Below are 63,478 nucleotides of genomic sequence, written 5' to 3'. Positions count from 1 at the left end.
CCCTCATATTCTTCACCCCTTCCCACTATGCTCCATTCTATTTCAGGCTTCTCTTGCCCCAGGGCCTTTGCACAACCGCTTTCTCTCAGTTCTTTTTGGTCTCTATTTGTTTGTTCCCTCAGTGAGACCTGCTGGGACCAGACATCTAAGGTTTCCCCGCCCCCATCCTCTCCCCTCCTTTAATGTCTGTCCCTGCTTTGCAACAAAGACAAGGATAGACCTCTTTTTTCTTCTTTGTGTCTGTCTCCCTGGAATGATAGGACCTTGAAGAGAGAGTGTTTGCCCTGTGTTTTTGTTTCATGCAGAAGGTGCTCAATAACTGTATACAGAATAGGTGGTGCCTGGTGCCTAAGCTCTGTCAGAACAGTGTGTGCCCAGCATACAGTAGGTGAACACTCACGCATAGTAGGTGCACACACTCTCAAGTTAGCTGGGTAAGTAGGGTTTGTAGAGGAGTGGAGCTGGTTCAGGTGGGGCATGAAGCATGTGAGCCTGAGCTCAGAGCTGCAAGTGTCCCCAACACACACTGATGTCAGTGTGACCCATGGCCCATGGTGGCAGGTGCCACACAGTGAGGTCATTTGCACCTGAGTCCTCTTCTCACTAGCTCAGTCTCTCCACCTTTCTTTTTTAATTATGGGAATATGTCCATCACACGGAATTTACCCAGCTTGTCAGTGTAAAGCTCACTCACACACCTTTGCGCTGTCTCCATTGTCATCTCCAGAACTCTCCATCCCTCTACACCTTACCCTTCTCCAAGCTGCTGCCATCACCTTCCCACTTCCTGTCTCTAGCTGTGAGGACTCCAGGGACTATGCAGTGCATGTTCTTTTGCATGTGGCTATTTCCCTGAGTGTGGCGACCCAGCAGGACATCTGTGTCAGGACCAACATGGATTACATAACTGTGTAATAGTTCAGTGTTCAGCTGGGCCAATCTGTATGGCTCTTTCCAGGCTGCTGCCCTGAATGCTGTCCTACTATGGGACTGATTTTTGTGGACACTACCCTAGACACCTACGGGGACACTGGCTCCTCCCCCAGCTTCTAAGGAATATAGTGGTGGGAGGAAACTGAATATGAGATTGAGTGCCTACTATGTGCTGGACATCTTCAGCAATGACCTTTTGTAAATCAACCTGCTTCTGAAGTCAAAGACAAGGTTTGGATTGCAACCTCCATGAGCTGCAGTCTCCACTGTGCTTACCTCTAACCACTCCAGTGCTGCCCTGTGTGTGCAAAGGCCCTGAGGCTGAATTAGAGCCTTCCTTCTTCCTTCTCAGGGCCCAGGCAAGTGTGATGGTGGCTTTATCAGGATATCCCTCCTCCCTTCCAGCTCTGGGGACCAGTATGCAGTTGCCTTATTTGCATATGCAAATAATGGCTTGGAGGATGAAGATGACTGAGCTTTTTGGGGGATTTTGCTGGTTAGAGTGCAAATGTTGTAATTGCTCAGACCTCCGAGGAGATCTGCTGAGGCCAGTGGGAGAGGGGGTGTCTGGGGGTTTCAGCTGGGCAGCGCTCACTGGAAGGTGCAGGGCAGTCCCAGCCACCACACACAGCTCAGCCTCACAGGAATCCTCTTTCCACAGGGGAGGACTCAGACCAACCCCACAGCCCTCTGTCCTGGGTTTGAATTCTGCTTGGTCACAGAAGTGCAAAGTGCCCAGAGTCGATACAGCAAGTGCTCTCCTGAGGTTACCCATCCCAGTGTGCAGAATGCCCTAGCTGTGGTACCATAGTAGGTGTTCAGGAGGAACGCGCAAGGTTATCCAAACCTACAAAGTACCTTAGTCACAGTGCACACCACAGACAATAGTGCTTCTGTGGTTATCTGAATGAGCAAAGTACCTGGACTACGGTATACAGCACAGGTGCTCAATAAAGTTGTTTTCAGAGTTATTTAGATGTGCAAAGCACCTGTTGTTATGCACACAGTAGGTGTTCAATATGTGTTCCAGAAGTCATTGTCTCACTGGAATTCTCTCTTTTGGCAAGAAGGTCCCCATTGCTGCCTTGCCTTACTGGTGGGGAAAGTGAGTGGCATCGGGCTCACCCCACCTCCAGCTGAGCCTCAGTTTTCTCAATTCAAGGAAACAGGCCCTGACAGCATTCATCGCTCCACTGCTGTGCTGGCACAGTAGTGGGCAGGGCAGACCTGGGCCCTGTCCTTGGGTGGGAATAGACTCTTGAAAAAAACAAACAAACAAACAAACAAAACCAGCAGAGAGACAGAGAAGGGGAGGCAGGAGCTGGAGCCTCCGGGGATGAAGGGCCATCCCGCAAGTTCACTATGCTTTAAGGCTGAGGTTGACACTCCACTCCCTGGTGGACTCATCAGCTAATCTAGGTCCCCAGGGCCTAGATTTCCTCACTGAGAGGGTAGCAGTAGCTATGTTCAGGAATCCAGGAACTGCATACAGCAGGTGCCTATTATAGGCCCCTCGCATCCTTAGGAGTCTGCACCCCAGAGGGGATTGTTTCGTTAATGTTGGTTGCGTTTCCTACGTTTCCTGAAGGTTGCTCCTGGTCTTGAGTTGGGGACATGTGATCCTACAGCATCACACCCCGGCCACTCTCCCAACACTGAGAAAAGCCCCAGGAGGGGCCTGGGGTTTAAGGGAGGACTCCCCCGACCCAGGGGTCAAAGGACAGGGGCGAGAAAGGGTCGGAGCCCGCTGCATCCCTCCCCCATGTCAGGCAGCTCCGGAGACCAGCTGGGTGGACTGAGCAGCTGCAGCCCCCGGGGTGCTGGCGGTGAGGGACTGGGGGACGCGCAAATTCTGCGCTTCTCAGCTGCCACCTCGGGCTGGGAGAACATCCCAATTCACCGGACCCTGAGCACCTCTCCAGAGGCCGTCGTCCCCCCCCACCCCCGCCCCGAGCCTCTCTTGGGGAAGGGGCTTCAGGAGTGTCTGACGTCACAGGAGGCCTCAGCCAATCGCAGCTGCCCTTTGAGCAGCCCCTGGGGATTCCCTGGTCAGGTCCCGAACCGGAGTGATACTGAGTACAACCGCGGAGTAAAGATGACCCTCCCACCATCTCAAGCTTGGACCCCACGACTGCCTGTTATGGAGAAGGAAACAGAGGCAGGGGACTGCCCGGATAGGGACCCAGGTGGCCCATTGCGAGTTGGCCCGTTCCCTTGCTGGGCTCCAGGTGGGCCCAGAGAGCGTCAGGGAGCTGCCTGGCGTCACACAGCAAGCAGGGAAGAAGAGGGACGCGCGGGAGCGCGAGGTGGCCGGAGCGAATCTCCGCTGTGCCCGGGCCCAACCTCCCCGTCTGGGGTCTTTGAGGCCGACTATCCCTCCTGCGGTCTCCCTAGGCCCCCTTGCACCCCTGGGCCGCAACCCGACTGGGTAGAAGGTGTCTGTAGCCTCGGGCGTTCACAAAATCCGTACTGGAATCGCTGCCGCCTGGAGCAGGGCGGGAGAGTAACGCTGCGGAAGCTAGGGAAACTGAGGCCCAGGGGGCGGGGCCTTCCTGGAGCATCACAGCTTAGGGAAGGGGCCCTCAAGATAACTCTGGAGGCCTCAGGCAAGTTCCTTCCTCCTTGACTCTCCATGACGGAGACCCGCTGGAGCCTGCTGGGGGAGGGTGACTTGACCTCCCTGATGAAAGAGGCATCATTCATGACCATAACACCTTTGTTCAGACAGGTCTCCTGGGGACAGGCCACCCCTACACCCCTACTCTGCGTTCCCTGCCAAATCCACTCGTGATCCTTCAGGAGCCCGATGTCCCCTCTTCCCTATCTGTTGCCCCAGGAGACCCCTGAGCCCTCTGCACCTTGAATTCTGCAGCCACTGGTCGGTCATGTTGGCAGACCCCCGTGTCGAAAGACACTGTTGGTGCGCTCAATAAATGCTTGTCAGATAAACTCGATCCTGGGCCAAGTTGAGTAGGCTGAGAACTGGCTTCATCGCCTGCCTCAGTTTCTCCACAGAAGCGGTGTCTTGGCTGATATACAGGGGACAGAAAAGCTGATGGACTAAGTGAAGTCTCAGCCTGTCACCACAGTGGTGATACCAGGGAGTCTGCTCCAACCCCTCAGGGTGCCCACAAGCCAGAATTCAAATCCTGACACCCACAGACTTGGCTGTCCCAGGCAGCTCAGAGTCCCAACCTCTGGTTGAGAGTCCTCAGCTGGATGAGCTGCGGGACAGCTATGTGAGCAGGACTCAACTCCACAGACAATTACAAAAGCAGTTGTGGAGTGCTTGCTGTATCTGGGAGATGCCAGGAGGTGAGGCCAATCCGAGAGAGGTTTTCATTCAGCGTCATGACCGAGATGGGTTGGGGCTTTAGATAGTGGGAAACTGAGGCATGGAAAGAGATATCTTGCTGTCCCAATGTCCCTCAGAAAGTGAGTGTTGCCGGCGTGCTGGGGCAGGCCTTAGTCAATCATCATTATAAATTAATAAAGGAGACCTTGATGGTTTGACTCAATGATGTCATGAGCCACCAGGACCGTGGGACCTCTCTCCATATCCATGTGGTTCCTGTGTGTGGGTGACCGGTCAGATGAATTGGAAATTCACTGGAATATACAATAGCAAAACGTCTATGGAGTGCCTATGGTATACTGGAGATGTCCAGAGTCAGAACAGAGCGCAGCTCAGTGCGGGAGCGGGTGATCTTTAGAGCCACTCCCGAGGAGAGACAGAGAAAGGGAAACTGAGGCCGGAGATGGTGGAGGCGCCCTCTCCCGTCTGTGCTCCGCTCCTTGATGATCTGTGCCGGGTTTTGCGGAGCTCCGAGCTTGGGCGCGGGGGGGGGGCGGAGGTGGCGGAGCTGCGAGTCGCAGCGGCGGCGGCAGAGATGCGGCCGCGTCCGGGACACCGCGCTGCGCCCCCGCGGGAGCCGCCCGCGCGTGGGAGACTGGGCTGAGGCGCTGCGGGGCCGGGGCGGAGCCGGGCAGGTGCTCGGCCTGCGCTGGAGGTGAGTGCAGGGACGGACGCGGGGACGCACCTTGGACAGATGCACCGGGGACAGATGCGGTGACGGACGCAGGGACAGACGCAGGGACAGATGCAGGAACAGATTCAGGGACAGATGCAGTGGACATGCACGCACCAGGCGCGCGCAGGGCGCGGGCGCCTCGTGCAACGGCACTGGCCTGGGGGGCCCCCCGCGTGCGGTCGCAGCTCCAGCGCCTTGGGCGGGGCTAACGGGCTGCGCAGCGGGCGGGGATTGCAGCCAAAGCCGGGGCTCACCACGCCGTGGCATCGACAGTGGCTTATTGGGGTGACGGCCTACTGGTGGGAGCGGGGGAGGGGGCGGGACACATAGCGCGACCTCCTGTGGGTCCCCACGCGGCCCTGTGCACCAACTGCACCCCAGGCTCTCGGGTCCCCGCTGGTCTCTGCTGGCCCCGCAACTGGCATGAACACAGGGCCCCCAACACAGGCCGCGGCCAACGCCCCCGCTGCAGCACAGCCCGAAACTGGGCTGCCAAGCCCCCCCCCCCAAAGCCTGACAATGGGACAAAGGAGCGTCTCTGGCAGCGGCGCGGGGTGGGTGCCACCGTGGCCCCCAGGCCGACCGCGGCGCTGATTGGTCCCTGGGGCGGGGGTCACGTGCCCCATTCTGCTCTCCACTGCCGACTTTGGGGCGCCTCCCCAGGGCTGCTGCCAGGCCAAACCCCCCACCTCGGCCTCAGATGGAGAATTCTAGGCCTACGACAGCCCTGAGGTCGGGAGGGACTCTAGGATCCCAGGCCCTCTCTGCCCGTGGTCTGTCACCCCAGCCTAAGGTCTATGTCACTCCCATCTGGGATTCCCAGGTCTCTGTCACCTGCCTGAGGTCTGTGTTGCTCTCTAGATCTCCGGCACCCTTGCAGAGGTCTGTGTCACTCTACCTGACATCTGTGTCACCCCCGACTTCTTATTTTTTCTACCTGCCTGACACCCACCCCAAACCGCAATGGAGTTGGGAACCCCAATATTGCAGGCCAGTAAGCTCTGGGAGGAGGAGGATGGCCCTGGGGACAGAATGGCTGAAGGGACTGGCCAGAGCGCCTCTGCCTGGTTACAACACGTCTTTATACTCTGTGTGTCTTGGACTCGGATTTTCTAGCGGGTTTTCAGGGTTCACGATTGCCTTCAGGCTATTTAGAGAGGTTAGAAGTGGGGGAGATCTAAGGTTCAGGGCCTGGATCTGGACATAGCCTAATCCTGTCTGGCCCTCTGACTGGGTGGCCACTGCTCCCTGCTTGGTAGATGGCAGCCTGGGGGCATCTTGTATCTGTATCGTGTCTGTCAGCAATAGTAGGGTGGCCAAGAGGAGATGGGGAAACTGAGGCACTGAGCGGCAATTGAGGCTTCCCCATATTGTGAGGCCCTGAGTTCCACAGCAAGAGGGGGAACCCCGCTCTTTCCATTAACTGAAAACCTAGTGCTCGCGAGTCCCTGTCCCTTCCAAGGGTGGCCCTGATGTCTCAGTCACTGGCAGGAAGTGGATTGGAACTTTAGCTTCTCTGTGTGTTCTGGGGCAGGTAGTCAGTCTCTGTGCGGCCTCCTCAGGACAGGCTCTGCCGGCTCCTCACTCAGCTGCGTGTGTCCCGGTGCCTCCTGGTCCTCCATTCTCCGGGGCTTTCAGCCCTAGTCCTGTCCATCTGTCTGTCTATCCATTGGCAGAGGGCAGGCAGGCAGCTGCCCTTGGAGGAGGTGACGTCAGCCTGCGGACAGGTGAGCCGGACAGAAAAGGTGACTGGCTTCTCCTGGGAAGGCGGGTGTCCTGAGCTGACCCTGGGTGTGGCCCTGGAGGTGGCAGCTGGGAGGACAGACTCTGCCACTGAACTGGGGAATGGGAGGACTTTCCAGGGTGGCTGAACTTTCTGAAGTGGGGTGAGACGAGAAAGCTGGAGCAGGAGCTTCATCCCCAGGGGCACAAGGAGCCAGGGAGGGTGGTAGAGGAGAGAGGAGATGACGAGGCCTCCGGGCTTGCGGGCCTCAAGGAAGGGCTGCTGGGAGCCGGAGCACTGGCACGAGACTGCGACTTTCTGGAACCAGAGTGGGTAGGTGACTTTTAACTCAGTTGAGAGGCCAGACCGGCTGAAGACTACATTTCCCAGGATGCTCTTGGCTCAGCCCCAAGGAACTTCTTGAATGCTTCAAGAGCCCTAAGGGGGATTATAGGTTTCTAGGAGGGCCTTAGGTGATTAGGGAAGTCAGTCAGTCAGTCAGTCAGTCAGTCAGTCAGTCAGTCAGTCAGTCAGTAAACAAGCATTCCCAGTGGCTCCTGTGTGCCGTGGTCTGTGTCTGGCTCAGACAGTAAGCCTAACTTTTCTATTTGTTCCTCAAGACTCTTTCAGACCATGGAAGGGGAACAGAGGCAGATCCTAGTTTACTCTGCTGTTTATAGCTGGGACTGGAGTGGAGGAAGCAAACTGAAGCTAGGGAATGTTTGATTCTGCACTGCAACTCAGGAAAGGTGCACGGAGAAGGGGCACTACAGCTAGAGCTGTGAAGGCTGTGTTGGGTGGTCACGTATTCTCTGATACAAGAGGTAGCAGAGAGCCCTTGCCAGGATGTGGCTCTTCGCCTGGCAGCAGGAGCCACCCTTGGATCAAGCCTGCCCTTCTCTGAGCCTCAGTTTCTACATGTGTAAAACAAAGCCAATGGCCAGTGTTGATAGGGCCAGTCCCCTACCCACATGGCTGTTGAATTCACAACCGTGCAAACCAAGTATACCAGCGCTGAACACCTTAAAGACAGAACATGGGTGCTGCAGCTGAGGTTTTAGAGGTGGTTTTAGATCCAGGGGCTGGAAGAAGAGGTGGAACAGGGGTGGAATGGTTGAGAGGAATAACCCTGCAGCAGACATACAGCCATGCGAAGACCCCGGGGTAGGGGACACAGCTGTGCAAAGGCCCCAGTTGCAGGATGCAGCCTGGTACGGTGGAGGAGGCCCCTGTGGCTGGGAACAGGGAGCAGTGACCATGGCTCTGGGCTGGAGGGCTGTGGCTGCAGTGACTATGGGTACTGGTGCCTGCAGGAGTTGGGGGCCTCTTCATCTCTAGGTGGGTCCCTATGGGTGGCTTCAGTATTGCCACCTGTGAAAAGTCAGAGCAGTCACTATCCCTGGTACTGAGGTAGATGTCCTCTGACATGCTACCACAGAGTTCTGCACAGTGGACGCTCCAGATCTGAGCTGGGAACACAGGTGCTCCTAAGTGTGTGCTGGGGGTCATCTTAAAGGTTCTGAGAAGACACGTTCCCCTGAGGTCACCCTCTCCGTGACAGGGCTTGACTTTTACCAGTGTGTGGTTCTACATCCATTCTACCTGTGTGTCCGCCATTACTGAGTCCTGACTTAAATGGCACCCCTGGTCCACTCTGACACCATGATCTTTCCTCGGGGACCTATTTTCCACCTTTGTCTTCTTCAGGCTCTTTGCTGACACTTCTTGTTCCCAGCAGTCCTTAGTGAGGCCCCAGCTGCCTGTCATATCTTAGGTGTCCTCATGTCAGATGTAGGTAAACATTGAACAGTCACATGTTAGGTAGGTGTGGTTCAAAGTCACCTCACTCCTCTCCCCACCATCCACTGGGGTGTGCTGTGTGACTTCAGCCAAATAGTTCAACCTCTCTGAGCTCTGTACTTTCCATGGTCTCAAGACTGGTGTGGGCATAAAGTGGATTCACACCTATGGGGAGCTTTGTACATCATTTATTGACTACCTTCTGTATACCTGCTGTAGTTCCAAGGCCTGGGCATCTATGGCCATGTTGGCCTGCAGTTGGACTCAGGGAGTCTGGGTACGCATGCCTTTGCCAGGGTTCTTTTTTCACCTGATATTTATCAGTGACTACTCTATTCCGGCCCTATGTTAGGCTCAGGGACACAGCAGTGACCACCAGGGCACTGAAGGACTCAGCAAGCTCAGAGATATCCTTCTGCTAATCAACTACCGTGCACTGCTCATATACACTTTGATAACTTACTGAGGTGGGTGTGTGCTACGGGCTTGTCTTGTGGGTGAGGAAACTGAAGCAGCAGTAATGAGTCCGGAAGAGGTTTGTGCTGAGGGGGACATGAGGCTATGCTAAGTGGGGCCAGAGAGGCAGCTGGAGGGCAGCTGTAAGGAGAGCTGGTAACCAGACCAGGCCAGCACAGGGGCCCGGCTGCCCCACAGTCACTTGATTCCCCCTGGGGACACCAGCAGCACAGCCGGAACCCTGAGGCAGTGGCCTGCAGGGAGCACAACTACAGAGGAGGTGGTGGCAGGGGATTGCAATCGGCAGAGAGCCCTTGGTCTCTGTGTTCCCTGTGGAGTCCAGAGAAGTCCAGGAAAGTGGCATCAGGGCCTGGAGTCACAGGCCAGGTGAGGCAGGGCATGGAAGGTATGCTGTGATTTGCTTGGTGTCAGTGGAATGGTGTGGAAGAGCCCTTACACAACCCTCATGGAAGCAAGAAAGACCCACGTTAGATTCAAAATAGAACTTACTTAAAGAGGCCTGGTGATGGGGTGGAGGGTGCCCTGGCCCTTGGGGAATCTGAGTGGCTAAAGAAGATTGTAGAACAACTATCGACTAGGGGATGTTCTGCCCCTCAGGGGGTGCTTTTGATGCTTAGGACATTTACAGTTGTCACAGGAGCCTGGCACACAGAGAGGGGCAGTCAAAGTCCAGGAAGTGCCGGTTCAGTCACTGGTCGCAGAGCTTAGTTAGGGTTTGCATGAGAACCACAGGCACTGGCTATTCCATCCCACATCCTGGGCCTCAGTTTCCCCACACAGCCAATGAATTGGGCTGTCCCTGGAAGCCACTCGTGGGGGAGGTTCACAGGCAGGTTCTGGGTGTGCACCCTGAGACAGGTGTGAACACACGTGTGGGTGCCCCTCTCACAGCTGGGACATTTGCCTGGGGTGAAAGCACACTTGGGAATATGTAGGTGGTCTGACTTCCTGGGGACTCACAGGGAGGGACTGGTCTAAGCCAGACATTGGGTGTGTGCCAGAGGACTGAAGAACACTGAGGTGGGTGGGGGCGCAATACTAAGTGTTGATTATTTATTCATATACAACAAGTGATTACTGAGCACCAAAAGTCTACTTGGCCCTAGGAAAACCATGCGGGCCTGCCTGCTGTCCCCCAAGGTGTCAAGCTTGTGCAAAAGCCCTTGGGCGAGTCAGAGCGCCGTGAGAAGGTTGGGGAGGGGGAAAGCAAGGGTCGGAAAGAAAGGGAGGGAGGTTCGATGGGATGGCAGCGCGGAGGACTAACGGCGGGCCGGTTGCTCGCAGGCGCCCCCTCGTGTCCAGAGCGTGAGGGCAGAGAGGACGTGGTGGCGGAGACAGCCTGGGCGCTGATGGAGGAGAAAGGCCAATGGTTTCCTTCCATTTACTGTGTGCTAGAGAACTTTGTGGTGGAGTCGAAAATGAGTTACCACTATGGCATAAACCTGGGGCTGTGGGGTGGTGGGGCGAGGAAGTTAGGCTTCGTGACAGAGAGAGGGCGTGACGGAGACTTCTTGTGCGGTGCCATGGAGGGGCTTTGGCATGCAGGGATGCTGCAGCGTGTCTGAGACGGGTTAGAACCCCGAGTTCAGTGGTGACGCCCGAAGACTCAGCCCGCCATAGCCGGGGGGCACGGCCGAGGATCTGGAGATCATGTAGGATGATTCATGGCTCTGGGGTGGATCTCTGGAAAGTTGAGGTCAGCCTGGTCTACATAGTAAGATTCTGTCTCAAAACATTTTATATTTATTATTCTATCTTATTTGGGAGAAGCGGGTAGAGGTTCTCGTTGAACCCAGAGCTTCTCAAAGCAGCTCCTGTGGTTGCTGAGTCTGGAGCTACAGAATCAGACCTTGTCCCAGGAAGCAAAGTCAAAGAGCTGGGGGCGTGGCTTGTGAGTTAAGCTGTTCCTCCCCCTCAAATCCCCCAGGGCTCTAGGGAGCCTTGCCTAGAATCCCTACTGAGGGTCTGGGGCTGGTACCAGAGGGTTAGGATGGCCATAGAGCAGAGGTCAGTCTCCTGGAATTTGGGGTCATCGGACGGGTACAGAAGGACAGCACAGGCGAGGAGCCAGTTTAGGAAGCTCGTAAGGAAGTAGGCTCATGTCCTAGAACACGAGTACTCTGAGTCACAAATCCTGGAAGCCCGGGTCAGGCAGAGGAAGCTGTGCAAGGTCTTCCTGTTTTTTGGCCCTGACCGTTAGAATAGGCGCTGATGTTAACTTGGGGCTGATGTTCCCTCCATCACCCCACCCACTGTGGCTTAGGATCGCCAAGACACAAAGTCAGGGGATGGCTGGGGGACATCTCTGCTGCCTGGAAGGGGAAACTGAGGCCCAGAATTTGTTGGAGACTGACGAAGCTGCTGAGAATCCCATGTGGAGTGTTTCAAATTGGACTGTACTCCTTTCTGGTAGGGAGGTGCTGCCCTGCCCCGGGTCCCCAGGTTTGGAGGGCTGGGGTCCCACGTGTTTTCACACACTCGGGATTCCTCAGTTATGAATGAGAGCAGAAGGAAGCGGTCCAAGGGGACAGGAAGTCAAACCCACCAACGACACCAAGGCCTCTGTACACTGCAATGTTCTACGACTCCCATCGCTTATGTTGTGGTTTATAAAATACCAAGGACTTTTAATTCTGTTATGTTTTGTTCAGCCTTTGAATTGGAAATACGGTTTCTCTTTGTGTGTTTGTTCTAATTTTGTGGCCATTTGGTTTTATCGTGGGGGTCTTGCTATGTAGACCAGGCTGTCCTAGAACTAATGATGCTCCTGCCTCAGCCTGTCCATGGCTGAGATGACAGGCCTATGCCATGATGCCAAGCTCTAAAGTTTTTCCCGCTTTAATTTGAAGGATTTTTAAAAAAGACTTATTTATTTATATATAAGTACACTGTAGCTCTCTTCAGACACACCAGAAGAAGGCATCAGATCTCATTACAGATGGTTGTAAACCACCATGTGGTTGCTGGGATTTGAACTCAGGACCTCTGGAAGAACAGTCAGTGCTCTTAACCACTGAGCCATCTTTCCAGCTCCCAAAGGATTTTTTTAAAATGCTTTTTGAGATTGGATTTTTAAACACACGTTTTAAGATAATATCCATTATTGTAATTCTCGTGATTAATTTTTAATTACCTAATGCATTTTGGTTGCAGCTATTTCCTGAGAATTTTATGCACATGTGGTCTTAAAGTCGCTTGTTAATTAAACAACCTCTGAGCGTCATTATTATTATCAATGTTATTATTTTTATTCTGGAGGAAGAGAGGGACTCGCGCGCCCCCTAATGGCCTCTTATGGAACTGCAGGAAGCTCCACTCACTGGCCTTCTGGCTTGTAGGTGTTACCTGTGGTCACCTGGTCCTCACCATGTGGACCCCGCGAGCGCCCCCTCCACGCCCGGCCCTGCTGTTCCTCCTGCTGTTGCTTCTGAGGGTCACCCATGGCCTTTTCCCAGATGAACCACCTCCACTCAGTGTGGCTCCCAGGGACTGTGAGTCTGGGCGGGGGGCGGGGTGATGGGCAGGGGTGTGTCAGGGTCTCGGGTGGACAGGATCTTGTTCCCAAACGAATTCTCCCTCCACTCCCTCCCCTAGACCTGAGCCACTACCCCGTGTTCGTGGGCAGCGGGCCTGGTCGTCTGACCCCTGCAGAGGGTGCTGAGGACCTCAACATCCAGAGAGTGCTACGTGTTAACAGGACACTGTTCATCGGGGACAGGTATGCAAATGTTAAGGTGCCCAGAAGAGCGAATTTGAGGGGTCCATGATAGGCCTATTGCTTGGCTGGAAAGTGTAACCCCATGGGGCTGAATGCTGCGTTTCAAGGTATTCAGCACCTTTTTTAAGGCTATTGAGCACTCCGTTTAAAGGTGCTGTTGGGTGGTGTTTGTTTGTTTGAGGCAAAATTTCTCTGTGTAGTCCTGGCTGTCCTGGAATTCATTCTGTAGACCAGGCTGGCATCTCTAAGTCACAGAGATCCCCCTCCCTCTATTCCTGAGTGCTGGGATTAAAGGCATGCGCCCACCACCCAGCTTATGCCTGAGTCTTAAGGGCGTTGGACGCTGCGTGATGCATGTGTACTGTTAGGGGCAATGTCTAAGACATAATTTACTGAGTGCCTATACAGAGTAATGGAGGGGAATGCAAAAGAGAACTCGGGCTCTAGGCAAGTTTACTAGATGCTCACAGGCGCCTCCTGCTGGCAGTTTCCCAAGGCTGAGTCAGTGCCGAGGCCTGAATGTGTCCAAGCTGTGAGGTTTGAGGCTGGACATGGTGGCAGCATGCAGACTGAGAAAAGGGTGGGCATGGGATAGATTTCAAAGGCAGAAATCACAATACAGACCAGGAATGATGTGGATGGCAGATGGACATCATGTTTACTGTTATTGGACTGAAGTGATAGGGTCCTTCTCCCTCCATCTCTTGTACCATGCTCTCCTGCTCTCCTGCAGAGACAACCTGTACCAAGTAGAACTGGAGCCATCCACATCCACGGAGCTGCGGTATCAGCGGGTGAGGAAGAGGGACTGCTTGCAGTGGGGCAGAGCTCTTCAAGGGGAGCTGGAGTCCAAGATGGACTTGGCTGGGAGAAGGGATCTGCCGGATGCTGAGAGGCACACTCCCCTCACCACACTTTTTTTCTGACAGAAGCTTACCTGGCGCTCCAACCCCAGTGACATCGATGTGTGTCGGATGAAGGGCAAGCAAGAGGTAAGAGGAACCTGTCCTTGTCCAGGCTTATCCCCATCCTACCCTCCCTGGCCATGTTTCTAGTTGGGCCTCAAACTTCCCTGCAGCCTCGGAGTGATTCTTCCTCTCAGAGCTGTTACTGTTATGTTCAAGGACAGGTGCCTCGATTGCCACACCCAATCTACTCAGGTCACGCCCAATCTACTCAGGTCACGCCCAATCTCCTTCATCCCTTGGGAATAGCCCCGTCTCTTGGGTCAGCCTTGATTGAGCTCCCAGTCCGAGCCCTGTGCACAGGGACCAGGCAACACCCTCTGCAACTCCTTCCTTCTTCCCCACCCCAGGGTGAGTGTCGGAACTTTGTCAAGGTGCTCCTGCTTCGTGACGAATCCACGCTCTTCGTGTGCGGCTCCAATGCATTCAATCCCATCTGTGCCAATTACAGTGTGAGTCTCAGCTCTCAAGACCCCAAGAATCTTCTTCGCCCTCCATCTATCCTGTGCTTCCTCTCAGCCACACACACCCCTATACGAGGTTTTTCAGGCTTATCTCCCTTGTCTTCCAAGTCTGATTACAATAAACTCGGGCCCATTCACAGACCAGAAAACTGAGGCCCTGAGAGGTTAATTGCCTGGCCAGAATCACACAGCAATACAGTATGAAGCTAGGGTTCTGCTTGGAGTGGAGGACTGGGGAAGGCTGGAGCTACCAGGCAGAGTGAGACGTATTCTTAGATTCTGTCCTCCCTGCAGATGGACACACTGCAGCTTCTTGGAGACAACATCAGTGGTATGGCCCGCTGCCCCTACGACCCCAAGCATGCCAATGTCGCCCTCTTCTCAGGTGAGTGATTTCTGCTGTTGGCATGTCCAGTTCCAAGAAAGGCGTTTTTCATTCCTAAAATCCTGGTTGCTCAGAGGCAGCTGGGAAATGAGCAGAATCTAAGGGGACATAGTCAGGTCAGGGTCATGTTCAGGAAGACGTGAGGCTGAGCCAGAGGAAGAAATTTAGCCTGGGACCAAGGTTCAACTGGATTTAGTCTCATCCTGTGTGAGGACTCAGCCTGGGATTCAGGCTCATTCAGTAACAGGATCCTGATGGGAACCAGGCTCAACCTATTGACAGTCCATACTGGGCTGAGATTCTAATTTTCACTCCTGCCTCCTCTGGTCTTTCTATTATGATTATTATTATTGTTGTTGTTGTCATTATGATTTTCTGAGACAGGGTTTCCCTGTGTAGCCCTGACTGTCCAGGAACTCACTCTGTAGACCAGGCTGGCCTCAAGCTCACAGAGATCCACCACCTCTGCCTCCTTAGTGCTGGGATTCAGGCCTGTGCTACTGTGCCTGGCTTCTCTCTGGGCCTTCCCAGTTTAATCTCAATCTGCTTCCCTCACACCTTGTTCCCTGATGTCCAGATGGGATGCTCTTCACAGCCACAGTAACTGACTTCCTAGCCATCGACGCTGTTATCTACCGTAGCCTTGGGGACCGGCCCACACTGCGCACAGTAAAGCATGACTCCAAGTGGTTTAAAGGTGAGGTTCTTGTAGAGGTGACATTTACCTGACACCCCCAACAAAACAAGAGTCCCAGAGATCAGGAGAAAAGAGTCTGGGACCTTGTCTTTGGAATCTCTTGATCTTTTTAAAGGTGAAACTAGATGGAAGATTTTGGTGTAAAATAGTGCCTGCAGGTAGCAGGTAGCTGAGGAACCTGAAATAGAAGGACAGGGTAGGAAACTGCGGAATTGAGGTCTCCACCAAATAGGGAGGAAGGTGTCACAAAACAGCATAGATTGCATGGGAATGGTAGGATAGTGGTCTTCTTTTTAATTTATGACCCCACTCACCCCCCTCCAAAAAAAGCTGAACTAGGCTCAGTTCATTTTGGCTAAGTGACCATTCTAAGTTTCTTCTTTCCAAAAAGAGGCACAGCTCAAGTGTGCTCTAGTGACATTCAGAGATCCCTTCATGATGAGTAAGGTTGTATCCCAACACCTTCTCTCAACAGAGCCATACTTTGTGCATGCGGTGGAGTGGGGAAGCCACGTCTACTTCTTCTTCCGGGAGATCGCCATGGAGTTTAACTATCTGGAAAAGGTTTCATTGCAACTTCTGTGATGCTTGGGCCCAGGACATTAGCTGAGAGGCTCAGGCAGGGAAAGTAGACAGAAGGTCTAATCCATTAAATCCACCTGGATCAGAGGAACCAGTCTTCACATAGTGTCCCCTCCAATGAGGACCAGGTCTATGAGGCTGAAAGACATTTAAGGAGGAACTGAGGAGCTTGAAGGCTTTGTATAGAACAGTGTTGGAGACATTGATGTCATGTGGTCCCACAGTTCCTGTCTATCATCCTTCCCTCAATCTGTCTCACTGACACATGACCAAAAGCCCAACTATTTATTCTTCAGCCCTTCCCAGAATCATTAACCTGAGTCTAGTCACAATCCACCCACCTATCCATCCATCTACCCACCCAACCATCTATCTATAAATAAATACATCCATCTATCCATAAACCCATCCATCCATTCACCCACCCACCCATCTATCTATAAATACACCCATCTATCCATAAATCCATAAACCCATCCACCCATCCATCCATCCATCCATCCATCCAGAAACTCATCCATCCATCCATTCATCCATCCATCCATCCATCCATCCATCCATCCATCCATCCATCCATCCAGAAACTCATCCACTCACCCATCCAGCCTCCCACACATTTATGTTTTGCACTGTCGCCTGTGCCACCCCTGTCCTTGCTGCCTGGCATCCAGAGTGCTGTGGGTAGCAGGTCCCCCCTTAGTCCTTTGTAAGAGAAGTTCCCTGTCTGGCATGACAGGCAGTAGCCATTTCTACATCATGCTAACTCAGGGTGTTCCCGGTGCCTACTTCTTGCCCAGGTGGTGGTGTCCCGTGTGGCCCGTGTATGCAAGAATGATGTGGGCGGCTCCCCACGGGTGCTGGAGAAGCAGTGGACTTCCTTCCTGAAGGCCCGGCTCAACTGCTCCGTGCCTGGGGACTCACACTTCTACTTCAATGTACTGCAGGCTGTGACTGGTGTGGTGAGCCTTGGCGGCCGTCCAGTGATTCTTGCTGTCTTCTCAACTCCTAGCAACAGGCAGGTGTCCACTGGGGGTGTTTGTTGGCCAGAATCCTAGTGTTCACACATTCACTCAGCAAATATTTTCTGTGTCCTGTGTTGGGCAGCATTGGTCCTAGGAGCCCTCCATGCCAATCTGGGGCCAAAGAATGAAAGAAACACCTGGAGTCCTCTCATCCTGTGGGGCGTGTCAGGAAGGGCTCCTGAAGAGTGACACTGGGGTGTGGAAGAGGGCATAGTGCATGCAATGGTTCCAAGACTCTGTGATGGTCAGAGGAAGGAGGCTTATGTGGAGGTGTGGAGGGAGACAATGAAATCAGGGAATGTGTTAGAATTATGGAGGATTGAACCATGGGGCAGGGCCTAGACTTGGGTCTGAGTGCACAAGGAAGTCATAGACAAATGAGGATCAATAGAGAGGCCGGCTAGCATAGCCTCTGGGAACTGACTAAATCCTCAGTGGTAACTGAGTACATCAGAGAGGGTCTAAGAAAGCTGCACAGTGGTCCAACCTGGGGATGTTCTGAGGTGGAGTGGCTTGTGTTGCTCAGATGAGAGGAGGAGCAGGGGACTCAGGCAGTGCATGGGACCCAGAGATGGCACCATCCCCACCCAGCTCAGCACTCTCCCCCCCACCCCACCCCCACAGCATCCCTGGCTCAGCTGTCTGTGCCTTTGACATGAACCAAGTGGCTGCTGTGTTTGAAGGCCGCTTCCGGGAGCAGAAGTCACCTGAGTCAATCTGGACCCCAGTGCCTGAGGACCAAGTACCACGGCCCAGGTGACAGTGACTTCCATCTTCACAGGGTAGTCAAGGAGTGTTCTGCCCCTACAATGGCTGGTCACTGTGTCAGATAAGGAGAGCAATGGAGGGAAACAAAGAAGCTTGTGGAGGAAGCGACACTAGGAGGCTGGCACAAAGGGCCAGGCACTCAAGGATCTTCATTTGTTGAGGGATAAGCTGGGCAGAGGGTGAAAATGTGCACAAAGGCCCTGGACTAGGGGGCGTGGCCTGTGTGAGGCCCAGGCAAATCAGATCAGAATGTAAAGAGGTGCTGAGGCTACAGAGAATCAGATCAGGGAAACCATAAAAGTGGGGAGCCCCAAGATGCCCCAGGGAATCAGGGCGTCATTGTGGTATCCTGGCATCCTCCCTGACTCACTGTCTTCACCCAGGCCCGGGTGCTGTGCAGCGCCCGGTATGCAGTACAACGCATCCAATGCCCTTCCTGACGAGATTCTCAACTTTGTAAAGACCCACCCACTGATGGACGAAGCGGTGCCCTCCCTGGGCCACTCGCCTTGGATTGTGAGAACTCTGATACGGTCAGTGCTGGGGAGGGGGGTAGTCCAGTCCTTCATGGTGGGGGTAATAGAGCCCAGTCAAGGGCCTTCATTATTGTGGGGTATGCTGGGCAAGGACGCTGTGGGTAGGGCCCACCATCCTTAGAAAGGGCCTGAGGCAGAACATAGCATCACTTTTTCATGTCACTGTCTATCAGTGTTTATCTGATAGTATGCACCTTTCTAACTACTCCTGTATCCCACAGGTCAAAGGATGTGTGTGATACCTGGGCTGGGAGGCCTGAGGAAACTTCAGGGTAAACCTGACCTCCATCTTGTATTCCAGGCACCAGCTGACCCGAGTGGCTGTGGATGTGGGTGCAGGCCCATGGGGCAATCAGACAATAGTCTTCCTTGGCTCTGAGGTTGGCACAGTCCTCAAATTCCTTGTGAAGCCCAATGCCAGTGTCTCAGGGACCACAGGGCCCAGCATCTTTTTGGAGGAGTTTGAGACCTACCGGCCAGACAGGTCTGAGGATAAGCAGGGAGGTGGGAGTGACTGGCTGAACCATGGGGTGGGCATACCAGCCTCATGGTTCACCCCGTGTGCCCAGGTGTGGACGATCCAGCAGTGCTGGTGAGTGGGGACAACGACTTCTGAGCCTGGAGCTAGATGCTGCCTCAGGTGGCCTGCTGGCAGCCTTCCCCCGCTGTGTGGTTCGTGTTCCTGTTGCCCGCTGCCAGCTGTACTCGGGGTGCATGAAGTGAGTACCCCCCACAAGGCTGGTACAGGGTCAGGGGAAGCATATGGAATGAGGAGAGCTATGTGTTGTTGGAAAGCTTTGATGCACCAGAGGTAAACAAAGGCAGAGGACACGGCTGTGCAAAGTCCCTGGGGCAGGATGCAGCCTGTATTGGAGGAGCAATGGGGAGGCTGGGGGCTGCTTCAGGGAGGATAGACTGTCTGGGCTCAGGTTCCAGCCCAGTCTCGTGGCAATGCTTCTGAACTGAGCATCCATTTTCTTGTGTAAAAATTTGAGAGAAAGTATCCTGGGCCTCCAAAACTCACTCTGAGTCAGTCGCAGTTGCGGTGACTAGAAGCTACGTGGCCAGGTTTTCTAAGCAGCTGGCTGTTCCGTGTTCTGTCCTAGGAACTGCATTGGCAGCCAAGATCCATACTGCGGGTGGGCCCCCGATGGCTCCTGCATCTTCCTCAGACCAGGAACCAGGTATAGGGAAGGGGGACATGTGGGGCATATCTAGCAACCCACTGCCTGTGTTCCCTTTTCTGTGCCAGGCTGGGTATACAGAGCTCTGTGTTGAGTCTACTTCTGTCCCCTTCTCCCCATCTCAGTGCCACGTTTGAGCAAGATGTGTCCGGGGCCAGCACCTCTGGCTTAGGTGACTGCACTGGTAAGCTGAGAAAGGGACTCCCTTGTGTGCTGTGACACAGCCAGAGACACTCAGTCCTGGGAATGGAGGGTGGACACATGGCAGACTTCCTTAGTGAGCTGGGAGCCATGAAAAGCTAAGTTCACCCAGTGTTCACGGTCGCCCTCTGGTGGCCGCTGCGATGAAGGGTGAAAATGAGACCATCTAATAGGGAGATGAAAGATACTGATTCCAGAAAAAATAGGCACAAAGGGTCATGGCTCAGGCGTAGAGCCCTTGCCTAGAATGCCCTTGTGAGAGGCCTGGGGCGTGGTCATGGATGGAACCCCGCCTAGAATGGAGCGTAGCTCAGTGTAGGGACTGTATTGCCACCTTCTTCTTTTTTTTTTTTTTTTGTATTGCCACCTTCTTTGTCCCCAGGACTCTTGCGCGCCAGCCTCTCAGATGACCGCGCAGGGCTGGTATCGGTGAACCTGCTGGTGACGTCCTCGGTGGCAGCGTTCGTGGTGGGTGCCGTGGTGTCCGGTTTCAGCGTGGGCTGGTTCGTGGGTCTCCGCGAGCGGCGGGAGCTGGCCCGGCGCAAGGACAAGGAAGCCATCCTGGCGCATGGCGGCAGCGAGGCAGTGCTGAGCGTGAGCCGACTGGGCGAGCGCAGGGGAACCGGGACTGGGGGTCGTGGGGGAGCCGGCGGCGGTCCCGGGGGTCCCCCGGAGGCCCTGCTGGCCCCGCTTATGCAGAATGGCTGGACAAAGGCGGCACTGCTGCATGGTGGTCCTCACGACCTGGATTCGGGGCTGCTGCCCACCCCTGAGCAGACGCCTCTGCCCCAGAAACGCCTGCCCACAACACACCCACACGCCCACGCCCTAGGACCGCGAGCCTGGGACCACAGCCACGCGCTGCTGTCGGCCTCTGCCTCCACATCCTTGCTCCTGCTGGCGCACACCCGCGCCCCTGAGCAGCCCCCAGTGCCGACTGAGTCAGGCCCGGAATCTCGCCTCTGCGCCCCAAGATCCTGCCGGGCCTCTCACCCAGGCGACTTCCCACTCACGCCTCACGCCAGCCCGGACCGCCGGCGGGTTGTGTCCGCACCCACGGGCCCCTTGGACTCTTCTTCGGTGGGCGACGACCTTCCAGGGCCATGGAGCCCACCTGCAACCAGCAGCCTGCGGAGGCCGGGCCCCCATGGGCCCCCAACAGCCGCCCTGCGGCGCACACACACATTCAACAGCGGCGAGGCGAGGCCCGGGGGTCACCGTCCTCGCCGCCACGCACCCGCGGACTCTACACACTTGCTGCCCTGCGGGACGGGCGAGCGGACTGCACCCCCGGTACCCTAGGCCGGGCGGATGCCTCGACGGTGCCAACCACAGCGACCCGGGCGTCAGCCCAGGTCACCGAGCCCTACTGGCGCCGAGTGGGACGCGTTCGTTCCCCACCCTCGCGGGTGGGGATCTCCTCGCCACAGGGAAGCACAAGAGCCCCCTCCATCCCGGAAGATGCAGAACATGAAGCCCCGGGGTGGGCGGGAAGAGGCTGACCTTTTACCTGAGCATAGACTTTGATTTTTGTTTATTTTGAGTTTGGTTTTTTTTTTTTTCTAAGAAATTGCACAGCCCCATTCTTACTTGGGGTGTCGGCCGGGGTGGGAGGTGAGGATATGGGGTAACGGGAGGCAGAGCTGCAGACACGAGCCTTCCTGCCTCAACACATCCTCCCTAGAAGGGACCCCCTCCCCTTTCCTGGGCTCCTGCGCGCGCGCGCGCGCGCGCGCGTGTGTGTGTGTGTGTGTGTGTGTGTGTCCGTGTGCATGGCCTGTTTGTGTGCAAAGGCCCGAGGCAGAAGTATGTGTGCGTGCGTGTGAGACAGGGCTGCCGTGTGTGTGTGTGTGTGTGTGTGTGTGTGTGTGTGTGTGTGTGTGTGCGACTCAGAATGTGGGTGGTGGTGCCCTCAGAGACCCTGGCATTGGCTGAGCCAATGTTGGTACTTCTGGAAAGAAACCCAGGGGATGGAGCCTCTGAGGTGCCGGTTGGAGTTCAAATCCTGCTCCTGCAGAGGGAATCTGGGGATCCAGGCTGGGAGATGGGGGAACCTACTTCTAAAGGGCTTGTGGGGGGTTTTGGGAGGGTGGAAGTGGGCAGACACCCCTGTAAATACAGCCCTGGGGTGGTCAGAGAGGCCCATGCCACCTGTCCCCACTTGTGACATGCCCTCTGACTGCCAACTGACCATGCATGCCACGTGGCCAGCTGAGTCCAGGACCCTCCTCAGCCCTATCCCTGTCAATAAAACTCTTGTTTACATCCACCGGCCCCCTTGACTCTGGGTCAGCTCTGTTTCCTGGGGTGATTAGGAATATTTGGGGGACAAAACCTGCTTTTAGTCACATTCACAGGCAAATGGGGGTTTAGCCTCTTAAAATCCCAGGCTGGAAGGAGAGGTCATGGCAAGAAAACTTTAATAACACTGAGATGCCAACAAAGAGGAACTAGCTGGGTGTAGGGGAAATGGCTCAGTGAGGAAAACATTTCTTGGGCAAGCAAGAAGACCTGAGTTAGAATCCCTTAGCACTCAGAAAGAGCCAGTGTGGTGGTGCATGCCTGTAATTTTAACACTGGGAAGACAGAGACAAGAAGGTCCCTGACCTCTTGCAGACCAGCCTAGCCCAATCAATGAGAGGCCCTGCCTTGGTGAACGATATGGAGAACTGTTGAGGAAGACACCTAGAATCAACCTATGACCTATGCAAGTCATGTGCAATCACATATACTCAGACAGCCAAAGGTGTCCTCAAAGGCAAATTCATAGCCTTGAAATGCATCTTTGCAATTGTGGGTTGTTGTTGGACAGTCTCAGTATGTAGTCTAGTCTGGTGTCAAAATAGTCTCTGTACTCTAACCCTAGGCTGTGATGAGATGACATGTGAGGTACCACGGTGTACTTCACAACACATGTATGCACACACTGAACTTCAGATAAATGTAATCACCAAAGAATCTCTTGAAGTTCAAGTTCAGCTGTGCAGGCAGAGAAATCGAGTCCCAGAGAACCTAAGCCAGACCTGCTTTGGTTCCTTGTGGAAGACCTTAAATCTAGAACCAGGCATTGTTCCTTGTTCAGTGGGAAAGCAAACAGCAGCACACCAGGTACTCAAGACCTGAGATGTCTTTAACACATTTCCTGTCCCCTGCTCAAAGAGCAGCCAGGCTCCTGATCTCATTGCAAGCTCAGTCCCTGAATCCTGGGTGGGAGAGGTGGGGACTCAGTCCAGGAGACACCGGTTGGGAAACCCCTACCCCCATCCCTAACAAGGAAGTAAAAGCTGGCGAAAGTCTGGGAAAGGGTGGGCAGGAAGCAAGTCACTGCTAGGAAGGGATGTAGCAATGTTGACCTGGCCCCAGGCTCTTCCTGTTTTGTTGCAGAGCAGAGTTGGGGTGGGGACTATATAAAGACACCTTCCTGGGGTGCTGAGGACAAACATAGAGGAGCAGCCATGGCCTCTTGGCAGCATCAAGGGAGGTAGGTCTTCACCTGACCAGTTCTGGGCAAACCTGGCACTAGGTCAAGCACAGCTATGAGGACATTAGTCTGACCCATTGAGGTTGCTAGGGATAGATTCAGGCCTGCAGACTGTACAAACAGGCTTACTCCCGGACAGTCTGCTAGGGGCCTCTTGACCAGGGGCTTGAGGCCATGATCACACCCACTGAATAGGGAAGCCCCGGACAAGCCTCCGGGGGCTGTTGTAGGGACCATATCTGTAGACCTATCGGCCTACAGAGGGATTCATGTTCACCCTGATGATGAGTTCTCCTTGAACACCCAGCAGTAACCATGCAACCCACACCAGAGCTGGACAGAGAAAGGATAAGCTCCGTTTGGAAGTTTCTGCCTTCCTGAGAAGGGCAGAGAAAGGATAATGAAAGCCAGGCATTATGGCTGAAGCTTTGCAGAATGAACAGGAGTCCACTGACTCTCCCTTCTGAACACATAACTGGGGAGATGGGGTAGAGCCAGGATTCAAACCAGGTTAGAAGTAACTAGATACTTGGACTGGGAATAATTAATAACTGGTCACCTCTGAGAGCTGGTAGTAGGGGAGGAAGTGTGTAGGGGTCAGACGCAGGAAATTAAGAGCCTTAGAGGTAAGATTTGCTGTGGAACCGGGGCTGCTTCTGGAAGCTTGAGGGGAAGCAGCAGGTGAGAATGAGACCCAGGGTATAGTGTGCTTAAGGCTTTACAGAATAACAAGTAACTCACTGGCTCTGCCACCCACCCATCCAGCTAAGGAGACAAATATAGACTCAGGAAAGAAACCATGAGGCTCACATCGTTCCAGCCCTGGTAAGGAAGGACTTGGTACAGTTCAGTGTGGTGGCCACGGGGATGGGAAGAAAAGGATATAATTTTCACCATGGTTCACTAACCTCAGCCTCCCGGATCTCAATACCTGCCTTCCCAGAACCCTGTTCCTCCTGGCCCTCTTGGGCGGGGTGTCGGGCCTCAGGGAATGCTTGATACTGCAGTCGGTTAAGGGAAGCACGGTCTCCTGCCACGGTCCCACTGAGTTCCCGAGCTCCCTCCCGGCCGACACTGTCCATCTGTCGGTGGAATTCTCCAGCCTGACTCAGCTGCCCGCCGCCGCCCTGCAAGGGTGTCCCGGTCTGCAGGAACTGCACCTCTCCAGCAACCGCCTGCAGGAACTGTCCCCCGGGCTGCTGGCGCCCGTGCCCCGGCTGCGCGTCCTGGATCTGACTCGCAATGCTCTCCGCAGCCTGCCCCCCGGTTTGTTCCGCAGCTCGGCCGCCCTGAACACCCTGGTCCTGAGGGAGAACCAGCTGCAGGAGGCGAGCGCGCGCTGGCTGCAGGGCCTGGACGCCCTGGGCTACTTGGACCTGGCGGAGAACCGGCTGCGCTCGCTGCCCGCTAGGCTCCTTGCCAACCTAGGCGCCCTGCACACCCTCGACCTTGGGCACAACCTGCTTGAGTCGCTGCCCGAGGGATTCCTGAGGGGCCCCAGGCGGCTACAGCGCCTGCACCTGGAAGGGAACCGGCTGCAAAGGCTGGAGGCTGGCTTACTTGCGCCCCAGCCGTTCCTGGGCGTCCTGTTCCTGAATGACAACCAGCTAACCGCAGTGGCGGCCGACTCCTTTCGGGGCCTAAAGCAGCTGGATATGTTGGATCTGTCCAATAACTCTCTGTCCAGCACTCCCCCGGGTCTGTGGGCGTTCCTGGGGAGACCGACCCGCGATATGCAGGATGGTTTCGATGTCTCCCACAACCCCTGGGTCTGTGACAAGGACCTCGTGGACCTGTGCCGCTGGCTGGCCGCCAACCGACATAAGATGTTCTCGCAGAACGACACACTCTGTGCGGGGCCCGAGGCCGTGAGGGGACAGCGACTGCTGGACGTGGCAGAGCTGGGGACCTTGTGAGGATGGCAACTGGGGTGCGAGCCAAGGGTACCCCGCTTGCCACTGAAGCAATTTGGTCCCATGTCAGAATGCAGATTCCCAGCATCTGCCATTCCCCATTCCCTCAGCCAGGAATGCTATTCCCTGACTCTCCCTCAGGCTCCTCTCCATTTGCCCCAACTCTTCCACCTCTCACTGTTCCTGTGCTGGCCCCCAGGCTACCATGTGTTTATCTAGCTTTGCCTCATATGTTTCAGGGTCACCAAAGCAGTTAATAAAACAGCTCCCGGCTGGCTGAGCCGCTCAGCGTCTTTGTAGCTTCCTTTTGTTGTACATTTGTTTTGTGCGCATGCACCTCTGTGGCGGTCAGAGGGCTACTTGCAGAGTGGGTTCCAGGTGTCCACAATGTGGCAACTAGGGATTCAAACTCAGGTCCTCAGGCTTGGCAGCAAACTCCTTCACCCACAGAGCCATCTTGCCCACCCTCTGCCTTATGTTTTAAGACAGGTCTCTGACTGGCCAGCTGAGAGCCTCAGGATCTTCCTGCCTCTTCTTCTGCCTCTGCCTCCCAGAGCTGGGGTGTCACCCACATGAGCCACTGTATCAAACTCAGGTGTTCAGGCTTATAGGGCAAGCACTTTACTGACTGAGGCTGCTTTCTAAATCCTTCCCACTGTATAGCCTTGGCTGTCCCGGAGACCAGGCTGGAGGCAAACTCAGAGATCCTCCTGCCTCTACCTCCTGAGTGTTGGGATTAATGGCGTTAACACAGTCTAGCTTTAGTTTTCACCCCAAGACAGAGGGACTCTGCCCATTGAGAGGCAGGGGTGTGAACTCTGGGGGAGGGTGTCAAGGTGTCATATTGTCCAGGCTGGCCTCAAACTTACTATACAGCCTAGGATAATTTGAGCTCATGGTTCTTCTGCCTCCCTGTGGCTCTGGGTACCAAGCATATGACTCAGCAAAACCCAGGCTTCTCACCCCAGTGCTGCAGAGGGAGCTGGGGAAAGGGGGTTAAACCTTGGGCCTCTATTAACTGATCTATAAAATGGGGTCAGAGCTCCCAGAATTAAACAGCAGATTAAAAATAAACTAGAGGTCAGAAGTTAACCCCTTAGTGGTTAACATCTCCAGCTGGGGTTCGAGTCTCAGCATCCACATGATAGTTAGTCACATGTTACTCCAGTCACAGGGGGTCTGTCAACTTCTCTGGCCTCTGCAGGTATCAAGCATCTGTGGCACACAGACAGATGAACATGTCAACAAAACACCAGGACACATAAATGTAATAATAAAGGAAGCTGGGCCTGACTGGGCGTCGGGATACCTATGGTTATGTGTCCATGCCGAGCCCCGTGGAACCCGGTGTGCTGTGGTACATCTGTTGTCTTAGCCACTGGGCAGTGAGTTCAAAGTCATCCTTGACTATGTGATTACTTTGAGGCTATACTGGGCTACATAATGAGTTCCGGTCAAGCCTTGACTACAGAGAGGGACTCGGAATCAAAACAAAACCAACGGAAAAGACTGAAGAAAAAGAAAGTCCTCCGCCTTAGTCTGAGGTCAGCCTTGGTGACTGGATCTGGACTCGGCGTCCCTGGGCCGCTATGGCAACCAGAGGGCGGGGGCGGGCCAAGACACACCCCCAGTGCCTCATTGGCCCGCGTGCGGAGGCCCCACCCAGACCTGCTATAAGGACGGCGGGTTGACTCTGGTGGGATCGCCCGAAATACCCGCAGAGTCTGAGCTCTGCACTCAGGTGAGGGCTCGGAAGCGGGTGGGGTAGGGATGGCCCTGACCCTAACTTGGCAGGGGGTAGAAGTGGCGAGGGCGCAGAAGTGGCGAGGGCGCATGTGCAGAGCCACAGGCACAGCAGGTGGTAGGACCCTTGTCCCAGTGGGCAGGGGTCCAGGACCCAGTTGGGCGGGGACCAGGCGCAGAGGACAGTGGGACAGCCATGGTGGGGACACTTAGGACATGAGCCTTGAGGTCAGCGTCCCTGTCACCCTCTGCCTCAACTTTCTTGCCTGTCAAAGGGATCTGATTTTCCGGCTGCTGCCTCCACCTCTGTAAGTGGGGCTGGTGTTCCTGTCTGTCCCTACTGGAAATGGACCAGAGAGGCAAAGACACCACCCTAGCTCTACACAGCAGGTAATAATGAAATTTAAACTCATCCTCGTTCCACCAGAGCCCACGCCTCTCCAACAAAGCCATAAGTTTTTCATTATATACCTTCTGTGTGCTGGGCCTTGTGCATGCCTTGCCTATGGACCCCAGAATACCCCACAGGGCTGACTCAGGGGTTCCCTCTCTCTGTGTCCTACCCCCTAGGATGTCCGGTGATCAGACAGCTCAGGACCCTGGATCCAGCCTGGGGGAACTGGACCAGCACGTAAGGGGCTGGAAGAGTGACAGCAAGGGCTGAGGGGGAGGGAAGGGGAGTCTGAGGAAGCTTCATAGTTGGGTCCCTGCACGACCAAGGTCCAGTCCCTTCTCACAGCTCCAGGTGACTGTTGTCAACCATAGTAGACACTACAGTGATAGCACCAAACTTACGGTATACATCATTCACAATTACACCTGTGGGGAAACTAAGGCCCCGAGAGCAGCCAGGTCTTTCTCCAAGGGGTTATCACCCAACCAGATCCCATCAGGGTGGCCTCATCTGGAGGACCAGATGTTGCCCTGATGCCTGATGCTCTGTGTGTGTGCTGCAAGCTGCAGCCATTGGCAGGGCGACCTGCCTTCTGTCCCCCAGCCTGGACTAGAAAAGGGAATGGGGGTGTGGCTGTGCCCTAATGTAACTGTTTTCTGCAGAACGTGGTGAAGCGAGTGGTGGCCTTGCCCCTGGTCAGGGCCACGTGCACTGCTGTGTCTGGTGCCTACAACTCAGCCAAGGACAGGCACCCGCTGCTGGGCTCTGCCTGCCGCTTTGCTGAACACTGTGTGTGTAGTGTGGCTACCTGTGCCCTGGACCACGCACAGCCACTGCTGGAGCACCTGCAGCCCAAGTGTGAGTCTGAGTCCCTGCTTGGTCTGTGGTCTGTCTCTACCATTCCCAGAGCCAGGTGTCCCTCCCAGGCCATTCAAGGCTGCTCCCCGAATCATCTCTTTTGAAAATTTTTCTGAGTCAGGGTTTTGCTCTGTAGCCCAGATTGGCCTAAGATGCTCAGCCATCCTCTTGCTTCGGCCTCCTGAGTGCTGGGATGATGGCTCTGCACCACCACACTCGGTTTATGTAGTGCTGGGATCAAAACCACACGTAGTGAGCCCAAGAAGGGATTCTTCTTGGGTCCTCTCTAGGTCCCTAATTCTGTCCCCCCTCCCCTTTCCAACCTTCGGGCATAATCCTTGTCTCCTAAGGTCAGGTCACTGGCTCAGGGCTCTCACCTGACCAGGGGACAAGAGAAACAGGGCCAACTGTGTGACTGAAGAAGAGGGTCCCTGCGCAGGGGCCCTCAACTCTTCTGTTGTCCCCAAGACTGTGAGCCTGGTTAAACTGAGGGACCCAGCAGGGGATGGAAGAAAATGGGCTCAATTGCTGGAATGCCACAGGTCCCCTGTGGTCTCACCTTCTCTGCCATGTCCCTCCTGTCGGAGCACTTCACACCTGTCCGTCACTCTCCCTCTCTCTTCAGTGGCCACAGTGAATGATCTTGCCTGCAGGGGACTAGACAAATTGGAAGAGAAGCTGCCCTTCCTGCAGCAGCCATCGGACACGGTACTAGAGATGACCAGGCCTCGGGGTACCCCTTAGGGTGAAGAGCTAGGGAGGGAGAGAAGCTGGGGGGAATCAGGTATGTATGATGGACTGAGTAGGTCGGGCATTGGCCCTGGCTGGCCAGAGGGGGCATACTTCAGGGCTGCCTATTCAATAAGGGAAACTGAGGCACAGGACTAAGAGGAAGCCCAGAGGTCTTTCAGGTCCTCTGCTCAAGGACTATGTTAGGGATGAACAGAGCCACTAGGTCACAGCATCACCCTTTCCTGCAGGTGGTCACCTCAGCCAAGGATGCAGTGGCCAAAAGTGTCACAGGCGTGGTGGACCTGGCCCAAAGGGGCCGGCGTTGGAGCGGGGAGCTGAGGCGCTCCGTGAGCCAAGCCATGGACACTGTGCTGAGGCGCTCCGTGAGCCAAGCCATGGACACTGTGCTGGGCAAATCAGAGGAGCTGGTGGACCATTTCCTGCCCATGACTGAAGCTGAGCTAGGTACTGATCAGAGAGGTCTGGGGCTTGCCCAAGGCCGCACAGCACAGCACAGCATGGAACAGGGAAACCTGGAACTCAAACCCATGTCAAATTTCTCCTCCACTATACATCCTAGAAAGTCAGACACTCAACTCTAAAGATACATGTGATGAAGCAGTCTCAAACCGGCGGCCCTGAAAACTGCTTTATTAGGCTTGGGGATGTGTCTATTCATTTCATGTAATTTCATTGTTTTGAAACAGAGTTTCCCTCTGTAGCCCAGGCTGGCCCCAAACTCATGGCCATCCTCCTGTCTCAGCTTCTTGTGTGCTGAATCCTGGTCTGCTTCTGGCATGCTAAGATATTTAAGTTAAAAAAAAAAAGTGTGTGTGTGTGTGTGTGTGTGTGTGTGTGTGTGATTGTGTGCACACATATGTGCCACAGCAGGCACGGGACTTAAGATGATATCTTTGGAGTGGGTTCTTTCCTTTCACTATGACACTGAACTTGAGTTAAGTGCTGGCCTGATGCCAGCACTCCCTACCTGTTTCCCTTATCTGTGCAGGTCTGGGGCTACTTGCCTAGCATGCACAAAGCCCTGGGTCCCATACCCAACACATGCCTGTCACCCTAGCACTCAGAGGTAGAGACAGGGTGATCAGGAGTTCAAGGTCAATCTCCACAATTGGAGTTGGAGGTTACATGTTTCAAAACAAGGTTAACAAAAGTAAACTATATTCCATAGGATCTGGGGAAGTTTAAAGGGGCCGATGTTGTATATCTGGGACCTGGGTGCAGTTCAGGGATGATGAATGACAGAAGTGCAGGCTGTGGCCATGCCGAACCCCTGGTTTTCTCATCCTTAGTGGCCCTGGCGACTGAGTCCCAGGGCCCAGAAGTGGGCTCAGTGGAGGAGCAGAGGCAGAAACAGGGCTACTTTGTGCGTCTGGGATCCCTATCGGCACGCCTCCGCCATCTTGCCTATCAACACTCTTTGGGGAAACTGAGGGAGAGCAAACACCGCACCCAGGAGATGCTGGCCCAGCTGCAGAAAACTCTGGAGCTGGTGAGCAACCTGTCTTTGTGGTCAGTCTTTGGGAGTATGAGCAGGGCTATAGCTGGGGGCGGGGCATTTCCTGGGAGGATATGGGAGGGGCTCGTGTTAGGGGAGGGGGCGGGGCTCTCACTGGAGGTTGGGCTCCCAGAATTCTGAGTCTACAGAGGGGAGGAAGAAACCCTATCCCTGCTTTCCCACCTACCTGGTGGTTAACAGTGCCCTCTGCCTTCAAATCCCTTGCCCAGTCCACTGCTTCATTCACCTCCTCACACACTCACCCTCCACCCACCCAGCTTCACTCACGTGGTCCTCTCCACAGCGGACACCAGAGAGTGCCTGTGAACACAATCTGCATCCTTCCTCTCCTATCCCCATTACATCGTGTCCTCCTCCCTCCCTGCCCCCACTGCATCCCACCAGGCTACTGTGCCTAGCGTCTTTGTCTAGGCTCTTCTGGGAGATCCTGAAGTGTGTGCTTTTGCATTCATGTGGCTACAGGTGTTAGTGTCTCCCTCCATTTCCTGGCCGGATAGTACTCCACAACACACATTATACATATTTATGCCCATTCAGCTTGTTCTGCCACGGTGCCTTTGCAGTGTGCCTATGCCTTATCACATCCTTCGCCTGTGTGACCTTTAGTTAATTTCCTGCGTGTCAGAAGCTTCCAGACTTTCCCCATTCCCAGTAGTGATGGCATGGGGACTTTACATATGCTGGGTAGGTGCTCAGCACTGAGCCATACCCCAGTTCTCCCGGCACCTGGCTATTGAGCACTTACTGCATAGCTGGCCCATCGGTGGCCTGTCTCTTGTGGCTGATGGGTCACACTTTGCACACAGTCTGATTACTAAATGCTTATTGAGAAAGTTCACTGTGTGTCTGGCCAGAGCTGCATGGTTTACCAGCTGTGTGAGGCAACAGGATCTTGTAGTATCTAATGGGTGGCTGGGGCATGGTGGTACAGGCCTCCCAGCCCTCAGGGACCTGGGCAGCCACCACACCCACCATCACCTCCCTATGCCATGGTTTTGTCCTCATCCAGCAGTAATTCCATCTCCAGTGAGCCCCCTCCCCATCCTGGTTCTGCAGATGAGGCTGAGGCATCCTGGGAGCCAATCTGTGCTCTGTGTGTCCTATTTTGTTGCCCACTGAGCTTTGTTTCAAGGACCGCGGATAGCAGTTAGTCATCAGTTTCCCCCCTTTTCCTGGCTGAATACTATTCTTTCCCACGGATAGTCCACATTATATATCCATTCATCTTCCTCAGGCACAAGGGGCAGGGAGGGCTCTGTGCTAGGCAGAGCAGGGACCCATGTGGACAGGGCTATGATAGTGAGCATCTAGAGGGGCAGAAGGGAGAAGGGTCGGGCTGGCCAACAGAGGGCAAAGCTGACTGCATTCAGTCTGCACTCTTTAAGGGCTGCTGGAGGCCTGCAGCCGCTTAGGGTAGGCCCACCCCAAGACTGCCTAACCCCTGGTGTCCCCATCCCACAGATCCAGCATATGCAGAGTAGGGCAAGCCCCACCCCTACTTTCCATCACCCAAAGGTCCAGGAGCTTTGCGGGGACTGGAGCCCATGTCTGGAGAATGGCTACCGCCACAGCCAGGTAAGGGGCCAAGGGAAGGCAAGACCCACCCTGGACCTGGGATGGAGACCTTGTGTGCTAAGCCCAGGCCCAAGTGCTCTCAGTCATTAGGTCATCCTCCCCATTGTGTGCCATAAGGGAAACAGGTCAATCCTGTTAGGTGTCCATGTGAGAAATTAGCTCAAAATACTGTGTTCTCATGGCAAACTGAAACAAGACAAGGCCTTCACATTAGATTTTGTGGGGAAATCAAGGCAGGCCAAAGCTCCCAATAAATGCATGAGAAAACTAAGAGAGGCCACGGTTCCTGTTAGATGTATGAGAAAACTGAGGCCTGCCTTGCAGGTGGAGCTGGAGACACTGGCTCTGTCGAGAAGTCTGACCCTGGAGCTGCAGAGTGCAGTGGATGCCCTTGCAGGCTGTGTTCGGGGCCTGCCCCCTAGTGCCCAGGCCAAGGTGGCTGAAGTGCAGCGCAGTGTGGATGCTCTACAGGCCACCTTTGCTGATGCACACTGCCTTGGTGACGTGGCACCCACTGCTCTGGCTGAGGGCCAGGACAGCGTGGCCCAGGCACATGCCTGTGTGGATGAGTTCCTGGATTTGGTCCTTCGAGCCATGCCACTGGCCTGGCTTGTGGGGCCCTTTGCGCCCATCTTGGTGGAGCGGTCAGAGCCCCTGATCAACCTGGCCACCTGTGTGGATGAGGTGGTGGGTGACCCTGACCCCCGCTGGGCACACATGGACTGGCCAGCCCAGCAGAGGGCCTGGGAGGCTGAGCCTGCAGACCCTGGGGGACAAGAGGCTGAGCCCCCACTGGGCCAGGTCAAGCACACAATGATGCCAGAGCTAGACTTCTGACCATCGAGGTCCCTACTGCCCCCTGGTGGTCCTATGACAGCACTCAAGCTAGTCAGGGCTTCTGCTCCCTTCCCTAGATTTTGAGGTCTAAGTGGACTTCAGCAGACAAATTTCAACCCCTCACAGGAGACCCTTCCTTATGATCATGTCCTTACCCCCAAAGTTGACGGCCAGCTTGAGCTGCCTTATCAAGAATGTCTCAAAAAAAAAAAAAAAAAAAAAAAAAAGAAAGACAAAGGTGGCTGGGAGGAAGACCTGGTACCCACAGTACCTGGGGGCTTGGGACTCCTCAAATCAAATGATTTTGGTTAGTGCCCAGCCACCCTTGCTGGGCCAGAGAGACTCAATTGCTTTGCTGTTTGTGGTCCAGAATAAACATGTTTGGTGTGGTCTAAGGTGCTGCGAGTTTTCAGGGTGTGACTTTAGGGATGTGGGGATGGAATTTTGAGCCAGCATTCAAGGATGGTGCATTTCTTAATGAGCTGCATGGCGTAGCATAGGTTAAACTTCGAATACACATAAATGAAAGCCATTCTTACTTTAGTACAAATTAGTTCTTGGAACCTCTTGGGATCAAAAGAGGAATGGGGGACCCAAGGGGTGGCTTCTTCTCACTGGACCTGCAGCTTGCCTGGCTGCATTGATGAGGGCTGCAGAAGACAGGCAGGGCAAAGGCCAGGGTGGGTCCCCTGGGGTCCCTGATCTCTCTCCACAGTCTTGGCTGCCCCTCTGACTCCCAGGTCTGGGCAGTTGAGAAACCACTCTCTAGCTTGGGGAGGTCAGGGTAGTCCCTGGCTTCCCCAGAGCCTGGTCTAGATAGCACTTCTGGGTATCCAGAACCCCTATAACTCCCTAGTGCTCAGACCAGTGTCTTGAAACAGGGCACAACCCTCCTCCAGACTCAATGCCTCCTCCTCCAGGTTGCCTTGTTGCAGTGCTCCCACCCCAACCCTTCAGGAGCACCCTCTTCTGCTCCAGAACTGTCACCCAACACAACCAAGAGTTCAAAGAGACCAACCCAGGGACACCAGGCCCCTGCCTCTTCCCCTAGTTCCAGTGCCAGAATTAAGTGCTCCATTGCTGAAGTTGGCACATCCATTCCAGGGGTACAATCCTAGGATAGAGGCCAGAATGGGGGTGGCAGTTACTCTGCAGTCACTTCACTGATGGCCTGCTTGGCATACAGTGAGTTCTGGGGATGTCTGAATGCTGTCTGTGGGACCTCAGGCCCAGGATGCTACTGCTCCCGCCCTCTCACACACTGGTTAAGCCAGACCCATCAAGCTTGGGTTCTCACACATCAGTCAGTCTATGTCCCTTTCAGTAGAACATGTAACTGCCCTCCACAGGACACACACTCTTCTCTTGGAGACCCTGTTTCTGCCCAGGGAATGCTAACATACTGTTTGTTGAGTGACTACTGATCACATACAACCTCATTTCAAACTCTCATGCAGGGTTGGGATTTAGCTCAGTGATAGAGCGCTTGCCAAGCAAACACAAGTTCCAAAAAAAAAAAAAAAAAAAAAAAAAAAAAGAAAGAAAGAAAGAAAAGAAAAAAAAAACTCTCATGCACCTTTACCTGTCCTAATTTAGACAAACGTTTCCTAAGTGTCTTATGTATGGCAAGCACTATTCTGGGTGCACTATATAAACAGGATGACAGAGGTGAGGCTGTGTGGGAATTTAGAGGAAGGTATAGCAGGCAGAGGTGTGGCCTGTGCAAAGGACCTGGGGCAGAGAACACAGCTGTGCAAAGGTTCTGGGGGAGGGAGAAAGGGTCCTGAATGTTGGAGGTGGCGTCTGTGACTGGAGTAGTCAGCTGATGAGTCTAGAAGGGGAAACTAAGACCCAAAGGTAAGGTGGTGCCTGGTAAGGAAGGAGGCCTCAGAAAAGTAGGGGCAGAGAGCAGGAAGCCCCTTGGGGAGCACAGCTAGTCCGTGAGTCACCAGGCCTTCAGCCAGCACCATAAGCAGAGGCTGCTTGGCCCACAGTGGAGAGCAGGGGAAAGGTGCTGGGCCACATCCACACTGGCCTGGGCGGGCAGGCATGTGACACCCCTCCCCCCATTCTCTGGGCCGCCTGCCTGGGCCAGCCAGGCCCACACCCTCCCCAGACCCTATAAGGCCTGGGAATTGGGAGCCCAGGCGCTGCCAGCAGCCGCCCTGCTCTGAGGGACCCCGAATGGTCCAGGTGAGTCCAACTGCTGTGTCACCCAGCGACTGCCACCTCCAGGTGGGTGAAGTGGGTGCTGGGGGAAAGCAGGGTGGGGATGAGACAGGAGGGGCCTTCAACATGTGGCACTTTCTGCCTCCTAGCCCCGTGGGCTGCCATCATGTCGGCTTCAGGAGATGGGACTAGAGGTTCCCCCAAATCAAAAGGCAAGGTAAGAGAACAGAGGGCTACCCTGCCAGGGATCCTGGGAACATAACCCCAGTGTCCACTCACACTACCTCACCCACCCCATGCAGACCCTGAGAAGTTTCTTCGGGTCCCTGCCTGGCTTCAGCTCTGCCTGGAACCCGGTGTCCCACACTAAGTGCTCCACAAAGGATGTACAAACAGCAGTAGACCCCTCAGGGACTCCTGTCCCTCCATCTCCAGGTGAGTGGCAAAAGAGAAGTGGTGGAAACTGAGTAGTCTGGCAGAGCAACTGCCCAGGAAGGAGCCGAGACAATTCTTTTTTTTTTTTTTTTTTTTTTTTTCCCGGAGCTGGGGACCGAACCCAGGGCCTTGAGCTTGCTAGGCAAGTGCTCTACCACTGAGCTAAATCCCCAACCCTGAGCCGAGACAATTCTGGTGACCTTGTGTCTGTGTTATCTTCTTAGATGAAACTGAGGCAGACACTGGCAATATTACAGCCAGGGAAAGTGGGTGTTTAAAACCCTGCTATAGCCCTTTGCTTGTTGTATGGGATGCCAGGCTCAATGTTGTGCTTGTCTGAGCTTGTCAAGGGTACTCAGAGTGGGCCAGCAGCTGCCCTGGGGTCACACAGCATTCTGGGACTCAGTTGGGGTGTCTGCAGTAGGCTTCTGGCAGCTGGTGGCCGGGGCAAGGTGGCACCACTCCCCCCACTGCAGACTCTGGAAGTCCCAAGTGTGCAAGGTGGGTGTCCAGGACCCAGAGTCCGAAACAGAATGTCCTCCTGCAGCTGCTGGGGCCTGTGTCACATGGGCCAGGGCTACCCTTGGCAGGGAGCAGGAGGGGAGGCTGGGCCTGGCTTCTGCTGTCCTTTGCCAGTGGCTGGGACATTCCTGTCTTCTAAGGCCAGGTCTGGTAATTGCACAACAGCAACAGGCTCTAGCCAAGAGGCCTGCCCCTCATTCCCTGTCTGGCTCTGTCTCTGCAGTGGCTACCAACCCACAGATGGCAAGAGATGCATCAGGGCTGCTCCAGCTTTCTGAACAGGTGAGCTGGATTAGAAGATCCTGGATAGGAAACCTGGGCATTGTCTGGGAGGTTCAAGTTCCTTTCATGAGGTGGGGTTCCCTCTCTTTACCTTGGGTACATTCTCTACCTTGGGCCTCAGTTTTCACATCTGAGAAATGGGCACAACCTTTCAGCAATCCTATATAAGGCTCTGTGCTCAGCACTTGCGCTCCCCTGCCCCTGGGACACAGGGACTGTGCCCCAAAGTACCACTCACACTAGCAAAGGGCCAGCAGTGGTAGGCCCATACCCTATAGATTCAAGTCAAATCACAACCCTGGCAGCCCTGCTTGTTCCTCTATTTCGGCAACAACTAAGCATTCATTGAATCCCTTTCATTCACCCTCCTGACCTTGAAGGAAGTGGGGTTTTCTTGCATCTGATAAAGGGTCTCATGTGCCCAGTTGGCCTGTACTTCATTATACAGCTGAGGCTGACCTTGACCATCTGATTCTCCTGCCTCAGCTTCCCAAATGCTGGGTTGCCAGGTGTGTGTGCCTCTGCACCTGATTTATGGGCTGCTGGGAGATGAATGAATCCTAGGACTTGATACATGCATACAGCTCCAACCCAAGCGGCAGCGCTGACCCCAGAAGGCATGGGTGTATTTTCTAGGTAGGCTTTTGGGGAGGGAAGACACCTTACGCACCTTACATGATTCAGAAGTAGGGAAGAACTGGGGACACTAGCCCACGTCAATGCAGAAAGCACAGAGACAGACACTGTGGGATGCAAATGCTGGGCCCAGCTTCCACCCTCTCAGTGCCTGTGGCTCTCCCATTGGGACTTTAGTATCTGCAGGTATGTTCAATATCCCCTAGGGAAGAAGCATTTGCCTGGAGCCACTCAGTGGCAGCACATCTGTCATCCCAGCAAGTCCTCTTTGGCTACATGAGACCTTGTATCAAGCAACCAGCTGACAGCAGAGTGCGGCCTCTGACCCTGTGGGCCTTTGGCAACAGTATGAGACGTGTCAAAGCCCAGCAGACACTGATGGGGTGTTTTACTGCATAGCCCAGGCAGACTCGTGAAAATCCTCTTGCCTCAGCTTCATAGTGCTGGGAAGATCACATGCCTAGCTAGAAAGAAATCATTTCAGCAAGACAGAATGTGTGTTCTAGGTCCCCAGACATTACTCTACAGCTGGATGAGGCTGTATTTGGTCAGGGTGGGTGCAGAGGGAGGTCCTAGGGACCCCGAGGACTGGGTGTACAGAAGGTGTGGATAGCATAGAGGGATTTTTGTGAGGTGTGACCTGTGCCTTTCCTCATTAGACAGCTGGGGACAAGAACATGGGAAGCATTGGTGCGACCAGCAGCCAAGATGCCTTCTACTCTGGGGTGGCTGGGATCATGGATGCTGCAAAAGGAAAAGTTCAGGGTAGCCTGAGTGCCACCCAGTTGGCTCTTGTGGGCACTAAGGAGACAGTGTCTGGAGGTGTCATGGGAGCAGTGGACATGGCCAAAGGTCTTGTCAAGGGAGGCCTGGACACCAGCAAGAGTGTACTCATGGGCACCAAGGACACGGTGACCACAGGGCTCACTGGGGCCGTGAACATGGCTAAAGGAACTGTGCAGACAGGCCTGGACACCAGCAAGAGTGTACTCATGGGCACCAAGGACACGGTGACCACAGGGCTCACAGGGACTATGAATTTGGCTAAAGGAACTGTGCAGACGGGCCTGGACACCAGCAAGTCTGTGCTCATGGGCACCAAGGACACGGTGACCACAGGACTCACAGGGGCCGTGAACATGGCTAAAGGAACTGTGCAGACGGGCCTGGACACCAGCAAGTCTGTGCTCATGGGCACCAAGGACACGGTGACCACAGGACTCACAGGGACTATGAATTTGGCTAAAGGAAGTGTGCAGACGGGCCTGGACACCAGCAAGTCTGTGCTCATGGGCACCAAGGACATGGTGACCACAGGGCTCACAGGGGCCGTGAACTTGGCTAAAGGAAGTGTGCAGACGGGCCTGGACACCAGCAAGTCTGTGCTCATGGGCACCAAGGACACGGTGACCACAGGGCTCACAGGGACTATGAATTTGGCTAAAGGAAGTGTGCAGACGGGCCTGGACACCAGCAAGAGTGTACTCATGGGCACCAAGGACACGGTGGCCACAGGGCTCACAGGGGCCGTGAACATGGCTAAAGGAACTGTGCAGACCGGCCTGGACACCAGCAAGTCTGTGCTCATGGGCACCAAGGACATGGTGACCACAGGGCTCACAGGGGCCGTGAACTTGGCTAAAGGAAGTGTGCAGACGGGCCTGGACACCAGCAAGTCTGTGCTCATGGGCACCAAGGACACGGTGACCACAGGACTCACAGGGGCCGTGAACATGGCTAAAGGAACTGTGCAGACGGGCCTGGACACCAGCAAGTCTGTGCTCATGGGCACCAAGGACACGGTGACCACAGGACTCACAGGGACTATGAATTTGGCTAAAGGAAGTGTGCAGACGGGCCTGGACACCAGCAAGTCTGTGCTCATGGGCACCAAGGACATGGTGACCACAGGGCTCACAGGGGCCGTGAACTTGGCTAAAGGAAGTGTGCAGACGGGCCTGGACACCAGCAAGTCTGTGCTCATGGGCACCAAGGACACGGTGACCACAGGGCTCACAGGGACTATGAATTTGGCTAAAGGAAGTGTGCAGACGGGCCTGGACACCAGCAAGAGTGTACTCATGGGCACCAAGGACACGGTGGCCACAGGGCTCACAGGGGCCGTGAACATGGCTAAAGGAACTGTGCAGACCGGCCTGGACACCAGCAAGTCTGTGCTCATGGGCACCAAGGACATGGTGACCACAGGGCTCACAGGGGCCGTGAACTTGGCTAAAGGAAGTGTGCAGACGGGCCTGGACACCAGCAAGTCTGTGCTCATGGGCACCAAGGACACGGTGACCACAGGGCTCACAGGGACTATGAATTTGGCTAAAGGAAGTGTGCAGACGGGCCTGGACACCAGCAAGTCTGTGCTCATGGGCACCAAGGACACGGTGGCCACAGGGCTCACAGGGGCCGTGAACATGGCTAAAGGAACTGTGCAGACGGGCCTGGACACCAGCAAGTCTGTGCTCATGGGCACCAAGGACACGGTGACCACAGGACTCACAGGGACTATGAATTTGGCTAAAGGAACTGTGCAGATGGGCCTGGACACCAGCAAGTCTGTGCTCATGGGCACCAAGGACACGGTGACCACAGGGCTCACAGGGGCCGTGAACATGGCTAAAGGAACTGTGCAGACGGGCCTGGACACCAGCAAGAGTGTACTCATGGGCACCAAGGACACGGTGACCACAGGGCTCACAGGGACTATGAATTTGGCTAAAGGAACTGTGCAGACGGGCCTGGACACCAGCAAGAGTGTACTCATGGGCACCAAGGACACGGTGGCCACAGGACTCACAGGGGCCGTGAACATGGCTAAAGGAACTGTGCAGATGGGCCTGGACACCAGCAAGTCTGTGCTCATGGGCACCAAGGACACGGTGACCACAGGGCTCACAGGGGCCGTGAATTTGGCTAAAGGAAGTGTGCAGACGGGCCTGGACACCAGCAAGTCTGTGCTCATGGGCACCAAGGACACGGTGGCCACAGGACTCACAGGGACTATGAATTTGGCTAAAGGAACTGTGCAGATGGGCCTGGACACCAGCAAGTCTGTGCTCATGGGCACCAAGGACACGGTGACCACAGGGCTCACAGGGGCCGTGAACATGGCTAAAGGAACTGTGCAGATGGGCCTGGACACCAGCAAGTCTGTGCTCATGGGCACCAAGGACACGGTGACCACAGGACTCACAGGGACTATGAATTTGGCTAAAGGAACTGTGCAGATGGGCCTGGACACCAGCAAGAGTGTACTCATGGGCACCAAGGACACGGTGGCCACAGGGCTCACAGGGACTATGAATTTGGCTAAAGGAACTGTGCAGACGGGCCTGGACACCAGCAAGAGTGTACTCATGGGCACCAAGGACACGGTGGCCACAGGACTCACAGGGGCCGTGAACATGGCTAAAGGAACTGTGCAGATGGGCCTGGACACCAGCAAGTCTGTGCTCATGGGCACCAAGGACACGGTGGCCACAGGGCTCACTGGGGCTGTGAACATGGCTAAAGGAACTGTGCAGACGGGCCTGGACACCAGCAAGAGTGTCCTCATGGGCACCAAGGACACGGTGACCACAGGGCTCACAGGGACTATGAATTTGGCTAAAGGAACTGTGCAGACGGGCCTGGACACCAGCAAGTCTGTGCTCATGGGCACCAAGGACACGGTGACCACAGGGCTCACTGGGGCTGTGAATGTGGTTAAGGGGGTTGCCCAGGGAGGCCTGGACACCAGCAAATCTGTTCTGATGGGCCCAAAGAACACTGTTTGTGCTGGAGCCCCAGGAGCCATTAATGTGGTCAAAGGGGCTGCCCAAGGAGGCCTGGATACTTCAAATTCTGCATTCCCAGGCACAAAGTCTGCAATGTTAGCTGGCTTCGCAGGCGCAATGGACATGGCCAGGGGTACGGCGCAGACAGGCCTGCACCCCAGCAAGCATATACTTACAGGCACGGAGGACATGGTCTGTGCTGGGGTTACCAGCATCATGGACACGGCTAAAGATAGTCAGAAGAACATGGACACCACCAGAGACAGACTGTCCACCATGCTGGCTCATTCAGGTAATGTACCCACCAATGCCATCCACACAGGTGCTCACATAGTCCCGAGTTCACTCTCTGGCTCTCACCCCCCAATATATCATGAGTCTATCAACCCAGGGGTAGGACCGGCCACTCTGACTTCCACAAAGTTCCTGTCCTGTGAGACCAGCAGCTTCTTAGACACATATGGCTTGGGGCATGTCACAGAGCCCACAGCTCCCATCAAAAACCTTGTGTCTGGTATGACTTCATCTCCCCACACAGCTATCAGGTCTATGGAAGAGTGTGGTCATCCTGCTGCCACACACTTTGCTACACTTCCTGATGAGTTGAAAGGCCTGGGTGATTTCTTCCAGCCCATGACAGCTGAGGAACAAGGTGAGTGCCTGCCCTTCCCCATCACAGGTCCCTGGGGTCTGGGCTTTGGTGAGACCCCATCCCCATTTTGGGGGTCTCAAGGCACCTTTCAGATATATCGTCTCATTGCTTTCCTCCAGCTCAGCTGGCAGCCTCAGAGTCAGGGTCCCGAGTACTCTCTGCCAACCGGGGAAGCTACTACATCTGCCTGGGTGATCTGGCCCCGAGCTTCCGCCAGCGGGCTTTTGAACATGCCCTGAGCCACATACAGCACAACCAATTCCAAGCCAGGGCCGCACTGGCCCAGCTCCAGGAGGCCTTCCAGATGGTAAGAGAATCTCTGGTCCCCACTCTAGACACCTCCAACTGGTCACCAGCCAAGTGCCCAGTGAACTAAGCCACCTGCATGCAGACAGAGCTGAGGCATGGGTGTTCTGGCATCATCTAGTGAGCTAGGTGTGTGGTTGCGATCTGTGAACCCAAGGGAGAGGGTAGTATGGTTGACCAGGCTCTAGCAGGGGTTCTTTCCCCAATAGCCCACCTCCAGAGTTATGCTGGGCATTATGGACACAAAAGCCTGATATTCTGTGTCTCTGTCATCTGCCCACCTCCTCCCTGGTCACAAAGCACCCCCTGTGTCCTCTAAGCAGATACCCACGGAATTTGGAAAAGACAGAGACATTGTGGGATGCAAGGTGGCAGATTCCTGGGGAAAGAGCATGGTGAGTGGTTGGGACAGAAAGGAATCTGTGGACATGCAGAGGGCAGTCGGGTGGGATATGAGTGGACAGAGGGGCCACCACCTGGCCTTCCAGATGCCCTCATGAGGACTATGTTTTGGCTGCACCACATATGGAGGTTTAGACTTAAGATCCAGGTACTGCACTGAGTGTCCCCACCCATTCTGGGCCCACCACCTTTCCTGTGGCTCTTTTTCCAGACATACATGATCACAGCTACAGATGGGTAGCTGTGCAGGAACCAGAGCTTGAGCACCACGGTGGAGGCTATTGGTAGTCGTGAGGTGGGTGTGGTACGGGCCTTCCTTCCCACTCACTGCCTCTAGTGAAAGCCCTGTCCCTCCTTACCTTTTTCCACCTCTGCAGATGCGGGCTTCCGTGGCTCAGGACAGGTTGTGCGCCCTTGTCCATCAGCTCCACGCAGCTTACAGCAGCCTGGCAACCAGCCTGCAGGGCCTGCCAGAGGTGCAGCAACAGGCAGGGCAGGCACGGCACAGCCTCTGCAAGTTGTATGGCCTTGTGACTTCGGAGGCAGGCAGTGAGCTGCAGACAGAACAGCTGGCCCAGAGCAGTGCTGGTGTTGTGCAGGCCTGGCAGGGCCTGGAGGTATTGCTAGATAAGCTGCAGCAAAACCCTCCACTTGACTGGCTGGTTGGACCCTTTACCTTGATGCCTTGTGGCCAGCTGCAGGCACCTGAGGGCTGGGTGGGTGGGGTGCCTAGGGACCATGCTATGACCACAGATGACTGTACTTCCCCAAAGCTCTGGATTGAGCAGGACCAGAGGGTCCTCAGAAAGTGAATTTGAAACTAGTCATGGCTCCTGCTGTTTCCAAGAAGCCATGGTCCCTCTTCCAAACTAGCCACCAAGTCTGTTCAGATACAGGCCACACAGACCCCCCACACTGGCAGAGTGAAGAAGCACCACCCATCCCCACTGCCATCCTTGGTGCTCTGAGCCTCTCTCCAGGGCCTATAGCTCCCCCTATGGGTAGTGCCACTCCAGCCCAGGCCCCACTCTGGGCAGCACAACCACAGATCTTAGCTAATAGCTAGGCACTAGACTTAGCTAAATGCTAGGGCACAAGGCACTGCCTCACTGCCAGGTCAAGGCCACAGCACAGCCTTCCCTGAACCCCAGCAGTGCTAGTGACCCCAACCTTCCAGTTCCTTTATCTGCACTCTTCGAAAATAACAATGTCCACAAGCTTCAGGGCAGGGCCAGCTGTGGCCAAGGAATGCCATGACAGAGACGGCAAGGAGCCTTTCCCTGTCCTGCTGTCAGCATCGGGGTGACACTATACTCGGTCACTGGCAAACACTGGGCTCAGAGCCTACAGCTGAGCCTCATCACATCATGCCTGGTTATCGGTGGCTATTGATGCAGGTGGATACACTGGAAGGCATGTACCCAACTCCTGAGCCCACTGGGAACACAGAAGAGCGGGGAAGCCCCTGCTCAAAACCACACAGTGAAGGAGGCTGGGATGGTGCTGACTGCAACACTCCAGACCAGAGGCTGGGCTGCACCAGAGGCACTATGCTGGTGCCACTTGGGGGTCCCTACACGGCTGGTGACCTCTCCTGTTGGGTGGTCCTTAGTGTCTGCTTCACTCATGCTGGTAGAACAGGCTACTTACCGTAGGAAGCGCTCTCCCATGAGGTGGCCAGCACCTAAGCCCTATGTCAGGCACAGTGCCCTGGCCCTAGCCTTGTGTATTTCACATCAGGACACCGAGCCAATAAAAGCTGTTTCTTTTTCATTACAAAATTCTTTATAGCCATTTCATGTCAATTGAAATCACAGAACTAGGCAGAAAAGCCCAGGCCACAAATACAAACAGCGCAGCACTTCCCTGGGAGGCTGGGGACAGACATGGCACCATGGCCACAGTGGCTGGAGCTCAGCTGTCCTCATCATCATCATCGGCAGACTCAGAGGCCAACTGCATCCTCTCATGGTCCTGATGCTCATTCCCAGGCCTGGCGGGGTCAGAGCTGTCCTGTGGGCTGCTGGGGGCATAATGAAGGTTGGTAAGCATGCAGTTGCCTGGTGTTGCCATGGGGCCATTGGGTGGGTGGACAGCCAAGCAAGGGTGACACCTGTGTCAAAGGCACCTGTGCCTTGTGTGGCCTTCCTGACCCTCCCCAGTCCAACTGTAGCTCAGTCTGGTGGCCAGTGCTCGTGTTGGTTTCTGAAGGGCCAATCCTAGACAGTCAGCAGGAAGTTCTTTCCCAGAGCACCGGCAGCTGGCAGCCTGGGGTGGCCTGATGTGGGCCAAGGTCATAGTGTGGGCCAGCCAGCCCCAGCATGTGTTAGGGGTAGGGTGAGGGCTCTAGTGCAGGGAATGCACCTGATGGCCCAGGGACTCACTCATGCAGCTCTTCTGAGGAGCCACCCCTGGGGCCATCCTCCAAGTCCTGCCCGTCTTCCTGTGCTCCATCTTCTGTGTTCTCTCCCTTCTGGGATGCGGCTTCACCATTCACAGGTGCTGACCGATCTAGAGACAGAGGTTCATTATGAACACATAGCTTACCTTTCATTAGAACCTTCCTCACCCAGCTGTGGCCAAATTTACAAGCAGTTCAAGTGCATGTAGGCGCTATGACCCAAAGAGCACTTCCAGCACCCCATTTCTAGCACCCAGTGGAGCTTGAACACAGCTGACCCAGAGGAGTCTGGCAAGCTTGCCGGGGACAAACATGGCACTGTTCCCCTGCCCTCTGGTGCAGGCGGCCCTCACCAGTGCTGGGCTCATCCTCCGCCAGCTCTCTGGGAGCCTGCTCCCCAGGCTGTTCCTCCACCTTCTCGCCATCGGCCCGTTCCTTCTCGGCTCCAGCTTTGTTCACCTTCTGGAGAGCCTCAACTTTCGGCCCCAGGACCCTCGACTTGAGCCGGGTGTAGACCTCTGCTGCCTTCGCCATCACATCTTTGTTGGCCTTGTACCGGCGAATCTGGCCAGCAGGAGGCCAGGCTTAGCAGGGCCAATGGTTGTGCTCCATCCCTTTCTCACCCCCTTCCACCTCCCCTTAGACACCACCACCATCTCCTAGATGCCTTGCCCTGGTGTCCCATGCTATACCTTCTTGAGCGTTGCTACCACATCTGTGTTCTTCTGAAGGATCTGAGAGGTTACCTGCAGGGTTCCCAGTTCTTCCAGTGCACTCAGACACCTCCTCACATCCTGCAAGGCAAGAATAGAGAGGCAGCCCTGGCTGTCTCCTAGAATGTTGCCTGCTGTTCCCAGGGGAGATTGCAAGGGAATCCCTGGAATACTATGAAACCCATTCCTCCACCCAGGGTACCCTGCCTTAGTTTCCCAAGACTTCCAAGGAGTCAGTAAGGAGGTGGCTGAGGAAAGCACCCATCTCAGGACAGCGTGGGGCAGTGTAGCAGGCATCTTACTGGGTTGTCAACCTTCAGTGCAAATTTGATCTCGCTGTGTAGCTTTTGCAGTCTCTCCTCTACGGAAGGTTCTGAGCAGGAGAGATACTGGCTTGAGCAGGATGCTCTGGCTCCAGGTACAAGGTGGCCCAGTCCCTCTCACCACCACAGGTCTACATTGGAACCTTGAAACCCAGCACCATTGCTAGTGCTCACCTTTCTTCTTTTCCCCCTTCCTGTCCAGTGAGAGACCCTCTGACCGCTTCCGTGTCCGTTCCACCTTCACAGGCCTATGGAGAGGCTCCCATCAGACAGGCTATCTTGGGAGGCCCAAGGTGAGGACAGTCAGGCCAGGGGCCTGGGGCCCTCCTCTGCTTCTGTGCAGATGAGGAACACCTGGCTGACCATAAGAAATCCATTGAACATATCACAGTCTCTGCTGTGTGGCCACTATGGCACACTGCTGATGCCCATGGGCAACTCTGATTGGCAATAGTTGGGAATGTACTTAGGGAAAAAATATGAGCTGCATTCACTACTTGCAGGCTAAGTTAAAGCCACTGGGTTGGGGCATGGTGTCCTCTGGGTGCTGAAGATACTTGTTGGATTGCTCTTAGAGGTTCTGGACATTATTACTGACCTCCACCCACTACAGGCCAGCATCTCCTAGTCTGACAGCTACACATGGCCCAGGAGAGACTCCTACAGTAAATCAGGGGTGAGGAAAGTCCTGAGGCTGCAACCTCAAGGTTTGAAACCCTTGGATGAGTGTGGTTCTGAGGCTAAATTCATAGGTCCAGGGCTCAGGACAGATGCTGACCTGGCTCTTGGCTTCTCGTCTGGCCGCCCTCTCTTCTCCTTCTGCCCAGGCTTCCTTGCAGACTCTGAGCCTTGCAGTTGGGACTTCTTGGCCAACTTCTTCCCCTACAGTGAACAGCCAAAGGATAGGTTGTTGCCTCAGAAGTTTGCCCCCTACTCCCATCATTTATTCTACAGAGCTGTGGGCCCTGCCACCCCCATCCAGCATATTTGGACAATGGCTTTCCTGGCCTTTAGGAGGTGTGAAAGGCAGATCTCCATGTGAGAGACAAGCCCTATACTCTGGAAGAACCCTCAATTGGCTATCCCTACTTTCTAGGCCTAGGGTCCTATCGTTATCTCCAACACCCGGGATGAAGCCCAGTACCCAGGTGTTCAATAGAGTAGGGCCCAGGGTCAGTATCTGGGGCCTCGGGTGAAGAGGGGGCACCACACACCTCTTTCCCAAGCTCCCCTTCGGGCTCTGAGTCAGAGGAGGATGGTGTGCCCCGGCCCCGAGCCTTGCGGCTACGCTTCTTCACAGGCTCCTCGTCCTCCAGCTCCTCCCCACTGCTGCCCCCACGCTCTGCCCGCTCCTTGCGCCGCTCCTTCTCTTCCCTCTCCTGCTCTCGAAGTCTCCGGAGCTCTTCCTCCTGCTCCCGTCGCCTCCGAGCCTCTAGCTCTCGCCTTCGCTCCTCATCACGCCTCTTCCATTCACTGATTCGGTCCACCTCACCACTGTCACTGTCACTGGGATGGAGAGTCTATCAGTGGGAATCCCAGCACCCTCTGCAGGGGCCCCCACATCACTGGCTGATACCCACCTGTCACTGCTGGAGGTGGAAGGTGGTCGTTCTGGCTTTGATCTCCGCCCTCGGGGTTTGGGGGGTGGCTTCTCAGCTGTGGAAAAGGAGGGTTGACCTTCTCTCTCCATGGCCTCCCAGGGCTATATCGAGGCAGGCTCAGGCCTTACCTGGCTTTCTGCCTCGAGGGGGTTTCTTGATGGACACATCTGAATCTGAGGCGGATGAGGAGGATGAGGAGGAGGACGACGACGGAGACGGCTGTGCTGTAACCACAGGCTCCTCCTTGGCCCCATCTGAGTCGGCTCTGGAGTCTGAATCTGAGGCTGACGGCACCTTCTGGGGACAGGCAGAGCCAGTAGGTTGCTAGAGCCCAAAATGGAAGAGGAACCATACAGGGTGGGAGGGTAATGGCAGAAGTAGCTGCAGTCCCCAAGGAATACAGTTCTGTGACTCATCCACAGCAGAAACATGGGTCCTGGCACCCTGGGGGCTCCCGAGGAATAGGACCAGGGCCAAGCCCAGGGGTTTTCCATGGCAGGTGGACACTGAAAACCGCATAGAAGGCCTGGGCTGCTATGCTCTCCCACAGCAAGCCACAGTACAACATTCACAGTCCACATCACATACACAGCCAGCCACAGATACACAAACTCACCTGCACATGCATAAGCAACCTTGTAAACACAAATCCTCACACTCCCAACGTGTACACACAGTACACATGATCCTTTATGCCACAACATTCCAGCAAATAGGATTCGAGTTTCCAATTGTGGTAATGAGGTCCCCTGGGAGGAGCAGCAGTGACCCACAGGCCACAAGGACACCACCACATACCTGGGTATCCAGGTATCACTGCCATAAAAGGCCCCTCTTGATGCCAATAGCTGCTTAGGACCCAGGGCAGCACCCTTACCTTCTTTTTGCGTCCTCCCAGAGGAGCCCGCCGTGGAGCCCGGGCTATTGTCTTCTTCTCTGGGGTAAAATCCTGGGTGGAGACAGGAGTGTCAGGGGTGCTGCTGCCATGCCAGGCTGCCCTGGCGGCTGGTGTTTGCTCACCTGGTCACTGGTCTTCTCTGACTCAGATGGGCTCTCAGAGTCCTCTTCCGATGGGGAAACACTGGCCTGATCCAGGTCGCTGGAGGCCTTTCTAGCTCGTTTAGAGACTGACATCTGGAAGACAGGGTCAGGCTGAGTCAGTAGCTAGACAGCCCACATGGGACATGAGTCACACACAACCACAGATCCCACTACTAGGGGTTCCCTATCCTTTGAGTTTTCAGAATTAAAGTTGGGGGGCAAGCGCTAGGGGTCTGGGGAGGATAGTGTATGATGGGGCTGGAACTTTAATGGTGAGAACTGTACCCCAGAATGCCTCATTCTATGTTATAAACTCTAGGTCAAAAAGAAAACAGTGATACAAACAGACAGACAGACAGATCTCAGTAGGACTGACACACAGAGAGAGTAGACTGTAGGACTGACAGGCCCACAGAAGGAACCATGAAGAGGCAGCGCAGCTTACTATGGTTGGAAGGTACTCATCGACATGGTCAAACAGTCTGTGAAGAATAGGGGTCAATAGCAAAAGCATCGACTGTGCAAGCCTGAGGACCTGTGTCCCACCATCAGGAACCCTTGTGGAAAACCTACATCATGGGTGAGAGCAGCGGCTCCATGGTTACAGCACTGGTTGCTCTTACACAGGCTCCGTGGTTCCAAGCACCAACATGGTAGTTCACAACTGTCTGTAACTCCAGTTCTATGGATCTGATGCCTCTTGTTTCCACAGGCACCTGCACTCATGTGCACCCTCTCCCAAGGCTCAAATACATACCCATGATGAAAAACACATTTTAAAAAGGGGCCGGGGCTTGAGCAATGACTCAGCACTTAAGATCACTGGCTGCTGTCAAGAGGATCCAGGCTTGGTTCCCAGCTAGCACAAGGCTGCTCATATCCATCAGTAACTACAAACCCAGGAGTGGTTACACATACCTTTAATCACAGCACTAAGGAGGAAGAGGAGGCTAGTATAAAAGTTTGAGGCAGGCCTGATCCACATAGTGAGTTCCAGGATAACCAGGGCTACCTAGTGAGACCTGCCTCAAACAAACAAACAAACAAACAAACAAACAAACAAACAAACAAACAAACAAACTTTGTCCCAGGAGATCTGATGCCATCTCTGGCTTTGGGTATCAGACATAGAATGAATGAGGTGTACAGACATAAATGGTGTGCAGTTAAAACACCCAGGTGTAGAAAATAGAGTAAGAACTGCTCCGTTCCCCCTAAATCCAAACAAAAAGCAAACCCATATCTGTAACCCAGAACCAGGGAGGCAGAGACAAAGGGTCCCCAGGCTCACTGGCCACCTAGTAAAACTGGTGAGCTCTCAAATGCAGGTAAGGAAAGACTGACTCAAAATACAAGATGTAAAGCAATTGAGGAAGATGTCTCATGTCAATCTCTACACACAGAAATAGACATGTGGACATAATCACATATTCACAGATTAAAAATGCCACTGAGAGTCATACCCCTTGAAGAAATTCACTTCAAGGTATCTGAATTCTACCTCAATTCTTGTTATAAATGAGTAGAGAGGTAGGCGTGGTGGTGCATACTCATGACCTCGGCACTCCAAGAGGCTGAGGCAGGAAGATTATAAGTCTCAGGCCTGACTGGGCCTGACTATATACTAATACAGTGAGGAGGCCCTGTCTCAAACAACAAAAACAATTCCTATTGAGAGGGGCTGGAGATAGCAAGGGGCCACCAAGGAGACAGGTCTGGAATAGCCACCCTCTTCACACTACCTTCAAGACTGGCGTCTTCCGCTTCAGGCCACTGTGATCACTGTTCTTGTCAGAGTCGGAGTCGCTCTCCGTCCTGCCACTGGTGGCTGTGGTGGTCACAGCTGTCACAGTCATGACCCTCCGGGCTTCTTTTTCCTTGTCTGCGTCACTGCCACCACCCAGGTCGGCTTCAGGGGCCTCACTGTCAGAGGAGCTCACAGGCTGGTGTTGGGGTGACAGATATGTCACCAAGGGGCCAGGATAGACTTCCTAGCCCCATGTTAACTGGGCAGACAGCATCCAATGCTGGGAATCCAAACTCAGGGTTTGGCTACCTTATGAGTTGGGAAACTGAGACAGTTGAATGGTGTAGGAAGATAGAGGGGCAAGTGCTTGGCTCAGTGCCTCAGTTTCTATCTGAGCAAGGGGAGTCACAGCTTTTGGCCTCATGAGGATGTTGCAGGTAGCAAAGTGAACAAGGCAGCATGCAGACCATAGCAAGTAATAATAAAAACTGTGGGGTTTCTTTACTTTGTGTGTGTGCTACTGAGAACTGAATACAGGGTTTCAGGCATGTTAGGCAAGCATTCTCCCACTGAGCTACAACCCTGGCTCCTTCTTTACTTTCTATGTCAGATAGGGCACTATGAAGCCTGGCTGGTCTGGGATTCACTTTGTACAGCCTGTGCTGGCCTTCAAGTTGTGTTGGGAAGACAGGTCTGCCTGAACAGGCCTGGCTTGGCTCTATTTCAAGGTGTTCTACAACTGTGAGAAGAAAGCTGGCCCCAGAGGCACTGCTGAACTTGCCACCCTCACAATGCCTACTCAGGCAGCAGCCAGTCCAGCCACACCACAAGCTACGTATGAATTGACTGCAATTGGTCTCCTGTCCAATCCAAGAGCTGAGGACCTAGGGACAGGCTCCTAAACACAGGGACTAGAAAGACAGTGAAGACTGAGAAATGAGGAGCTGCTGTGAGGACTGTGAGGTGAAGGATTTGTATTAAGGCCTCAGAAAGGCTGGTCAGAGTTGGTAAAGCAGGGTGGGCAAGATGTAACTTACAAGTGTTACAAGGGAATGAACGCTCCCTCAGCAAAAGAAAAATGCTGGGAGGGCCAGGTTGTATATAGAGAGATGGAAAGTATGGTGAAGAGACTGAGGACGGCTGTGGCCAACTCACACACTAACTTACTGAGGCACTGCAACTATTGAGCAGGTGCCTCAAGAAGTCTCAGGATGAAGGGAGAATGTGTGAGCCCCAAACATGTTGCGCTCCCCCTCACTCATCCAACACACACTATAGGGCACCTACTATGACAGGTAAAAGCCATGACAATAGTGGACCTCTACCAGCACAGCCACACCCAGAACCTGTCACTGTAATTCCACATAACTGTGACCTGAGGGTAGGGGTAGAGTGGGGCAGTTGTTCATTTTTCAAGGACCATGTCTGGAAAGAACTCAAACTTCCATCAAGTAAGGAGTGAAAAAGATGTGGTACAGTCAGAGATAGTGAGCATGGCCAGTGTGGCCACTGCTGTGACTGTGTAGGCCAAAAATCCCAGTGTGTGGCAAGTGGGGGCAAAAATCAAAGCCTTCCCTGGATATTTGGTTGTTCTAGGGCAGCATGGGTTACACAAGATGATGTGGGCCTGTCTACCGCAGGTGAATCTGGGTGGAAAAGCAGAATGCCAAAGGGCAGGCATTCAGACTGTGGCACTGTGGGATGAAGAGTGCTGCAGTCAGTGTGGTAAAAGCTGCACCAGCCGCAAATGTACCTACACTGTTAAACAGGAACTACAGAGTGTACAGTTTACCTTATGCTTTAGGGGTGGCTAAGTGTTGTTCTCCTGCTACCTGCTGCTAGGATTGCAGGCCTGGACCTTATGTGCGGCTCTGACTATTCTGTTTTTTGCTTGTTTGAGGCAGAGTCTCTCTATGTAGCCTTGGTTGTGCTGGAACCACTATGTAGACCAGGATAGGCTGGCCTTGAACTCACAGAAATCTACCTGCCTCTGCTTCTAGAGTGCTGATCATTCTTATATGCCCACGAACCTAGTCTTTAGGGTCAGGGAGAGGACTCAGTTGGTAAAGGCACTTGTCAAGCCTGGTGACCTAATTCAAGCCTCACAATGCATATGGTAGAAGGAGACGAACTTCACAAGCTGTCACCTGACCTCTACAGGCATTATGGCATGCAGCAGCCCCCATCCCCAAATACATTCTATTGGTGTGATTTTAAAAAGGACAAAAATGAACTTGGGGGAAAAGGTTTATTTATTTATTTTTGTTATAGCTTGTTTACTATCCAGGGAAGCTAGAGCAGAAACTCCAGGGAGCGAGGCAGAAGTCAATGCAGAGGCTATGGAGGATGCTTTTTACTGGCTTATTCCCCATGGCTTGCTCAGCCTGCTTTCTTATGGAACCCAGGGCCAAGAGCCTAGTAGGTAGGCTCTCCCACATAAATCACCAACCAAGAGAATGGCATAAAGACATGCCCACAGGCTAATCTGGTTGGGGAGATTTTCTCAATTGAAGTAGGTTCCTCTTCCCAAATGACTGTATCTTGTGTTAGGTTGACATAAACGCCCAGCATAACTGACCTCTTGTTAACTTGTCATATAAACACATCACTATTTAACTTTCTTTCCCACAATATGTTAGTATTAATATCACAATATAAAACCAAATAACTTTATAAGTACCAGTCTTTAAAAGTTTAGCTTTAGCAGGTGTGGTTTCCAAAGTGTTAACCTCAGAGGCAGAGGCAGGTCCACCACCTGTACTGCTTTCAACATTGTTCTATTCCAGGTGCCCACAGAGCAGCCAACTGAGCTCTGTGCCCGCACGCAATGGACTTCTCAGCCCAAAGCTCCCAAAGTTCAAATGCTAGCACAATCCTCCCTAAAACATATGGTCATGTCTGTCATCAATACTCCACTCCTGATACCAATGTGTCTTATTTTGGATTTCTATTGCTATGATTTAAAAAGTCATGAACTTGGAGAGGGAAGGATTTATTTAAGCTTACAGCTCATCATCCAGGAAGTCAGGACAGGAATTTAAGGCATGAGCTGATGCAGGGTTCATAGAGGAGTGTTATTTATTGGTTTGCTCAGCTTGCTTTCTTATTGTATCCAGGACCACTAGCCAAAGGGTGACATCACCCACGGTGAGCTGGGCCTTCCCATATCAATCATCAATCAATAAAATGCCTACAAGCCAATCTGTTGGGGATATCTTTGCAAGTGAGGCTCTTCCCAAATGACTCTACCATGTCAGGCTGACAAAAACCATACATAGATATAGATGTAAATCTTAAGAACGTGGTGTTTGGGGGCTGGAGAGATGGATGGCTCAGCGGTTAAGAGCACCCGACTGCTCTTCCAGAGGTCCTGAGTTCAATTCCCAGCAACCACATGGTGGCTCACAACCATCTGTAATGAGATCTGATGCCCTCTTCTGGCCTGTAGGTGCACATGCAGGCAGAAAAGCTGCATGACATATACATAATAAAAAATAGAAAAAAAAAAAGGTATTTTGGGGCTGGGGATTTAGCTCAGTGGTAGAGCGCTTGCCTAGCAAGCGCAAGGCCCTGGGTTCAGTCCCAAGCTCCGAAAAAAAGAAAAAAAAAAAAGATATTTTCTATAAAAAAAAAAAAAAAAAAGAATTTGGGTGTTTGAAGAGATACTTCCTTGGGGTGACTGCAGTGAGCATGATGGACCGGGGATGGGGGCCTGCAGAGGCTGAGAAAAAAAAGCTATGGAGCAGATCCCCAGAGCATGGATGAGAACAGAAATGAGCTGCAGCTAGAGACAGGAGACCAGAACAGAGAGATGAAGAAGTCCAGGTCTCCCAGGTGCTTGCCCAGGCACATAAACTCACGCTGCATCACAGAAACACAGGCCAGACCTATTCATTATCTAGCATGTAGGAGGCAGAGACAGTAGGATCTACAGTCTGAAGTCACCTTCAGCTATAAAGGGAATTTCAGGCTAGCCTGGGATATGCCTGTCCCTGAGATATCCTGTCTCAAAAGCAATGGAAGGAAGAGAAGGGAGAGAGGCAAAGAGGGTGGGCAGCAGGGCTGGCAGAAGCTCTCCAGCCTCCTTCATAAAGTCCTGAATCTTGGGTGGGGAGAAGGAAAAAAAGAAAGTCCTGCATCTTTTCTAACTGACAGTAGAGACTGAGTCCTCAGTACAGACCCTAGCCCAGGCTAAAGACCCCATCAAATGAAAACCAGGTGCTGGCCCAGCCCGGCTTCTCCATGAAGAGAACCTTTGTCTTCACAGTGCTTGTGTGGCCAAAGGGCTGTGCCACAACCCTGCCTGAACCATTTTGAACTGTGTGATACTTAAGTAGGTGAATCCTAAAGCAAACGTACTGAACGGGAAAAATAATGGGCTGGGTGGACCGAGACACCACCTTCCCAAGGTAGGCACAGGGCCCTGACTCTATTCTCTCTCCCTTTCTCTCATCCTCCCAAACAACGACAGCATGATTGTTTTCCAAGAAGACAATGCCAAGTGGTTTTCATGAAAGAACAGGGCAGGGGCTGGGGATTTAGCTCAGTGGTAGAGCGCTTACCTAGGAAGCGCAAGGCCCTGGGTTCGGTCCCCAGCTCCGAAAAAAAGAACCAAAAAAAAAAAAAAAAAAAAAAAAAGAAAGAACAGGGCAACATCACACCATGGACAACCACTGTTCATAGATAACACAGTCAGGGGCATTCGGATCTTGCAGGACAAGCACACAAGCCAGAGAGGTTGTGCATCAACTACATAACTCAGTAGGTCAGAAAGACCTGTAGCACAGGTCCAGGCCCACTGTGGCCTTGAAGTCTGGACAATGGACAGATGCCATAGTGGGATGGGGGTTGGGGAGAAGTGTTTGCTGTTCAAGTATGAGAACTGGAGTTCAAACCCTCAGAACCCATACGAAAGCAAAACATATTGCACACAGCAAATCAAGGCATGCCTACCAAGATAGGAAAATCTCTGGGAGCTGGCAGACAACCTGGCCTACACAGAACAAAAGACCATGCCTCAAGTAAGGTGGAAGGGGAGGGCTGACACAGAGGCTGTCCTCTCACCTCTACATTTGCACAATGGTATGCATGTGACACAAGACTCTGTCTCCAATACAACAGGACACCACTAGCAGCATTATTCCTCAAAGTGGAGCCTCATGGCATCCTAGTACTGTTATTCTTGTACACAGGAGGCTGGAGCAGGAGAATTGTAAGTTCCAGGCCAGCCTGGGCTACATAATGAAACCTTGTTTCAAAAACTCAGAAATAAAAATAGACAGCAGTTCAGTGTCTGTCTGGACAAGAAGAGACCACACCAGCACAGTCCAGCCCACCTGTGTACCCTGGAGAACACTGTGATAGCTAATTTTATGATATATGAGCCTCAACTGAGAAACTGCCTCCATAAGATCTAACTGTAGGGAGCCTGTGGGGCATTTTCTTAATCAGTGATTGATGTGGGAGGGCCCAGCCTTCTGTGGGTGGTACCATCCCTGGGCTGGTGGTCCTGGGTTCTGTAAGAAAGCAGGCTGAGCAAGCCAGTAAGCAGCACCCTCCATGGCCTCTACCTCCAGGATCCTGCCCTTTTTGAAGTATAAGCTGAATTAAACCCTTTCTCTCCAAGTTGCTTTTGGTTATGGTGTCTTATCACAGCAATAGAAACCCTAAGACAGTGGCTATGCCCAGTTTTCACTGAGTACTGACTGCACACTGCCATAACCCTGGGGGGTCTGGCAGGAAATTAGAGGCAAACACCATGTAGGTGTGGTAGAGACCCAGGGCTTGATGGGACTCCCCATCAGCAGTGGTGCCTCTACACCAGGTTTCTCTTTTCCAGCAGTCTGTGGGCTTACGTACTAGTTGGAAGGGAAGGATGCCTAGCATCAGGAGTCTACCTTCTGCATCCAGCTTACTTGCTAACTAGCTTGAGAGTTCTGGACAGAAGCCAAGCCTGGGATTCCCGTTCCTCATCCCAGCATCTGAGAGGCTGAACTGAGTTCAGCCTGGGATGCATGGTAAGAAAACAAAAATATTACAGGATTGGTGATATGGCTCATTGGGTAAAGGTACTTGTCACCAAGTCTGATCACCTGAAGTTTGATTCTTAAGCTCCACATTGTAGAAAGAACCAATCACTGCAAGTTGTCCTCTGACATCAATATACATGTGTGTGTTTATATAAATCATAACCAAAAAGTAACTGAACAGCAATGATGAAAAATAGGTGTGCCTAGAATGCGCCAAGCTCAACTGTTGTCACTTAGGAGTGGGTCACCTTGCTTTCTGAGGCAAGGCTAAAGTGCCTGGAGCTCACTGAGGCTCACTGAAATGAAGCTGGCTGGCCAGGAGCTCAAAGGATCCCCTATCTCTGTCTCCCCAGTGCAGAGATCAAGCCCACACCATATCTGGCTTTATGTTGGTGCTGGCCTTGGGTCCTCCTGACTTCATGACAACCATTTTACCAATTGAGCCATCTCTCTAGATCAGTAGGACCCCTTTGGACCCCTTTATGGTCACACTTACAGTCATGAGTGACTGTGGGTCTCACACCTCTAACCTTATGCTTGGGAGAGTGAGGCAGGGTAGGCACAAGCTTGGCACCAGCCAGAGCACTGCTTGAGCTCTTCTGGTAAAAAAAAAAAGTCCACCTTATCAGAGAGCTAGCCTGTCCCACCTGCAAAAACACTGAGCCAGTGAAAGGGCTCATGAGTAAAGATGCTGGCTGTCAAGCCTGAGCTGAGTTTGATCTCTAGAACCCACATGTGGAAGAATATAAACTTCCACAGTTGTTCTCTTCAGAAGTACACCCAGACACACATGCATATAACTAAAAAACATGCATGTAAACAAACAAACAGCACTACAGTTGAGTGGCTTAGTTTAAGTCTGAGTGGTGTCAGAGCACAAACAGTCTGGGGATCTAGCCATATAATGAAGTACTCCCCACTGAGGACCACAGCAGGGCTGAAAGAAACATCTCAAAGGTGCTGTGGCCATCCGACATCCTGACTGTGAGAAGGAAGAAACAGATTAAAGCTAGGGGTCATCTCAGTCCTTGGAAAGTGGAGGCAGGAGGATCAGGATTTCAAAGACATCCTCTACTAGTGAGTTTGAGGTTAGCCTGGACTACATAATAAGACCTGTCTCAAAACCAAACCAAACTACCCAAAATGGTTCAAAGAGAGGGTTATGTGGATAAAACCCCCCTTTCTCAGGAACCAGGAGGACATGAGTGTCATAACTGTAAGGGTTTGTGACCAAGACACAAGAGCTTACCAAGCAGTTAGCCTAGCAAAGACTACAAGCTTCTAGTGCAGACAGCCCTGCTTCAGCAGTAGTAGAGAGTCACAAAGGAAGATACTCACATTCTTCTCTGGCTTCCTCTGCATGTGCATACATCATACACACAAACAACTCCCCCAAAAAGCTGAGGCTGGTTACTGTTAGTAAGAACCAACAGCCAAGATCCCTGCTGAGTGAGCAAAGCTTAGAATTAACAGAAAGCTGGAGTTGGAGACTGCCGAGGGGTTATGAACACTGGCTGCTCTTGCACAGAACCTTGGTTCAGTCCCAGCACTTGGCCCAGTACTGCTGCCCCTTTGTTCTGTGCTCTCACTGGACCTGGAGCGGGCATGAAGACTTCAACATTCAGAACAATTCTAGTGAGTTTGTGGACCATACATCCCATGGAACACTCTGTGAGCAACACATCATTGGTGCCAAGAACCATGCGTGCATGTAAATGAATGTGGCTGAGACAAGGTCAGAGGTAGGTTTAACAACCAGTTTAAAACATATGCTATCTGCAGGGCCAATCACAGGACAGGTGAATCAGATCTGTCTATTCTCCGACTAAGGCTGATAACATATTCTCAAAGAACTTCTTAAATTGGGGAAAATTTGTCAAATAGAAAAGTGAGAAACCAAAACCAAAACAAAACAAAACTCACATCAAAACAAAACTAGCACTCACATGCTGTCTGATGACTCCAGTGCCAGGGGATGTGGCAGCCTCTTTTGGCCTCCTCAGGCACCAGGCATGCACACAGTACACTTATATACATACATGCAAGCAAAACAACCATACACATAAAATAGAAAGTTTTGTGTAGTTTTTAGTGAGGTAGAAAGGCACTGCAGCAGGATGGTTCCCCACAGAACAATGCTCTTTCTGAATGTGAAGTCTATATTTCTGTCTGACTTATAAAATTAAGCTAAAATTTTTAGGGAAGGGGCTGGGGATTTAGCTCAGTGGTAGAGCGCTTACCTAGGAAGCGCAAGGCCCTGGGTTCGGTCCCCAGCTCCGAAAAAAAGAACCAAAAAAAAAAAAAAATTTTTTTTAGGGAAGAGATAGCTCAATTGTAGCCAGTCTTTTACTACTTTGTGGGTTCTTCTTTTTTCCACCCTTTATCCCCCCAGTTTCATCCCCTATTGCTAGATAGGAGAGAAACAAGAGATCGCGATCCCTGAATCTACTTACTTTCTTCTTATTTCTTCTTTTGAGCAAGACTACTAAAAACTGCAGTCAACTCCACTGAGCGACCACCAACCACCAACCCCACCTCTTGGGACCCTAGCATTTATATATAATCTCTGAAAAGGTCCCAGAATTCCAAATACCACACAATCACAGAGATTATCTATCTGCTGCTGGTGAAACCATTTTTTTTTTTTTAACAGAAACCAAAGTTCCAGAATTGTCACTACACTCAGTTTCCCATAAAATCATGCTTCTGAAGGCCTGTGTACACACTGTCAAAAGTATCTATCTTGACAATGTTTGGAAGGACCACTCTAGGGTGGCACAGGACCTTTTTGTTCGACTCAAGGTATGACACTATGTACAGCCCAGGCTGACCCTGTACTCTATAATGAGAGTCTTCTGTCTCAGCATCTCTAAATGCTGGCATGACAGGCCCATCTACCTTCCATACTCATGCCTTCTAGGTCATGGAACCCCAGGGTAGTCAGAGACTCTAAGAGCTTCCAGCCACTCTGTCTCAGGAGGCATGTGGATGGATGGCTGGTACTAGCACTTGATGTTTGAGTCTTGTTTCCTTGAGGGCTGCATTTGTTTGCATGGTGCCCACAAGCCATGAGTATCCAAGAAATATTAAATATAGTGATGATTTATTAGCAGGCAATGGGCTCAGGCTGTGAAACCAGAGAACGTTCAAACTAGTGCCAGAAGAAATCATGACATGATCTTCTTCAAGATTCCATGCCCAAGAAGAGCTCAGGAGAGACGCCCAAAGAACTACTCCACTCTCCCCAAATGGTACAGATGACAGACAAAAACTGTCACTGGCACACAGTGCATGTCCCTAGCTTCTCAACAAAGGTGACCAAACAAGAAATGCTTGGGAGAAACCTGCTGTGTGAACAATTGCTGACTGCGTACTCAAGGCCAGGACTGGGTTCACATCAGTGCCTGATTCTGGTCTTGGCAGGTGTCAACTCAACCGTGTCTGCTGCTCCCCAAGGAGACTTCTTTCAGCATGAGCCAGTTAGGGAAAGAGAGGTACCCGACTAGCTCAAGATTTCAAGGTCCAATCATGACCAGATTCTAAAAGAAGACTCCAATTTCTACCAGTAAAGCCAGGGTTGGGACTAATGCTCATCAACTCCTGCTTTGCTCACCATCAGCAAACCCAGGTGACCTTTTGGCTTGCTGTGATGGTGCTCCCTTTGACTACCTCCTAACTGGATGACCATCCTTCCCAAGCTGGTGCTACTTTGCCACTCACTTCTCATTAAAACCTCTAGAGCAGGGATTGAGGTAATAGCTTACCCAGCAAAGTACCTATTGTACACAGGATTAAGGTTCCTGGCATTCCCAGAGATGCCACTTGTGAGCCTAGGTGCACAGTATACAAATAGGGTATCTTCTGAGCTAATTCAGCCAACTGAGTGAGCTAGGGGTTCATGAGAGACCGTGGCTCAATATGTAAGGTGGAGAGGAATCAAGGAAGACACTGATGTCAATCTCCAGCCTGCAAAGATATGCATACACTATAAACATGCCAAGAAACCCCACTAGCACCCCAAAGCAAAAGTCAAAGCAGCCCAATACCCTTCACTCTCATCTCACTCCAGAACAACCATATAGGCAACCTTCTCCAGCCTTTCACAGTGGCTATCTATTGATTTCAATTCCAATTTTAAATTTTAGAAATTTTATTTGTTTAGTGTGGGCGTGTGTGGAGGGAGGCCTGAGAGTAACATACAAGAGATAGTTCTCTTCCTACCATGTGGGTATTGGGGAAGGTGCTCAGGTCACATCAGGCATAGAGTCTCACCAGCCCCTCTCTTCAATTTTTCTAAATTTCTTCTCTCCCCAGAAATTTCCAGATAGGCTCTTGACATTATTTCTCCTCTCTGACCGACCAGTAGTTATCACGTTCACGAACAACTGCTTACTCTACCCAAGCCACAGCCGAGTGTTCAGGATAAAGGAGGGCACTAGTTACAGGAAGCCTTTCACCTTTGAGAAGCATCTACCAGACTTGCAACACCCTGTTCAGAATCCAGGCTCATCCTTAGATAGTGGTCCCCATAGTGGACACTGGGTAGTAGCTAGACATATGTGGAGTCCCTGGAGTGGAATAAGCAGACCTATGATTCTGCTAAGCATTCTGTAGGGCCCAGCAATACACCCCAAAGAAAGATTCGATCTGCAGGACTGAAGAAAAGAGAAGCCATCCTGGAACTTTTTGAGAAGCCCTGCCCCAGCAGCCTCCTGATGCTCTACTGCTCACTTGTGCCCAGGCACTCACCAGAGGCGCACTGTAGCTGGCGTGGGGGTTGTTCTGGATCTCCCAGAGCCCCTCATTGAAGCCTTTCCTCTTGTTGGGCTTTCCGTACTTGTCCTTGCACTTGTCATAAGGGAACAGGTCCTTGGGTCCCAAAAAGGCCCTAGAGGTAAGAACCATAGACCAGTTCCAGGTGAGCCAGGCCACCCTGTGAAAGAGGCCAGTCTGTGGGTGAACACCAAAAACCTGAAGGGAACACTTACGTTTCATGCGTTCCAAAGAAGAAGATGGGGTATTTGTTAGGTGGCGGCTTCACAGCACCATCAGCAATGTCATCGATCTGTAGTGAGAGGCAGGCTGGTTAGAGGGTTCAGGTGAAGGCCAGGTGGCAGTTTTATCCAGACCCAGAAAACCATCCATTTTCTTAAGGGCTGAAGGCGACACCATGGGGAGGCACAGCACCTTCCAAACAGAAGTCTGGAGATCTGAACTCAGGTCCACTAAGTTATAAGCTATCTCCTTGGCCCTTCAATTTGGAACTAATTTTTTTTTTTTTGTTAGACAGTCTCACTATATAGCCTGGCTGTCCTCAAACTATATACACAAAGGTAGCCTGTCTCCTAAGTATTGGAGATTGGGCATTGGGATTGAAGGTGAGCATAACCATGCCTAGCTATGAAACTTGCACCCTATGTGCACCCTGCTAACCCATCTGCCACCCACAGTTCTTTCCACCAAGAAGAAAGCAGGGCCCCCATACAGGTACTTAAGCCAAGCCAGGCCCAGCATAGTTCCCTGAAGCCCCCCTCCCCCCGGAGGGTCCAGGTTCAACCCCACTCCCGGGACTCGCCAATGACTGCCCCTCCTGGAAAAAAGGCCCGGTCTGCTCTTGTCCCACAGATGAATCTGGCAGCTCTAGGGATGGAGAAGATGGGGGTTGGGCTGAAGGAACCAGGCCCAGAGCATCCCGGAAGTCCCACCCTCTTTGTGAAAGCCCATGGGCTCCAGGAGCTGTCAGTCACCTTCCCACAGGATGCTAGCAGCCCCTTCCCCTCCAATCAAGTGCTTGGAACTGTTCTCTCTGTGCTAGAGAAGGCTGAGAAAGGGGGAAGGGGGAGGGGGGAGGGGGGAGGGGGAAGGAACAAGAGCTTCATAGAGAGCAGAGGTAGACTAGGGAGGGCAGTGGTCACTGTAAAGTTTTCCTCCTCAGTCTCTCCACTTACAGTAGGATTCCCAGGGCTTACCTACCCACCTTACCCACTCCTGGGGGATTGCCGGATCCTCCCGGCATGCTCCCCAGCATCAGTCCTCAAGTCTCTTTGGTCCTACTAGCGCATACTCTGGTCCCTGGTGGCTGGATGCAGGATACTAGATGCACAAGCATCCTCAAATCTGCCTGGCTGAAGACTGCCTGGCTGCTTCTCCCAATGGTCCCACACCTCAGGAGCCTATGGGCTCCTCTGGTCCTGATCTCCTGGGCTGGTTCCTGTTCAGTGGCAACTTTATGGCCTTCCACTCCCACCCCCATGCAGACACAGCCAATCTAGCCTCTGCACTAAGACCTAGAGGCAACAAAAACTGTTTCTATGCAACTGAACATTTGCACTAGGACTTGCAACACCTGCCACCATCTGCACGAACAAAAATTCCTTCAGTCCTGACACATGGATGTAGCTAACTTCAGCCCTAGAGTGACCTCTGTCCTAAATCCTGGGGGCAACTGAAGTCTTTGGGTCCCTGTGTATGTGTCATCTTTTGCCAGGGCCAGAATTCTACCACTTGTGCATCCAGTCTCCAAACACACATGACCCGGCTTCCTCAAACAGGAAACCCTAAAGCCTTCTATCCCCAGCCCGAAGCTGCCTGTTCCCAGGTGAGCTATATACAGACCACTGAGTCCCTTTAAGGGCCGGACTCCAGGTCCCCAGTAAAGCTTTCTTCCAACCCTTGCCCTCACTTCGGTCACGGAGATAAGGTCCCTTTCTCTGGGGCTTCATAGTGCTCCCCCATCCATCACACGCAGCCTCTCTGGCTGAGACTCTTCCCATCATTTGACCCTTCCACTCCAAACCCAAGGTGCCTATGCACCCTTAGAGCACCACTACAACCCTCAGATTCCACGATCCTGGGATCCCCTAAACACATTTTTGAACTCTGGTACACTGGTCTCTCAGGCCCTGGACACCAAACCAAGTGACATAGGTCCCGGAGGAGGTCACCATAGCCGTCTTTGCAGGACTGTGGGTCTCTGAGACTCAGGACCTCACCATGCAGGTTACTCAGACCAAAACACTGCCACACCTCAGCGCCAAAGGACCATGGGTCTCAGAGCCAGGATCCGGAACACAAGTCCCTCAGACCAGGACCTTCCCGAAGACGCTCCAGGCCCCCAGGCACTGTGGTCCCGGAGGAAGGAGATTCCTCAATTCCCAGACAGCTACAGTGCAACCACCTCAGCCCGCAACCTCTCCTCAGCCTGCCTTCGGCCTCCATTCCAGCCTTCCTACGTACGCCCGCCCGCCCGCGGCCCCTCCGCTCCCGGCCGCCAACTCCGCTGGGCCCGTCCACTCCACGCGCGGCCTCACCCGGGCCGGCCAGTGCGGGTAGCCCTTCATCTTGGCAAACACTAAGTCCCCGGGCTTGAAGGCGTGTGGCATGCTGTCGGCAGAGGCCCAGGCCGCGAGAAGCAGCAACGGCGGCGTAGTGAAGCAAATCCAAAAGCGGGAGTCGGACGCCTGAGGGGCGGAGGCGTCCGCAGGGGCCGCCGGCCGGCGTCTACTTATTGGGTTTAGCACGGCCGGAAGTCCCGCCCTCCCTTCTCTATGGGCCGTCGTCGCTGTCGCTCACGACCACAGAGCTGCGCGCGGACCAATAAAGGGAGGGGTTGGATCAGAGCTAGTTAACGGGATTGGATAACGGAGCAGAAGCCAAGGCCGTGGACAGAGGCTGTCGGATGTAAAAGACGAAAGGTTTAAGCGGCTACAGGGCGGAGCCTAGAGAGGAATGAGGGGAGGAGCTTAGGTTGGGGACCGTTCGGGGGCGTGGCTCGCAGTCAGGATATGGGGCGGGGTGAAGGGGATTAGCTGAATTAGGCGCAGAAACCAGGAAAAAGTTTAGATAGAAAGAGGGTGTGGCTTAAGAGCGGTTTGA

The 63,478-nt window shown here is 53.4% G+C and overlaps 5 protein-coding genes and 1 long non-coding RNA gene across 35 annotated transcripts; 4 read left to right on the top strand and 2 right to left on the bottom strand.

The window, feature by feature from the left end:
* Positions 1-4,783: 4,783 nt before the first annotated feature.
* Positions 4,784-21,761, top strand: Sema6b (semaphorin 6B). 3 transcript variants are annotated; one of them, XM_087567887.1, is made up of 17 exons: positions 4,784-4,943; positions 12,303-12,455; positions 12,559-12,682; positions 13,416-13,476; positions 13,612-13,674; positions 13,998-14,099; positions 14,406-14,496; positions 15,074-15,193; positions 15,669-15,757; positions 16,573-16,790; positions 17,422-17,553; positions 17,949-18,098; positions 18,403-18,585; positions 18,671-18,820; positions 19,208-19,285; positions 19,411-19,469; positions 19,869-21,760. In XM_087567887.1, the coding sequence occupies exons 2-17, from the start codon at positions 12,332-12,334 to the stop codon at positions 20,786-20,788; spliced, it is 2,664 nt and encodes an 887-aa protein (XP_087424013.1). In that variant the 5' UTR covers positions 4,784-4,943; positions 12,303-12,331; the 3' UTR covers positions 20,789-21,760.
* On the bottom strand, positions 15,470-24,255 carry LOC148003253 (uncharacterized). Its single transcript, XR_015629292.1, has 2 exons — positions 23,876-24,255; positions 15,470-15,913 (listed from the first exon to the last, which is right to left on the bottom strand). It is a non-coding gene; the product is annotated as an uncharacterized LOC148003253 (long non-coding RNA).
* Lrg1 (leucine-rich alpha-2-glycoprotein 1) lies at positions 22,924-25,173 on the top strand. 2 transcript variants are annotated; one of them, XM_087567156.1, is made up of 3 exons: positions 22,924-22,967; positions 23,733-23,792; positions 23,881-25,168. In XM_087567156.1, the coding sequence occupies exons 2-3, from the start codon at positions 23,767-23,769 to the stop codon at positions 24,881-24,883; spliced, it is 1,029 nt and encodes a 342-aa protein (XP_087423282.1). In that variant the 5' UTR covers positions 22,924-22,967; positions 23,733-23,766; the 3' UTR covers positions 24,884-25,168. The 2 variants fall into 2 exon arrangements, with proteins under 2 accessions (XP_087423282.1, NP_001009717.1); NM_001009717.1 differs by lacking the exon at positions 23,733-23,792 and having other exon boundaries at positions 22,933-22,967; positions 23,911-25,173.
* Positions 25,174-26,544: 1,371 nt separating this feature from the next.
* On the top strand, positions 26,545-32,951 carry Plin5 (perilipin 5). Of its 5 annotated transcripts, NM_001134637.1 has the most exon segments (9): positions 26,580-26,621; positions 26,899-27,013; positions 27,194-27,254; positions 27,680-27,875; positions 28,501-28,583; positions 28,856-29,072; positions 29,918-30,117; positions 31,606-31,719; positions 32,044-32,951. In NM_001134637.1, coding segments are annotated over 8 exon segments (1,428 nt in total). In that variant the 5' UTR covers positions 26,580-26,621; positions 26,899-26,969; the 3' UTR covers positions 32,557-32,951.
* Positions 32,952-34,705: 1,754 nt separating this feature from the next.
* Positions 34,706-43,529, top strand: Plin4 (perilipin 4). 16 transcript variants are annotated; one of them, XR_015628783.1, is made up of 10 exons: positions 34,706-34,749; positions 34,875-34,942; positions 35,028-35,160; positions 35,906-35,964; positions 37,260-40,680; positions 40,927-41,040; positions 41,160-41,347; positions 41,670-41,741; positions 41,960-42,043; positions 42,126-43,529. XR_015628783.1 is itself a non-coding variant. In XM_087566983.1 (9 exons), exons 5-9 carry the CDS (start codon positions 37,278-37,280, stop codon positions 42,558-42,560), a joined length of 4,212 nt encoding a protein of 1,403 aa, XP_087423109.1. In that variant the 5' UTR covers positions 34,706-34,749; positions 34,875-34,942; positions 35,028-35,160; positions 35,906-35,964; positions 37,264-37,277; the 3' UTR covers positions 42,561-43,529. The 16 variants fall into 16 exon arrangements, 12 of the variants coding, with proteins under 12 accessions (XP_087423109.1, XP_087423107.1, XP_087423105.1 ...); XR_015628781.1 differs by having other exon boundaries at positions 41,667-41,741; XR_015628782.1 differs by having other exon boundaries at positions 34,706-34,791.
* On the bottom strand, positions 43,511-63,082 carry Hdgfl2 (HDGF like 2). 8 transcript variants are annotated; one of them, XR_015628459.1, is made up of 16 exons: positions 62,914-63,082; positions 60,592-60,668; positions 60,353-60,491; positions 49,570-49,770; positions 47,807-47,920; positions 47,664-47,735; positions 46,915-47,110; positions 46,766-46,841; positions 46,400-46,691; positions 45,964-46,067; positions 45,360-45,463; positions 45,165-45,235; positions 44,842-44,943; positions 44,503-44,713; positions 44,133-44,259; positions 43,511-43,771 (listed from the first exon to the last, which is right to left on the bottom strand). XR_015628459.1 is itself a non-coding variant. In XM_087564664.1 (16 exons), exons 1-16 carry the CDS (start codon positions 62,983-62,985, stop codon positions 43,663-43,665), a joined length of 2,037 nt encoding a protein of 678 aa, XP_087420790.1. In that variant the 5' UTR covers positions 62,986-63,082; the 3' UTR covers positions 43,511-43,662.
* Positions 63,083-63,478: the final 396 nt, after the last annotated feature.

Source organism: Rattus norvegicus, chromosome 9 (genome assembly GCF_021556685.1).
Source record: "Rattus norvegicus strain SHRSP/BbbUtx chromosome 9, alternate assembly SHRSP_T2T, whole genome shotgun sequence".
In the NCBI taxonomy this organism is placed as follows: domain Eukaryota; kingdom Metazoa; phylum Chordata; class Mammalia; order Rodentia; family Muridae; genus Rattus; species Rattus norvegicus.
This window is presented reverse-complemented; position numbering and strand designations above follow the sequence as displayed.

Coding starts and splice junctions, on each gene's coding strand:
- Hdgfl2 (XM_087564664.1), bottom strand. CDS start 62,985: ATGCCACACGCCTTCAAGCCCGGGGACTTAGTGTTTGCCAAGATGAAG. Junction 47,111..47,663: donor TGGGAGGACGCAAAAAGAAG/GTAAGGGTGCTG, acceptor TTTGGGCTCTAG/CAACCTACTGGCTCTGCCTG. Junction 44,260..44,502: donor GGAGGATGAGCCCAGCACTG/GTGAGGGCCGCC, acceptor CTCTGTCTCTAG/ATCGGTCAGCACCTGTGAAT.
- Lrg1 (XM_087567156.1), top strand. CDS start 23,767: ATGAGGCTCACATCGTTCCAGCCCTG. Junction 23,793..23,880: donor CTCACATCGTTCCAGCCCTG/GTAAGGAAGGAC, acceptor CACTAACCTCAG/CCTCCCGGATCTCAATACCT.
- Plin4 (XM_087566979.1), top strand. CDS start 34,892: ATGTCGGCTTCAGGAGATGGGACTAGAGGTTCCCCCAAATCAAAAGGC. Junction 35,161..35,905: donor TCCTGTCCCTCCATCTCCAG/GTGAGTGGCAAA, acceptor CTGTCTCTGCAG/TGGCTACCAACCCACAGATG. Junction 41,742..42,125: donor ATTCCTGGGGAAAGAGCATG/GTGAGTGGTTGG, acceptor CCACCTCTGCAG/ATGCGGGCTTCCGTGGCTCA.
- Sema6b (XM_087567886.1), top strand. CDS start 11,193: ATGTTCCCTCCATCACCCCACCCACTGTGGCTTAGGATCGCCAAGACA. Junction 13,477..13,611: donor CGGAGCTGCGGTATCAGCGG/GTGAGGAAGAGG, acceptor TTTTTCTGACAG/AAGCTTACCTGGCGCTCCAA. Junction 15,758..16,572: donor AGTTTAACTATCTGGAAAAG/GTTTCATTGCAA, acceptor CTTCTTGCCCAG/GTGGTGGTGTCCCGTGTGGC.
- Plin5 (XM_087567445.1), top strand. CDS start 26,970: ATGGACCAGAGAGGCAAAGACACCACCCTAGCTCTACACAGCAG. Junction 28,584..28,855: donor TGCAGCAGCCATCGGACACG/GTACTAGAGATG, acceptor CCTTTCCTGCAG/GTGGTCACCTCAGCCAAGGA. Junction 29,073..29,917: donor CATGACTGAAGCTGAGCTAG/GTACTGATCAGA, acceptor TCTCATCCTTAG/TGGCCCTGGCGACTGAGTCC.